At 43.6% G+C, this 55,210-nt stretch overlaps 3 protein-coding genes across 4 annotated transcripts; 2 read left to right on the forward strand and 1 right to left on the reverse strand.

Annotated features, from left to right (window-relative positions):
* The first annotated feature begins 1,154 nt into the window (after positions 1-1,154).
* On the forward strand, positions 1,155-22,003 carry SMU1 (SMU1 DNA replication regulator and spliceosomal factor). Its single transcript, XM_060236978.1, has 12 exons — positions 1,155-1,345; positions 3,093-3,303; positions 4,409-4,561; positions 5,910-6,020; positions 6,261-6,389; positions 9,355-9,474; positions 10,306-10,422; positions 14,235-14,362; positions 14,443-14,569; positions 15,403-15,570; positions 17,191-17,343; positions 20,941-22,003. Exons 1-12 carry the CDS (start codon positions 1,320-1,322, stop codon positions 21,037-21,039), a joined length of 1,542 nt encoding a protein of 513 aa, XP_060092961.1. The 5' UTR covers positions 1,155-1,319; the 3' UTR covers positions 21,040-22,003.
* A 2,885-nt stretch (positions 22,004-24,888) lies between these two features.
* On the reverse strand, positions 24,889-35,061 carry DNAJA1 (DnaJ heat shock protein family (Hsp40) member A1). Its single transcript, XM_060236979.1, has 9 exons — positions 34,844-35,061; positions 33,607-33,752; positions 32,086-32,263; positions 30,323-30,427; positions 29,946-30,173; positions 29,619-29,733; positions 27,504-27,619; positions 25,945-26,045; positions 24,889-25,509 (listed from the first exon to the last, which is right to left on the reverse strand). The coding sequence occupies exons 2-9, from the start codon at positions 33,736-33,738 to the stop codon at positions 25,291-25,293; spliced, it is 1,194 nt and encodes a 397-aa protein (XP_060092962.1). The 5' UTR covers positions 33,739-33,752; positions 34,844-35,061; the 3' UTR covers positions 24,889-25,290.
* Positions 35,062-35,201: 140 nt separating this feature from the next.
* APTX (aprataxin) lies at positions 35,202-54,538 on the forward strand. Of its 2 annotated transcripts, XM_060236980.1 has the most exons (8): positions 35,202-35,304; positions 41,224-41,357; positions 44,019-44,065; positions 48,014-48,349; positions 49,750-49,809; positions 49,910-50,136; positions 51,115-51,218; positions 53,139-54,538. In XM_060236980.1, the coding sequence occupies exons 2-8, from the start codon at positions 41,228-41,230 to the stop codon at positions 53,291-53,293; spliced, it is 1,059 nt and encodes a 352-aa protein (XP_060092963.1). In that variant the 5' UTR covers positions 35,202-35,304; positions 41,224-41,227; the 3' UTR covers positions 53,294-54,538. The 2 variants fall into 2 exon arrangements, with proteins under 2 accessions (XP_060092963.1, XP_060092964.1); XM_060236981.1 differs by lacking the exons at positions 35,202-35,304; positions 48,014-48,349 and adding an exon at positions 40,849-40,871.
* Positions 54,539-55,210: the final 672 nt, after the last annotated feature.

The following is a 55,210-nucleotide window of genomic DNA, read 5'->3' on the forward strand; positions in this document are numbered from 1 at the left end:
CTTGTTAAAAAGTCGGGGCACCATTTCTCAGCCACTGTGGGGCTTGCTGCTTCTCAGCAGCTTTCTGGGGTGGGGGGCAAAAAGGCTTTGAAAAGTGGTCAGCTTGAAGCAGCCAACCCTAAAACTTTGCAGTCAAGAAGAGACTGCACCTTGCATGCAAGCAGTTTTTTCCTTCCACCTCCCTCTCCCCCACCCCAACACTTTGCAGCCTGCAGCTTCATTTGCTCCCCCCCATCCCAGCTCATTCCACACGGCTTCCTCCACTTCCCACTACTCTGCCTCCCTCCTCTCCACCTGCTGCTCTTCCTTCTGCTGTGCACTGCCCTGCTCATCTCTCCCTGCTCTGGTGGCTCAGCCATGGCAAAAAAGAGAGAGAAACAGGCTGCCCCCTGGAAGTCAGGGGGCACTGCCCCACAGGCCTCCCTGTGGCTACAGACCTGGATTCAGGTGGGTAGCCATGTTGGTCTGAAGTAGCAGAACAACGTTTGAGTCCAGCAGAACCTTTAAGCCCAACAATGTTTTATTCAAGGTATACACTTTCGTGTGCAGGCACACTTCTTCAGATACATCGAAGCAGAAATTTATTTTATTTATTTGGTGGGTTTATATTCCGTCCTTTCCCATGTGGGCTGATAGACTCAATAGATTCCAGTAGGTAGCAATATTGGTCTTGAAGCAGCAGAACGAACCCTGAGTCCAGTGGCACCTTTAAGTTCTCTGTATTTAGGGGAAATTGGTCCAATTTTGGTTTATTCTTTTAATTCCCAGTGCCGAGGATGCATATGGCTCGTTGATATTTTTAACTTTTTAAGTTTAGTTCTGAGTACAAGCTTTCGTGTGCACACACACTTCTTCAGATCCCAATGAATGTATCTGAACAAGTGTGTTTGCACATGAAAGCTTATACCTTGAATAAAAATTTGTTGGTCTTAAAGGTGCCACACTGGATTGCAACCTTGTTCAAGAAAACCCCCCAGAAATCCTTAAGTAATTGATGGAGCTACAGAAAGTCCACTGCTGTTTCCAGAGAGAAAAAGACGGAATGGAGAGCGGAGTAGGCTGCCCTAGATGCACGGTGACATCATAAGGAGTTTGTCCTCATCGGCTGCGGTCGCGGCCTCTACGGAATCTACAGTTGCCTAGGAAACGGCCGCGACAACGCCCAGAGAAGCGGGCGAGCCTCGTCACGTGACCCTCGTTCAGCTACGTCTTCCGCCAGTAGGTCCCTTGCACCGGAAGCGGATGTGTGTTGGGGCGGAAGTGGTGTTGGTGTAACGTTTGGGAGTTAGAGAAGCGGTGGAGGCGGTTAACAGAGCATCATGTCGATCGAAATCGAGTCCTCGGAGTGAGTTTTTTGGGGTGGGCTTGTGAGGTGATGGGAAGAGAAAGTGGGCTGGGCTCGGGGGGACCAGGCCCGGCTTTCCCGCGCTTCTTGGCCGTGTTTCTTCCCCTTCTCAGTCTCCATGTTGAGCAGCTGGCCCAGCTTTTCGAGCCCTTCTTCATGAGGGACGACCTGAAATAGATTTTTTCCCTTCCTTTCTCCCCACTCCTTGATGGCCTTTTGAGTCTTCTGTAGTAAATATTGCACGCTTCTCTGGAGTCATTGTGCATGCCCGCGTGTGGTATTAATTAGTATAATCAGAGGTGGAATTCTAGCAGGAGCTTCTTTGCATATTAGGCCACCCGCCCCCCCCCCCCGATGCAGCCAATCCTCCAAGAGCTTACAAGGCTCTTTTTTGTAAGCTCTTGGAGGACTGGCTACAACAGGGGTGTGTGGCCTAATATGCAAAGGAGCTCCTGCTAGAATTCCACCCCTGAGTATAATACATTTTTAAACCTAAATGTGGCCAATGAAACGGGCTTAGATTGCAGCAATTCTGGCATAAGGTTGTGTTGATAACAGGGAACAGCTTCCACTCTTTGCTATTGCACTGAACTAAGTTCACTTATTTATAGTTTATCTTTCCTGGGGGAACAATAAGAACTGACGCTTGCATCTCTTCAGATGGCATCTTTCCTGTTTCAGAATTGATTAGTTGCTTAATAATGGGATGGGGAAAACTGGAATAACATTTTGAGGACCTGGATCAGTTCTCTGTATTTAGGGGAAATTGGTCCAATTTTGGTTTATTCTTTTAATTCCCAGTGCCGAGGATGCATATGGCTCATTGATATTTTTAACTCGATTCAGTTAACATAGATGCCAACTTATGCTCAAAGTTAAACAGTAGAAATGTTTGTGTATTATGTGCCATCAAGTTTCTTCTGATGACACTTCTGAATTAATGATCTCCCAGATGTCCTATCGTTAAAACCCTTGCTCGGGTCTTGCAGAATGAAGGCCATTTGCCATAGTGAGTGGATAAAAGGAAGTACTTCTTCATCCAAAGTGTGATTAACACATGGAATTCACTGCCACAGGAGGTGGTGGTGGCTATAAGCATAGCCACCTTCAAGAGGGGATTGGATAAGCATATGGAGCAGAAGTGCATCAGTGGCCATTAGCCACAGTGTACTGATGGAACTCTCTGTCTGAGACAGCGATGCTCTGTATTCTTGGTGCTTGGGGAGAGAAACAGTGGGAGGGCTTCTAATGTCCTGGCCCCACTGATGGACCTCCTGATGGCACCTGGGTTTTTTGACCACTGTGTGACACAGAGTGTTGGACTGGATGAGCCATTGGCCTGATCCAACATGTCTTCTCTTATGTTCTTAGGTTCTGTGGCCTCCTTTATTGAGTCAAGCCATCTCATGTTCCTCTTTTCCTAGCATTATTGTCTTTTTCAGTGAGTCTTGTGTACAATAGCCTCAGAAAAGTTTATCTTTATGTAAATATATTTATGGCAGCACTTTTCAAGATAGGAGGTACTGCACGTGTAGACTGAGGGCAGGTGACTCCAGAATCCTAATATTATACTGTTACTGCATCCTCTCTTTTCTCTGGAGAAGCCAAATCTGTTAGAAATGGAGAATGCCTTTGCTATACACTAGTAGATATTGGTAAGACAATTTTTTCTTGCTTGTCATGTGTGGGTGAAACACACAGATTCTGTATGCAAATTAATTATTCCCACTGTATGTTTTCCTGACAGTGTCATCCGACTGATCATGCAGTATTTGAAGGAGAACAGCTTGCATCGTGCCTTGGCCACCCTGCAGGAAGAAACCACTGTGTCACTGAACACTGTGGACAGCATTGAGAGCTTTGTGGCAGACATTAACAGTGGTCACTGGGATACAGTCTTGCAGGCGATACAGTCTCTGAAGCTACCAGACAAAACACTCATCGATCTGTATGAGCAGGTGTGCACTCTTCACGCAGTAACATTCTGTATCTGCTAGCATCTTCGTAGCGTTGTTGCATATTTATAATATCCTTTGTTCTGTGAAGATATTACAGGCCAATGCATTGTGGTCTCATAGGTGATCCATGTGTTTTGCAGAATGAGGGGGTGCATGGTACTGTATCAGATTGCAAGTAGTGCAAGACTCTAAATGTATTTGTTTTCCCGTACCCCAGGCAAGTATTTGGGCAGTCCCAAATGTTGTCTTACATAATTCGATTTTATAGCCTTTCTGGAAAGTCAAGAAGGTGTGGGAGCCTTCCTCTTGTCCTCCAGGAGGCTGTTGCAGCACATGGAGACCACAACCAAAAAAGTAATTGTTCAGTCAGGAGGTGATTACCCATAGGAGGGGACAGTGAAGAGAAGAGTTGGTTTTATACCCTGCATTTCCCTACCTTAAGGCGTCTCAAAGTGGCTTACAATTTCCTTCCCTTCCTCTCCCCACAACAGTCACCTTGTGAACTTGGTGAGGCTGAGAAAGTCCTGAGAGAATTGTGAGTTGCTCAAGGTTGCCCAGCAGGCTTCATGTGCAGGAGTGGGGAGTCAAACCTGGTTCTCCCAATTAGAGCCCGCTGCTCTTAACCACTGCACCGTAGCTGACTCTCACACAGTGCTGGCTGGTACTGTTCAGGAGGGTGGATTTACCATGCAGCCACATGGAGAGTTGTGAAAATTCACCTGCTTCTCTAGCAAGAGAACAAGCCTTCTAAGCGCTTTGTGGAGTCCTTCAAGGAAGCTGCGCTCCATTTGTAGAGGGAAGCTAAATCCCACGTAAGGTCCGCCTCATCTTGCCTCTTTGTCAGTATTCAGAATTTCACCTTGTTCTCTATAGCCACTTGACTATGTCATTAAGGGCTGGGACAAGTGTATATTATGGTTTATATTCCGTTGTGTATCTTTATAGTATTGATGACATCCAACTCCAAAGTTGCCTGGTTTTGAAAACTGGATCAGAACCTTTTTATGCAGCTTGATCTTCTGTTTATAGAGTTCTGCATCCTGTACCAGAAAAACTACATTGTTATTCTGGTGATTCTGTAACCACCTTTGCTCTTACATTTCAGGTTGTTTTGGAGCTGATAGAGCTTCGTGAACTGGGTGCTGCCAGGTCCCTCCTGAGACAGACTGACCCCATGATCATGTTAAAGCAGACCCAGCCAGAGCGATATATTCACCTTGAGAATCTTTTGGCTAGATCCTACTTTGATCCACGTGAGGTATGCTGATTGCTTGTCTTTAATATTTTAATTGCTGTTTTAATACAGATTTCTTGAAATGTTACAGTCTGAAATTCACTTAGTTTTGAGGGCGCTGGTTCTTAGGTAATCTACTGCATACTCCCCATATGAAGCCTTGGAGGTAAAATAATTTTCCCTTTTCAGTCCAGTTCTGAACAGGGTTACTTACACCCTTCTAAACCCATTGACTTCAATGGGCATAGAAGGATTTAACTCTGTTCAGGAATGTTCTGCTTGTATCATATTTCCATTTTTAAAAAGATGGACAAATGTACTTCCCTCTGGGAAATGATAAAACGTGTTAAGACATTGTTCACAATGTTTTTTATAGCAGTTTGGGATGGTTTGAGGGTGCTTCGTATGCTTTTCTGGGACCAAAGCTGGGGATTGAGAGTGTACCATAGAATAAAGGTTTCCAACTTTTTTGAACCTGTGGGCACCTTTGGAATTCTGAGCAGTGTAGTGGGTGCATTCCGAAAGTGGCTGCCACAGGAGGCTGAGACCACCACCCCTCATTCGCACAGTGAAGATCCTTGTGCTGTAGTAGCAGCTGCTGCCCAAGCAGCATTAAATTTGCACGGTCAATCAGGTCTTCAGTGGCCAATCAGAAGCCCTGCTGACAAAAGCCCCATCTGGTTCCACCCACTTGGTAACTACACTTGGCAGGTGCTAGGAAAGGTGACAGTGATGTTGTGGCACCCACAGGCATCATGTTGGTTACCATTGAATCATGCGTTCTTCCTCTCTTGCATGCTCAGTCAGCTCAATATTTTAAGAGTGCCAATGAAACCTAATTTTTAAAAGTTAAGTTTATGAATATAACCTTACAAATAGCGGCGCTCACGTGTGATGCAGAAATACCTTGGGTAGGAATTCATCCTTGGTCCTGTAACTTGAGTCCTCATTGCAGTCTTACATTAGAACTAGGGCCAGAATTGTGGCATTTTAATTTTCTTGTTCAAGTGTGTAATGCTTGTTTAGATCAGATACTAAATGCATCTGATGAAGAGAGCTGTGTTTCTTGAAAGCTTGTGCTACAGCAAAATCTTTTGGGCTCTTTACTATTTTGCAGCAACAGACTAACATGGCTACTCCTCTGGATCTTGTTTAGATTAGTCTGCTTGCATCTGACAAGATTCTTCAATTCCTACAGATATAAACTGGTGGGTTGAAGAAATCTGTTGTGTTGAATATGGATTAAGAGTCACATATATACATCCTTGTAGCAGCTAATGATCTTTATTAAATGCAGTATATATGGGGATATCTTGTGGAGGTGGTGGTATTGTAGTGGAAAGTTACCATGTCTCATGTTGTTCCCTACTAGGCATACCCAGATGGGAGCAGCAAGGAGAAACGGAGAGCGGCAATTGCCCAGGCATTGGCTGGTGAAGTCAGTGTGGTGCCTCCATCTCGTCTTATGGCACTGCTAGGACAGGTAATCTACCCCCCACCTTCGAACTGTGTGAAATTGAAGGTAAAGTACCTATTTCAGAAACTACTAAAATGGACATATGGCTATACAGGAACTCTGCTTTGGTAAAACCTGCTTCACATTGCATAAGAGATTTATAGCAGGATGCTTTTTAATAAGTTGTTTTAAGTTTGCTTGTGTGTTATGGAGACAGATCTTCGGAATATTATAGAGTGGAACCTTAAATCCTCTCTGATTTTTCAGGCACTGAAATGGCAGCAGCACCAGGGTCTGCTTCCTCCAGGTATGACCATTGACTTGTTCAGAGGCAAAGCGGCTGTGAAGGACGTCGAAGAGGAGAAGTTCCCCACGCAGCTCAGTAGGCATATTAAGGTGGGTGCCTTCCTAAGGGTCACTTTCAGTGTCCCAATCAGTGAGGCCAGTTCCTCTAAGATTCAGGTGTTCCGTTTGCCTAGTGTGATCAGGAATAAGCATACTGATACATTTAGTGATGCTGGTCTGATCCCAAGTAGTCAGTATTCTATTGAATATTACTGGGCCTCTGATCAGAACTTGTGTTAAGTAGAGAGAAAATGATACACAGGGTGGGGATGATGGCGAAGTCAGGGCAAAACAAAAACAGCTTAATGAATACAGCCTTAATAATACGTTTGCATTATAGCACTTTGCATTATAGATCTGCCAGGCTGCCTGTTCATTGCTCCAGTGCTTTGAACTCCTTTTATCACAGGTAAGTTTAGTTCTTATAAAGCGACTCAGACTGCACAGGGTTCGGAAATTTTACTCTTTTGGAAATGACAGGTGGAAATTCAAGGAAGGGGCATCCCCCTGTCATTACCATAGTCTTAGAAATGATCGCACTTGTGTGGGATATGTGCATAATACATGTTTATGCCCGAAGCTAAATATGAACATATGAAGCTGCCTTATACTGAATCAGACCCTCGGTCCATCAGAGTCAGTATTGTCTACTCAGACTGGCTGTGGCTCTCCAGGGTCTCAAGCTGAGATTTTTTACACCTACTTGCCTTGGCCCTTTTTAGTTGGAGATGCTGGGGATTGAACCTGGGACTTTCTGCTTCCCAAGCAGATGTTCTACCACTGAAGAAGAAGAAGATATTGAAGAAGATATTGGATTTATATCCCGCCCTCCACTAAGAAGAGTCTCAGAGCAGCTCACAATCTCCTTTACCTTCCTCCCCCACAACAGACACCCTGTGAGGTGGGTGGGGCTGGAGAGGGCTCTCCCAGCAGCTGCCCTTTCAAGGACAACCTCTGCCAGAGCTATGGCTGACTCAAGGTCATGCTAGCAGGTGCAAGTGGAGGAGTGGGGAATCAAACCAGGTTCTCCCAGATAAGAGTCCGCACACTTAACCACTACACCAAACTGGCTCTCCTCATGAACCCTCATGGCTCTGCCAGTGACCAAATCAGTGAGCGCTGCTGTGTTTGCTGTGCCTCTGGGCTGTCTGTTTATTCCTCTGTAATTGATAGCGGCTCGGGAGCCTCAGCCCCTTGTTCCAGGGAGGAGGGCAGTTTCTTCATCGTGACAGGCCCAAGATATGAAACTAACAGTTTTGGTTATAAAACACAGCAGAACTCGCCTACGATGATCATATCAAGATTGTGGAAGCTAGGTCAACAGACGCAGCTAAATGTGGTGGTAGACTGGGGCATACCACTGTTTTTTATTTTATTTTTTATTTATCCTTGGATTTCTATCCCACCCTCCCTGCAAAGCGGGGTCGGGGCAAGTCACAGCAAAAGGAGGAAGAACAATAAATATAATTAGGAACAGGGTAAAATTTAAAACAATTTAGAAGGCGAAGAGATTGGATTTATACCCCATCCTTCACTCGGAGTCTCAGAGTGGCTTACAATGTCCTTTCACTTCCTCACCTCACAATCCTGCGAGGTAGGTGGGGCTGAGAGAACTACTGTTGAGAGAACAGCTCTGTGACTGACTCAAGGTCACCTGGCTGGCTGCATGTGGAGGAGTGGGGAAATCAACTCTGGTTCTCCCAGATTGCAGTCTGCACTCCTAACCACTACACCAAACCGGCTTTAAATTTGTTGAAGGCTAGCCCATAAAACAGAACACCTTTTAAGGAGAGAACTCAGTTTGGAGAGCAGTTCTAACCACCTCTGCTCCTGCAGAACCAGAGTAAAACTCAAAGGGTACTTTTAACATAGAGAAGTAAAGAGTTTGGAGAGCTTGACAGCTGGCACACTTTTGTATGATAACTTTGATTTGTGAGTCCTTCCCTCCACACCAGATACACAAGGGCTGCTGAAGGTTCAGCTGCATTGGAAAGTGACAGCCTACTCAGAGAAATGATCGTAGTTAAGAGTGATGACATATTGCTGTTTGGGGTGGTGTGCAGGGCATACAGGAATCACATGGCTTTTTGGTTGACAGCAATTATGAACGTGGCTTTCCATAATTTGCAGAGTAAGCACCCTTGTACTAATACTTAACCGTATTCCGACACATTTTGAGATCTTTTTCATGTTCCCATAATTTCCAAAAAACCTTTCTGTTCTAGTCACGTTGATATAGACCGCTTTTGCCTTGTATACTCACAGCGAGAATGAGGTAGAGAGTAGATTTAGTCAACATTTTACAGCCTTTTGTGTAATTAAGATTTTGGAATCCAAACGTCTTTAAAATTTACATGCATTTGCACAAGCCAGAGTTGTTCCAGCAAATACATCACCTTGATGATTTTTGTGTTTCTGTCTGTTCTTGGACCAGACAGGAAATTTTGGGATTTTTTACATATTGAACACCTTGCAGTGGGAGTGGAATGTGATGTGTTTCAGATGGAAGACAGCCAGGTGTACGTGACTCCTCCCACTCACCAGAATATGAAAAGAAAGGTTAATTCTACAATTCAAAACCAGCAAAGTTTTTAAAGTGTTCTTTTGAGTGGGCTTCTATTACTAAATGTCACGTACCGTCACTTCATGCTGACAAATATCTGCCATTAAAATGTCAAACTGTAAGCCTCGTCCTATAGATTTCATGTTAGAATTTTTATCTGTTCTGTTTCCAGGCACAGTGGATGCTTGCACCATTCAAAAAGAGCAGTGCTTTTGTGCTTTTGCCAAGTTTCTGCCAGTAGTGTCATAAGAACATAAGAGAAGCCATGTTAGATCAGGCCAATGGCCCATCCAGTCCAACATTCTGTGTCACACAGCGGCCAAATATATATATATAGGGCTGACATTAAATCCATGAGGGTTTAGTTTTAGTAAAGGCAAAGGAGAGGGTTGTCAGTATGGAACCAAAAATATGCGAAGTTCTTATTCTTTGTTTTGTTTTTGTTTTGAACAGTTTGGCCAAAAGTCACATGTGGAGTGTGCCCGATTTTCTCCAGATGGTCAGTATCTGGTCACTGGCTCTGTGGACGGATTCATTGAAGTATGGAACTTTACCACTGGGAAAATCAGGAAGGTAAAGCGACACAGACCTTCTTAGCTAGCTGATGTGTTGTTCAAGACATAAGTGTTCTTGATCAGTTCTTGGATTGCATTTCATACAAGTGAATAAGTAATACCTAATTGCAGTTTGTGTAGTCTTTCCAAATGGAGTTTGAATGAAATTGGGAAGATAGGATGTAAAGTGTGCAGCCAGGTGTTGCATTTGAATTTTCAAGAAGCTTGTCAATTTGACATTCACTGAAGAGTGAGGTGAAAATCTTTGTGCAGCAAAGATGTATTTCCAGGTTTTTTGCCTGGAACAGATTGAAGGTTGGGGTAATAACCTGCAGCTAAAAGTAGCAGAAGTGTGTTTAATTCTCTCCTGCCTAGTACATTCCCCTCTGCCAGGCTGTGGAACAGGAAGGAAATGGCCGGGGTGGAGAGATCATGGGGAATAGTAGTGAATGAAAGCGTAGTTTGTGTATCCTACTTCCCGCCTGTCCTTTCTTTCCTATCTCCCACTTTCAAACTAAGTGGGAAATATGGGGTTGTTACTCTCATGTTTGCTGTGTCACATCTGTTTCTATCCTTGATGGATCTGTTATTGATTTGAATTCAGTAGGAGGAGGGAACTTAGCTTAGTAGTCAGGCATATGTTTTGCTTGTGCAAAGTCCTAGATTCAGCTCCTCAGGCCTCTCTAACGGGAGAGCAGGCGTGAGAGAGCCCCAGAGATTCCTACCAGAGCAGGTGGTGTGGACCAGTTAGGACAAGGCAGCTCTATATATGAATCGGGCTATTAGCAATCCTGGTTTCTCTTATTTTCCTTGCTTCATTGTCTGAAATGTAGCTCCCTGTTTTGTTTAGGATTTGAAATACCAGGCACAGGATAACTTTATGATGATGGACGATGCTGTGCTGTGCATGTGTTTCAGCCGGGACACTGAAATGTTAGCAACTGGAGCCCAAGATGGCAAGATCAAGGTATGCAGTACTGGGGAACTAGAAGCTGAAAAAATGAATCTGGCCTTTGCAAGTAGGTTCTTTTAAGCCGTGTTTGTGAAAGCCATGTTTCCCAAACACCTGAGGACTGAAGGACACATTTCTCAATGAAAAGCTGAGTCACATTTTTCTGCTCTGCTTGAAAACAGTAAAAATCGCTAGCCCTTCCCATAGTCCCTCCCTTCATGTGTTTCTGAAGTGTCTGTCCTGATCCCTTTAAGTACATTCCCACTTATGATGAAGGGTGATTCCAGCAATAGTTTGTTTTGGGATCCAGCCTTGCTGGGTGCTGAGCATCTGCAAAACCCACCTGTAAAGTGGAAATGGCAGTCCTGCCTACAGAGCCTTGTTCATGTCAGTGAGCAGCCCACATTGCATCAAGAAACTAGTCAGCATTTTGGCAAAGGTCCAGATGATCTGAGATAAGCACTGGTTATTTATCTATTTATTTGACTTGTATCCCGCCCTTCCCACCAAAGCAGGCTCAGGGCAGCTCACATTAGGAGGTCATAAGATCAATATTAATAGATAGAAGATAAAAATACAAGTACATCATAAATAAAAGCATATAAAACAATTACACAAAACAATGATAGGTGCTGTTTGATCTCACATTAAAACATATTGATGATGGCGGATGCTACCAACTCCATCGGTGTTAAAATTTTATTATTTAAGTTTTTCTGCTGGATGTCCTATAAGTGAAAAAAAAATCCCCAGTCACAATATGATGTTCAAAGTGAGCCAAATGAATTAATTTCTGCTTGCCTGTTGTTGTTGATTTTAATTTGAGAATGCCTGGTGGAAGAGCACCATTTTACTGGCCCTGCGGAACTGTGGAAGCTCTCGCAGGGCCCTAACCTCCTCTGGCAGCTCATTACACCAATTGGCAGCCACAACAGAAAAGACCCTGGCTCTGGTCATCTTGAGCCTGGCCTCTCTGATGCTGGGGATCAAGAGCAGATCTTGCAACCCCAACCGAAGTGCTCTCTGGGATACATGCGGGGAAAGGTGGTCCCTAAGGTCTGCAGGAAGAGCCCTGTGGTGCAGAGTGGTAAAGCTGCAGTACTGCAGTCCTAAACTCTGCTCACGGGCTGTTTAATCCCGGCGGAAGCTCGTTCCAGGTAGCCGGCTCCAGGTTGACTCAGCCTTCCATCCTTCCGAGGTTGGTAAAATGAGTGCCCAGCTTGCTGGGGGGAAAGTGTAGATGACTGGGGAAGGCAGTGGCAAACCACCCCGTTAAAAAGTCTGCCATGAAAGCGTGGTGATGCGACATCACCCCAGAGTCGAAAATGACTGGTGCTTGCACAGGGGACTACCTTTACCTTTAAGGTATGCAGGTCCCTGGCCATATAGGGCTTTAAAGGTAATAACCAGCACCTTGAAGCGAATCCAGTAAGCAATAGGTAATCAGTGCCGCACTTTCAACATAGGCTGAGTGTGTTCCCATGAAGGAAGCCCCACTAACAACCTGGTTGCAGCATTCTGCACTAGTTGAAGCCTCGGGGTTTGGGACAAGGGCAGCCCCATGTAGAGGGCATTACAGTAATCCAACCTCGTGACCGTAGTGTGGATCACTGTTGCCAAGTCGTCACGTTTGAGAAAGGGAAGCAACTGCTTTATCAGCTGAAGGTAATAGAAGGTGGATTTGGCAGTGGCCGCTACCTGGGCCTCGATTGTTAAGGAGGGATCTGGGACCACTCTCAAGCTTTTAACCTTAGGCGCAAGCATAAGTTGCACTCCATCGAAGGTCAGTAAAAGGACCTATGGTTCCGGACTTCAGCGACTAAGATACAGGACCTCCGTATGATTCAACTCAGCCTGAGCCATCCTGTCACTGCTTGTAGGGCCATGGACAGATCTTCCGGAGAGGAGTCGGATTGGTTGCCCATCATCAGATAGAGCTGGGTGTCATCTGCCTATTGATAACAGTCCAGCCCAAACCTCTGAGCAATTTGACCAAGGGGGTGCATATAGATGTTAAATAACATCAGAGAGAGAACTGCCCTCTGTGGCACACCACACATAAGTGGGTGCCGTCGGGACATTTTCTCCCCAGTCGCCACTCTCTGTCCCCAACCCTGGAGAAAGGAGGAAAGCCATTGTAAGGCCAACCCCTGAATCCCAGCATTGGTGAGGCGGCAGGTCAGCAACTGATGAGTGACCATGTCGAACACAGCCGACAGGTCCAGTAACATCAGTACCGCTGAGCTGCCTCTATCCAGATGCCTGTGGAGGTCATCTGTGAGGGCGACCGAGACCATCTCCATCCCATAACCTGGTTGAAAGCCGGATTGGAAAGGGTTATAAATGTCCTAATGTCCTAGGCATTAGAAAAATGTCCCTACATTGGTCTTCATTGTGATTTGAGAGTTGTAATTCTCTCTCTCTCTCTCTCTCTCTCTCTGTATAAGTATCTTCAAATCCCTTCTGACTTAATGATGATTAATGACTTTCCAAAGCATTCTGTTGTTAACAGCCTTGCTCAGATCTTGCAAACTGAGGACTGTGGTTTCCTTTATTGAGTCAATCCATCCCTTTTCCTGCTGCCTTCAACTTTTCCTAGTACTATGGTGTTTTCCAATGACTCTTGTCTTCTCATAATGTAACCAAAGTACGATAGTCACAAGGGGTAAAAACAGTAAGGAGAATCACTCTGTAGATGTAGAGTTTTGGAGGCCAGATGCTGTTGTCCAGTTTGTATACTCCGATCTTGCATGCTGGGCTTTTAAGAAGGCATAAATGATCTGCTACTGCAGCAGAAGTAACTGTTGTGTTTGTTATGTAGCTGAAATGAATAACATCGCAGGCCTAAAGCTGCTTGGAATGTGGCTTGTAACATTTCTGGTTGCAGTATATCTCATCCGACACTTGTTGTATCATCAAGGACTGAAGGCTACAGATTACCAACTATAATAAATATCATTAAAGCTCCTTCTATGTTTCCAGATTTGCTAAGTGCTCACCTGAATTCCTTCCGTTAGTTTGAAGCCCCTCTAAATTGCTCTGAATCCTACCAACAGCGTGGATTCTGTTTCCTGCTAGACTTGCTCTTGGCACTGCAGTTTCTGGCTGCAGGGCTGTAAAAACCAATAGCTTTGGTTATATATGCCACTGCAAGCATCTGACAGTGTGTGTGAGCTGCTGCTGAGTCCCTCTGATAGAAGCTCACAGGAACGCATTTTCCTTGGCTAGCGGTAGCCTGTAATTACTACACCTGTTCTGAAACCTCAGACAAATCTCAGGAATCAATCCAGTGTTGCATTAATGTTCTCTGCTTGCTGTTGGAGCACATGAGTGATGCCTGCCTAGTTGGGTTCCTTGAACGTAATCTACTGGCGATGCACAGTGTGCCCTTCCACAGACATTGACCTGCAGCTGAACATCTGGTATTGCGAATTTTTTTAAACCTTGAAAAACCTTAACAACACTCACAGTTATGGAATTCGCAGAGACCTTTGTAAGATTGTCCTAAAAGGCAGTTGGTCGAACTTCATTAAGGTTTTGTTTAAAGAACTCTGCACCTTAGCTTGCTCCAGGCCTTTTGATCTGAGGGAGGGTGTCTCTATATGCAGTATTCTTCAGGTGACACTACTTCCATTAAGATGCATGGCACAGGAACGTCATTATTGTCTGCAGGCCACAGTTGCTTGTATAGGCATGACTTGCAGATATGTTCTCTAGTGTGTGATTTACAGCTAGAGAAACCCAGTGATTACAGATATTCCCAAATGATGGCTGTCTGTATGCACTTTGGAAGTACAGTCTTCTTGATTCTCTGTCCCTTCCCCCAGGTGTGGAAGATTCAGAGTGGGCAGTGCCTGAGGCGATTTGAGCGCGCCCACAGCAAGGGTGTCACCTGCCTGAGTTTTTCAAAGGACAGCAGTCAGATTCTTAGCGCCTCTTTCGACCAGACAATCAGGTCAGTTGGGCTCTCTGGGTTTTGCTGGGCTTTATCAACTGGCCTGGCTTGTGCTTCATGCAGCTGTTCTGCTGTTACAGAATCCACGGCTTGAAATCTGGGAAGACTCTCAAGGAGTTCCGCGGCCATTCTTCTTTTGTCAACGAAGCGACTTTCACCCAGGATGGTCATTACATTATCAGCGCATCTTCAGACGGCACTGTCAAGGTAAGCTACGGCTGCTGAGTAGGAAACACTGTGTCTCTTGTCAGATTCATAAAATGTTCTCTTGGTGAACTCTTGTAAAAGAAATTTTTTTACCAGCATGGATTTGCAGAAGTGGAGAAAACGATGTGCTATGATTTAACCTGATGATATTCAAGCCATTTAAAGCTGTTCGATATTCTCTGTCACGATTCCTTCACAGCCTACTGCAGCTTTTGGGAATAGTATAATGTTACGTGTTTTCTAGAAAGGCTCTGCAGCTTCAGCCTGGTTCTTTTCCAGCCGCACAGCGCAGCTTTCTCATCTGAACAGCTGTTAGCAAGATGATTGTGTTTGTTTTTAATAAGGGCCTCTGACTTTGTACTGTTTAAATAAAAATTTGAGAAGCTCATCTCTGTTTTGTACTAGCCAGATACCATTACATCAACAAAAAGTCCATGTGGAGGAAAAGCCTATATTCTGCAGGATCCATGAAAGAGGTTGTTTTTTTGGGGTGGGGGGTGGGGAGATGCACAGTATACATCTACTACTATTAGGATTTAGTGGAGGGCGCACATGGTAGAAACCAATCTATATAGTCCAACCTTGGGTTCTGTGTCTTTAGGCTCAGCTCAAGCATAACAGCCCCTGGATAGACTAGGCAAGCCTGATCTTGTTAAATATCAGAAGTTAAGTAGAGCCTACCCTGGCAAGTACATAGAGGGGAGACCACCAAGAAATACTAGAGGCACAAATGGAGGAAGGCAAAGGCAAAACACCTCTGGAATGAACCTTTGATGGGACAGACCTGGCTTTCTGTATTGACACCCCTCCCCCAATTTGTTCTCTTTCCTCAGATTTGGAACATGAAGACGACGGAATGCTGTAACACCTTCAAATCGCTCGGCAGCACTGCTGGAACAGACATCACTGTGAATAGTGTTATTCTGCTCCCTAAAAACCCAGAGCACTTTGTTGTTTGCAACCGATCAAATACTGTGGTCATTATGAACATGCAGGGACAAGTACGTATTTGGAAGCCAGTTGCTTTGAATTGACTGGGGGATTCTCTGGTTTTAGCAGGTGGGGGACATTCTGTAATTGGCCCACCTTGCTCTTTCCCTGGCACCATAAGCTGGAAATGGTTACAATTAAGTATGGTGCTGGGTTGGCTTCAGGCTGCTATGGTCAGTGATCTGGGGTCCAAAATCACACTAGTCAGCCATGCTTTAGTTACGATCTGTACATCCTTGCTCAACAGTTCCTACTATAGCCAGCTCCCTGGAATGCTAGAGGTTTAGGTTTTTTTCCCTTGCTGTTGCTGAAAGCAGAGTTGCCTCTGCCCAGGAGGCAGATCAGGTGGAGGTTTTCCAAATCCAATGGGATACGGAGGGGCATGTGGTGTATTTCTTTCCTGCACACTAAATTCAAGCCCAGCCACAGACCTCAAGCAATTTTTCATTGGAGGTAGCCATATTAGTAGGCCGGGACGCTACCACTTCCTCCTAAGAAACTATGTTCCCCACCTCCTTCCTGAGCCACAGAACAGCAGGAAGTTTTCTTGTGCACCAGCAACTTAAGCAGTTACCCTACATCAATGCATTCACCAAGGTGCCCTGCCTGGGAATACATCCTGGGCTCCTGAGGATTGCAGTATCTCTTGCTAATCTTTCCCTGTTGCTGTTTTCCCCAGGGCCCTAATCAATGTTCCTTCTAAGCTCTGTAGTCTTGCGAACAAAAAATTATTTGTAAGCTACTAGCATTAAAGTTGTGAGCGACTGCATGTTAGTTTGCTCTTGGGCCATTTTTCCTGAGCTGAGACAAAAATGTGTGAGCTGGAGGCTAAAAAATTGTGAGCAAGTTCACACTAACTCAGCTTAGAGGGAACACTGCTCCTAATACATGTCGGTCAGATTGTTGGCTTTGTTCCAGGGAGATGCATTCAGGGGCTGCTTCAGTGAAAGAAAAACTGGCTCTGCTCATAATCTTACTCACTCTTGCACTCCTTTATCCCATTGATGTAATGGATGCCCTACTAATGGGCCTTCTGATGGCACCTGTTTTTTTTGGCCACTGTGTGACAGAGTATTGGACTGGATGGGCCACTGGCCTGATCCAACATGGCTTCTCATGCTCTTATGGAATGCCCCCAGTAAGAGTATTTAACTTTTTATATAGTGCCCTTCAAGAGTACAAAACACTTCATGTATCCTTTCTGTCCATAATCTGTACAGCAGCCGTAAGGTGGGCTTGCCATGTTGTAGAACTGGAGATGAGGGAGACGGGAGCTTGCTGAATACATGGCTCTGAGGGTGAAGTTTGGTCAGCAAGCTTCCAGATCGTGCGGCTTAGCCAGTGTTGCCTTACAGGCGTCAGTGTAGCTGCAAATGGTGTACTTTCCCCCCGCTTATTGGCTGCAGACTACTCTCCCGACTGGCTGTCTTCTAGCTCCCTCTGACTGTGCCTGCTGCTTGAAGAATAGCTGGTCCTCTGGGTGTTCGATCCTGTAGGGGTGGAGGTTCCTTTCTTATTCTTCCCCCACCTGAAGGTATTAATGTTGAGAGTTCCATAATTATGCAGTGGCAGCCAATGCTTTGCATTTTTAAAAATTATCTGGTTTTTTTTATTATTATTATTCACTGTAGATTGTGAGGAGCTTCAGCTCTGGTAAGAGAGAAGGGGGTGACTTTGTCTGCTGTGCCCTTTCCCCCCGGGGGGAGTGGATCTACTGCGTGGGTGAAGACTTCGTGCTGTATTGTTTCAGCACAGTGACCGGCAAGCTGGAGAGAACTCTAACTGTGAGTATTTTATTGACTTCATTTATACCCACCTTTCTCCGTAGCGCAGAGTGGTAAAGCAGCAGTACTGTGGTCTGAACTCTCTGCTCACAACCTGAGTTCGATTCCGGCGGTAGCTGGATTCAGGTAGCCGGACCAGGGTTGACTCAGCCTTCCATCCTTCCGAGGTCGGTAAAATAAGTACCCAGCTTGCTGGGGGGGAAAGTGTAGATGACTGGGGAAGGCAATGGCAAACCACCCCATAAAAAGTCTGCTGTGAAAACATTGTGAAAGCAACGTCACCCCAGAGTCGGAAACGATTGGTACTTGCACAGGGGACCTTTCCTTTCCTTTCTCCCCAGGGGGCACCCAAAGTGGCTTTTGTCTTCACAACAGCCCTGTGAGGTAGGCTAGGCTGAGAATGTGTGACTGGCCCAAGGTCACTCAGCTGGTTTCCGTGGCACATGTAGAACCTGGGTCTCCCAGATACTAGTCCGACACTTCATCCACCGTGCCATGCTGGTGTTGGGAGTAGCAGACAGTGATGTGAGATTATGTGTGACATCATGGCCATTCCCATGTTACTGTATGATGCAGGGAGGCAGGATCTTTGCAGAACGTTTTACATAAAGACGCACATGTTCTTTTAAAATGGGTATTTTAACATTTTACTTTGTCAAGCCAAGTCAAATTTTATTGTATTAGGCATTGGCCATAACAAGATTGCAAAACTTTCAATTTTACTTTGTTTATATTGTGCCTTGGGAGCCAAAGTGGCTTGCATTCTTCTCTCCTCTTTCATTTTACCCTCACAACAACCCAGTGAGGTAGGTTAGGCTGAGAGTATATGACTGGCTTGAGGTTACCCAGAAGGTTTCACAGCAGAGGAGGTTTGAACCTGAGTCTCCCAGATCCTGCTCTGATCACTACACTACACTGGCTCCTGCTGGATATATTCAGAAGCAGGCTGCAAGATCCTTGTGTTTTTTATATCTTAGGCAGAATTAAGAATTACACCTCTGACGCTTGATCACTGGTGAAAGCAGCAACCCTGTGCTTATGTACACCAAGGATTTTTTTGAGTAGGAATACACAGGAATGCTGTTCCAGCTGGCTTGGCATCAGGGGGTGTGGCCTAATATGCAAATGAGTTCCTGCTGGGCTTTTTCCTCCAAAAAGACCTGTGTGAAACAATGGTAACATCAGGGGGTGTGGCCTAACAGGCAAGTGAGTTCCCTCGGCTTTTTCTGCAAACCCTCCCCCTGGTCTACACAATGAGTTAATACAACAGGGGGGTGGATCCTATTGTAACATTGGAGTTGGAGATCCGAAAACTGGAAGATGCAGGAGGAGTGGGAGGTCCACAAGCTTGAGAGGGAGGAAAAGCTTTAGGAGAGAAGGGAGTAGATACAAGAAGAGCAGCAAAAGATGCAGGAGGAGCAGCAGCAAAGGAATACAGGAGGAGTGGCCGAGACACGACCTTGAGATGATGCGCCTGTGGGCCGAGCAAAGCAGGAAAATAAAAATTACCCCCAAAGATGATGTTCCCTTAATGCCTGGGGATTGTAGCTTTGAACGGCTGGCAAGTGTTGGCCCTGACACATAGCTCTGGCTTTAATCCTCTAAACATCTTGATGATTATATTTAGCCTTTGTATAGCTCTTCATTTACATTAGCCAAATAATATGCAAAACAGTCTATGTAAAGTACATTGACACTACTATCCCCCTGTTGAGAAAGTCAGAGCAGCATAGTGATTAGAGCAGGGATGATCAAACTGCAGCTCAGGAGCCACATGTGGCTCTTTCACACATATTGTGTGGCTCTGGAAGCCCCCACTGCCCTGTTGGCCAACTTGGAAAAGGCATTTCTCTCTTTAAATCATTTCTCCAGGCCAAGCCAGCCAGCAGCTTGGAGAATGCATTTAAATAAAGTTCCTTTTCCCCCCACCTCTTCCTCCTTCCCCCATCTATTTTCCTTCCTTCCTTCCTTCCTTCCTTCCTTCCTTCCTTCCTTCCTTCCTTCCTTCCTTCCTTCCTGCCTTCCTTCCTGCCTGCCTTCCTTCCTGCCTTCCTCTCTCCCTCCTCTTCCTTGTCTTACGGCTGTCAAACATCTGACATTTATTCTGACCATTGCTGGGTTAGAGTGTCCAACTAGGACCAGGGGGATTTGGATTTCTCAATGTTTACTATGTCATGAAGCTTGCTGGTCAGCCTGAGCCATTCAATTTCATTTAGTCCAGGCTTCCCCACGGGTTTTATGAGGGTAAAATGGAGAAGGGGAAAACCACATATGCCACCCTGAACTCCTTGGAGGGAGGGGTGTGTTGTAAATGTGGTCTGTAGAGATGATATTGTGGAAATGGCAATCCACTAAGCAAGCGGCAGAGGCAAAGTTTGAAGTGAGCATTTCCTGGCTGATTATTCACCATAGGTCCTTGTATCACTGGAATGTTACAAAGTAATACCCCTGTCCCTGATTCAAATGTATTGGCTGTCTGAAAAAAGATGGCATTTCGATGTAGAAGTGGGATTAAATTGTAGTTTGCATCTAGGGGCTTGGTTGGTTTGCGAGATTCTCCTAAAGGAGAAAATGACTAGCCAACGAAACTTTTTCCTCCCTTGTTTGCTGTGTGGATTGACAGCCTGATACACCCTGTCTCCCCCTGCCAGGAACACCAATACTCTTCCGTATCAGAAGACCCCTCTTTGTCCTCAGGGCCAGTGGCCAAGGACTTTGCCCTTTTCTGCTCACCCCCTTGTTCCTGTACACAAACAGCTTGGAATGTTGGGAAGCTAGCAAGTCAAAAAAGCAAAGGACAGCTGAGGATACTGTAAACTTGCCTTACTGCCTGTAGCTGCCTTCTCAACATTCCCCCCCTGGCTTTTCCTTCTTTCTGGCAGACTTCCTTAAGGTTTTTTCATACTGTTTCTCTCAAGTCCCTGCACAGTCTCCTGTGTTATCACCCCATTCCTCTGGGGCATCCCTGTTTTAGCTTCCCCAGCAGCTCTGTAGCCACAGGTAACCAGGCATGTTGCTTCATGGAATCAGGCATGTGAGCCCTCCGGATGCTCGTGGGACTTGCTTGCAGGGGAATGAAATCACTGCTTTGTCAGGATCCTAAAATAGTCTGTCAAGTTTACATGTGCTAAATAGTTTATGTAAAGGGGAGAATAGTAAGCATTTTGATTCTTTGATTGGTGTTCTAGGGCAGTGGTTCCCAACCTTTTTGGCACCAGGGACCGGTTCAATGGGAGACAATTTTAACATGGACTAGTGTGTGTGTGTGTGTGTGGGGGGGTGCTGTGGTTTTTGTCACCAAAGGCTGAACCCCCCCCCCATGGGGATCTTTAAATGAGGGGTAGGCAAAGGTTGCTGATGCGCTGCCCCTACTGCCCGCCCAGGACCTAGGTGGATGAAAGAGGTGGTTTGGAGCAAGGATGCACTGCCTCTTTCGTCCACGTGGGTCCCAGGCAGGCAAAAGGGGCGGTGCAGTGCCTCTGCCTTGCTCTGCAGCCCGGTTGCTAACCGGTAATGGTCCATGGCCTGGGGGTTGGGAACGCTTGTTCTAGGGGACAAAAACCTATGAATTTTCCCCCCCGACTTCTGTCCCTCTAGGTCCATGAAAAGGATGTCATCGGCATCGCACACCATCCCCACCAGAACTTGATTGCCACCTATAGTGAAGATGGGCTGCTGAAGCTCTGGAAACCATAGGACTGATTTTTCATTCCCTTCAGTGTCCTGGAAGGGTGTACATTATGGTGGTATAGTTTTGTTGTTTTTCTTATGAGGTCCAGAAATGTTGCTTTTAAACTTCGACAGAATTTCACATTCAGGAGTGTGAGAAACGTATGCATACTACTTTTACACTGATAAGGTTCGTTAGTGTTGTTCTGGCTAATTGTGTGCTCGCACAGCAAAGGCAATTTAATTTTTAAAAAAGAATAATTGCTCCTGTAAGATTTCCATTCTGCTGTATATAAAGTTGATGGGAAAGGAATAGTTGTGTTTTGAAATATCTTAAGTTTTTGTGAATTGAATGTGAAGCAGAAAAATCCTCTTGGCAGAAGCAAAATTATGGAAAGCAAAATTGGGGGGGCTTTTAACAGTGTGAAAATGAGGACTGTGTTAACAGTTCTGCTTCTCAATGCTTTGTGTGGGTACATTGATGTTTGCAATAAGCATGAACCAGCCAAAGTGAAGATCTTTAAAAAATCCCACTGATTTTTTTTTATTGGGAAAGTAATGTATGAACTTTTAATCTCCATTTTTGAAACCATTTCACTTTCGCCTGGGATGGACCACTTAGTAAATCTACCTGGCTTCCAAAAGACAAATTCAATGACAACACTACTTTTGTGGCTGTTCTCATGGTGGGCATTTAACTTCAGCCTTCTGTTTGCCCTAATTAGCGTAGAAAACATTGTCATAAACGTTTATAGACCTTTTAAGGCCCCTGGAGATGTGTGGTTTGAACTGGTTTTGTTCAGCCTCCATTACAATTTAAGTCAAAAAGCTCTTTCTGTTTTCAGAAAACTGTCCAGTCTTGCTCTAGCTATTAGTCTTGCTGTTCAGACTTATCCCATTGTTTCAATCACCAAGCATTTGTAGCTTTTATTGGGAGCCAATTGTTATGTGGTTTGTTATTCTTCCAGAATAAAAACCTTGTCTATTACAACAGCATCTGGCTTGGTTTCTGTCAAGGCAAACTTTTTTTTTACTTTGCTTTTTAAGAGGTCTGAAATCCAGCTTGTAAAGCACATTTTGTTTTTCAGTGCTGAGACCCTTGTTCTCTTTTGTCCGGCAGCTGCTGACAGTTGCTTATATATTACAGCTCGAGTTGCCTTTGAGAGGCTTCGGGCTGAAACAGTCATCAGTCTCTTTGTAAGTCAAGCAGCCATTAACAAATAATCACGTGAGTCAGAGACATGGGAAAAGCCAATGAGCACAATGCATTGATAGACTCCTGCTCTTCAGGAGTAGAAATCTATATGCGTAGGACTCAGATGCTGTATTTGTCTTCAGGCCACGGTACCAAGACAACTTGGTGGACTGAAACATCCATCATTACGGCTTATGAGTATTATATCCCCCACCAGTACCCTCCAGTCTCAGCTCCATTGGCCAGAAGTGTGGCAAATTCTCCTCCCTTGTCTGTGGCCAACTGGAGAAAACTTACAGAACTGGAAAAAATGTACTGGATGATTTTCCACTGTTTGTTGTGTGGTGCCACAAATTGAATACCATGGATTTTCAGATATGCTGTTGATGAACTTTACAGCATATTTTGACTCAAGACATTTCCTCTTAAGAACAAAGCAGGAGTCAAGTTGCACCTTTCAGACCAGCAGTTTTATTCAGAATGTAAGTTTTCATGTGGTAGAAGCACACTCATCAGACAATAGGATGGAATGGCAAGCAGTTCTGCTTCTCCTCGGCTCTTTGCTCCAGCGCCATCCCTGGAGTCTGACGGTACTGGAGCAGAGGAGAAGTAGGACAGTTTGCCATTCCATCCTATTGTTGGATAAGGAAGTCTCATTAAGTAAGGCCCTGCATAATAAATTCAACACAGCTTACTTTGTAATTGTTTTGTGAGCTGCTCTTCCTCTAAAAAATTCAGTAACAGTCCTCTTTATTTTTATCTTAGCTATTGTTTATCCCTTTCGCAAAATGTTCAGGGTGTTTTGATAGCTTTTAAAATGAAGCTGGGGGCTTTTAGGAATGGATGACAGCATCATTATTACAGTGATACTGTGTAATTTTTTTGCCCCATTTCACTGGATATTGAGAAAGCTAAATATGTACCAGTAGTTCTTGGTAGTAGCTGTACTGAGGTAATGTGAGTCCCTGGAGTTGGAATGACCTGGGGCAACCTAAGTTTATTACTGCACAGGGAATACTAGCCACATGCTTTTCAAGTTTCCTGTCAGAAGTTCCCCAGCTCAGGTTATCAATCATCCCTGGGTAAGAGCAGGGATATCATTTTGCCCACAGCTGACAGCATAAGTAGACAAGATACATATATACATATTGAGAAAAGCTTGTTTTAGACAAGATACATGAATAAAAACAAGCTTTTCAAGATTAATAGATTAATAACACTTTTTACACTGGTGTTCCTGTGGGTTTTAGGCTGTGCCTACATACATGCTGTGTAGTGAGTAGGCTATGAAAAATTAAGACATTTCCATCTGGTTAAAGGGCTGCTACAGCATCCATGTAAGAAAGCAGACATCATTTTCCATTTCTTTGAACAGTCACCCCCTTCTGCAAGTCCTACAACAGACATGATCCAGCAAATTAGCATAAATTAACCATTAATATGGTTTTAATTGAGTGACTGAGGTTGAAGCTACCCCCAATGTACCCTAAAACATGAGCTCACAGAATAAAAATTACCAACTGAAAGGTGGTTACAGTGAATTATAAAACCACCTTAATGCTTTAAGGGCTAGGCAGTTTAGCCTGTTTAACATTTAAGTCATTCACTTGAGTTATAAATACAGTAAGACTGTTTCAAATTATCTACACATTTCATAACACAGTGCCAGGAGGCAGACACTGTACTGGGATAAACCTGCCTCCATGGCATAATTTTCCATTGTATTAACACCTCAGGTAGTTGAGTAGGAAGCATGCATGTTTAAAACAAGGAGGGTCAGAAGGAGGAAGAGATTCAACTGCTGGAAAGCACAGTGTTTATTTTCCCTCAAGGGGGTTGAAATACAATATGCAAGCATTTTTTTTAAAAAAGGTCACATACTAATCTTCATCACATGGTCTATGATTACATGCTACATAATTTAATCAAAGGGCTTAAAGTGGCTAGGAAGAGTCACAGCTCATCAAGGCCTAGTGGAGTGGTAGCTCCATGAGGAAATGGGAGAGCAGCATTTGGCAGCCTCTATGCCTATGACAGCAAGGAGGGGAAGGAATGAAGTGTCACCTTGAAAAGAGGCACTGGAGTAAATATTAAGCCCTCTCCTTGCCAGCAGTATATGAAACTGTTATCCCTTCCTCCATCACTGAAGACCCACAAGGTTAAATTTTGAATTGGCCAGTACTGAAGCCCTTTTATAAAACGCCACAAAAACCTATAGCAGCTTAGTTCAGGAATGGGCTATAAGTGTCAGTGATGCTATTTCTTCAGTATTCATGAAGCTTAAGATTTTTTAAAATGTTAGTCGCCTAGAAGGCCTGAAAGCAAGTATATTTACCTCAAGTGGGTGCAACTGCAGGCTAAAGTGAGATTCATACTACTTTGGCTAAGCCACATTACTAGTGTCTTACACTAAAGCCTTCAACATCTTGGTTTTCACCCTACAGAGCATTAGCTATGCTACCGTCCTGTATAAATCTTTACAAGGAATGACAGATAGCAGTATCAGACTTTTAGGGTCCAATCTTGTTTTCCCTGTCACTACGTCATCAATTCTTCCTTCTACACAAGCCACACAGGGCTTCTGAAGACCAGTGATTTTCCTGTGAAGTACGGAGGCACAGAGATGTATTGTGACACCCCAAACAACTACACATCCAAAACGCATCAACATATGTAGGAGCTGATGAATACAAAACCTTTAATTTCACATCTTAACATGAATCATAAATACATGTGCATACTTAAGAGGCAATATAATTTAATTACTAAACAGAAATCACTGAATACTAAGCCAGTGCATTTGCACACAATACAATTACAATGCACAAAATTAAAAAAAAACCAACAACAGCCAGAGCGAGTTGGCTTCTGGATTTTCTTAGGAGGCCATATAGAAATATGAATGTCATCCTACTTGATTGAAGTAGTTTTTACTGTTTTAGTTTGTTAACTTGATTTAAAAACTGCATGTTTTAATATTACGGAGACAATGGCAAGTTTTAAGAGTTGAGCAACTGCAGTCCTTCACTCATCCACAACTGATGTACGAGACAGGCAGCACAAGGGGGACTCGTGGGGCCTTTTTAACTGGTCTGGCACTGGACGCCCCCTCTGTGATGGTGCTCGTCATCATCATAAGCTTCCCCATTGTAATGGTGCCTTCTTTCCTGAGATGGGTCAAAGTCCACCAACTCTACCTGGTCCATGTCTTCAGTTTCCTCCACATTTTCCCTTGGAGGCAGCAGCTTTTCCAATAGGCACAGCTTATCAGAAGAAAGAAAGCCACTCTCTGGGAAGATTACCTGTAATCAGGAAACAAAATTACTGTTTTCTCTTATGCACCATTCTTTCTCTATAAAATATGGTTTGGTTACTGTAAGACTAGAACTTTTACAGTGAAAGAAGCATGTTTAAGTTGCGTTATTTCCATGTCAATCTTCTTAACATGGAACTTAGAGGGGGGTTTTTACTGCATCGTATATGCAGTCTCACAGTCAGGCTCTGGATCTTGTGGAAGAAATCCCAGCTTTGCATGAATTGGCAATTTCTGTTGATTCTTCCTTCCCACTGTAGAATTCCCATCACATTACTCCTTAGGGTCCCCCACCAACCCCCAAGAGCACTTCATCAGTGAGGAAGGAAAGTTCTGTTACAAAATGCAGAAGTTTAGTCTGGATCTACCCTAAGATTTATTCTGCTCTTGAGCCATTTCAAACAGAAGCTGCGCTGCATCTTACCTTGAACTCAATGATCAGACGACCCTTTTCATATGGTCTGCGATAGATAGGCATGCCCTCATTCAGCACACATTTAATATCTCCATGCTTGACAATCTGACCTACAAACAGAATTATCGTCATTCTCACTTCCATCTGTTATTTTTACAGGACGGACCCAACCAATACTCCCTCTAAGCTGTGGAGTGTGAGCAAAAATTCTACTTTGTGAGCTAGGGGCATTAAAATATGAGCTGCATAAATTAAATAGCTCAGGAAAAACGTCCCCAGAGCAAAGACAAAAATGTGTGATCTGGAGGCTAAAAAAATGGTGAGCTAGCTCACACTAACTCAGCTTAGAGGGAACATTGGACCCAACACAATATGCTGTACAGTGAAGGAAGAGCTCCCTGCTAGAATGGTTTATAAGCTTAGACAGGGGCAGCCAAACTTGCTTAACATAAGAGCCACAACACATGAACGTCAAGATATGTGAGGGAAGGAGGGAGATGGAAAGAAAGCAACTTTAAATGTATTTTCTAAGCTGCTACCTGGCTTGGCTTGAAGAAGTGATTTAAAGAGAGAAATGCCTTCTTCAAGCTGGCCGAGGGGGTGGTGGGGGCTTTGAGAGCCACACAATGTGTGTGAAAAAGCCAGTTTGGCCATCCCTGAGCTAGGAGATGACACGGAGTGCAGATAAGCAATGCAGAGGAAGATTAAAAATGCATGATTTGTTCATGGTACATTAAGTATAGTAAAATGCTGTTTTACATGTCATTAAAAGGGAAGCTGGTCTGACAGGTCAAGTTTCAGCCCTTTGTAAACTCCAAAGGCTGATACTAGGGATCAGCAGGGCCTTGAGGACAAGTGTGACAGGACAGGGGTTCCCAACATTTTCATACTCTATAATGAATCCAAAGGTGCACCACCATATATGGAACGTGTCATCTGTTCACTGGAAGGCAGTTTCATGCGTCATCAGAAAAGCAAAACTACACTCGAAGATGTTCTCTCACAGTAGTTTGTGCAAAAAACCCCATGAGAACGGCTACAGAATCTACCTAATGCTGAACTCTTGCATAAGACCTTATGCAACTGGAGTAGCAGCTATTTCCTTTGACACACAGCTGTCCGGATCCATGTGGTAATATTCATTTCATCATGGCAAGCAATGGCTGCAAATTGTGGTACCATTTTCTGTCAGTAGAATGTGGGGGTTTCACCCTTTAGTGAGATTTCACTAGCAAATCTGTGGCATTACCCATAGAATGGGGGCATCACATTTGATCTCACTTGTTTCCTCTAGGCTGTCAGTTACCCCACTCCCAACAGACACCAGAGTGCCCAAGTTGTACCACTCCAGACTAGATTGCATTACTAATAATGCAGTCATTACTAGCAATGCAATCTCATGTGTTGCAAATCCATACTCCATAAATTTGGTTAGCTTTCTACTGATAACTGAGTATATCGTTGCCGATTTATGCAAGAGTTGCAGTTATCTTAATCACAAGTATTCATTACTTGCAGCTTTATAATCAGCGGTAAGCATTTCAACAAAAGACTGGGTTTAAACTTACCAGGGTGAGAAGTAATTATTATGGTTCGATTATCCAGCATCGCAATAGGTTTCTGAAAACCACAGAGTGCCTCAACCAACTGAATATCCATGCTCATGACCAAGTCTTCACCCCGTCTGTAGAAGCAGAAATAGTTTTTGTTGTTGAGCTCTACAGCTATCAGATGCTGTGGTAGTAAAGCAATTCTAGAATTGCAGGGTACAACCCAATAACTCTTACAAATAAAGAGGTTGCCTCATTATGGCTCAACCAGTTAAGAGTACTACATAAATGGAAGTATGCATCCTGATACTGGGAAAGACAGAAGGCAAAAGAAGAAAGGGAGGGAGGGACGGACAGTGTTACTGATGTAACAAACATGAATTTGAGCAGACTTCGGAGGATGGTGGAAGATAGGAGGGCCTGGCGTGACTTTGTCCATGGGGTTGCAGAGTCGGACTTGACTGTGCGACTGAACAACAACATGCATCCTGAACAGTGTAATTTTGTGGTCTGGACATTCAACAAGGACTAGTGAGGCTGAGGATCATATCTGCTCAGGAGCTATGGAAACTCACTGGATGACTTTGGGCCAGCCTCTCAGCCTAACCTACCACACAGGGTTTGTGCAGGGATAAAACGGAAGATGAAAGAACAAGATACGCTGTCCTATCTCCTTTGGTAAAAAGCAGTATGGAAACTGTCTCTATATGTTTTTGTCTTAGAAGCACTTATTATTGTAGGAAGGAGAGCTACACCTTTAGAATTCATAAAGTGGAACTAATACACTAAGCTGATTATGTTTCCTGTCAAACAAGGTAGGCAGACTGCAGTTGCATTTTGCACTGGCACTAGGCTGTTATTTGACCAAACCATGGATTATTCTCCTTTGAAGCCATAAAGGTTAAAAAGGTAAAGGTAGTCCCCTGTGCAAGCACCAGTCATTTCCAAATCTGGGGTGACATTGCATCACGATGTTTTCATGGCAGACGTTTTACAGGGTGGTTTGCCATTGCCTTCCCCAGTCATCTACACTTCCCCCCCCCAGTACCCCAATATACATCATACTGGTCTCAAAATGTTGCCACTTATGAAACTTACAGTGGTGAGTTTTTGTAAAACAATCGGGAAGAAACAAAACACTTTCAATTGCAAACATGTACCCACAATTTAAAAATAAAAAATAAAATTGTGGGTACATGTTTACAATTGAAAGTCATGTTGACCTCTGGTTACTGAACCCTACTGGGGGCCTGGAGGATATTCAGAGAGATGGCTGAATAGACCCTGCCCCTGTTGTCTCAACTGGGTATGTCAAGTACTAACCACAGTTGACCCTGCTTAGCTTCCAAGATCTGACAAGATTGGGCTTCTCTAGGCGATCCAGGTCAGGGCAACACACTATTTTGATATTATTTTGTTTCATCCATCTTTCCCTGCTCCAAGCAGCAGCGCAGGACACTCTCAAGCTCCACCTTCTCCTACTACTGCCACACAGACATGGCTCCTTCTGGCTGGATGCCAAGGGCTTTCATGTTGCTCCTGAGAACCTGCCTGTTTACTAAAGGATGCAGGGTTTCAAGGTGGATAATGGGTGCTGCTGTGTGCCTGTGCTGCACAGTTCAAAATTTAGGGAAGCCTTAGGAACTCATGCAAATACTAACATTTTAGGGGAGATAACCTACAACAGGCAACCACCACCACACCCTAGAGTAACAGCATTGATTTCAAAAGCTTTCCAAACATCTAGGCTTTTTTTTTGGAAATGGTGTTCATGGCAGTTCTTCTCTGAAGCAAGCCAGCAAAGAGCGACAAGAGTTTTAGTGCAGCCAGAGAACAACATACAAGAGCAAGAACAAAACAGTAGGGACGAGAGGATGGGTGTTCTTAGCTAGGGTGTATGTGTGACAGTTTCTTCAGAATACACCAGAATAACAGGCATTTTAGTTATGATCACATGCACTGGGACCATAAACAAAACACACACATACATAAATTGCCTTCAAAGTTTAAGGTAGGCTATGTATATGGAGGACTGCAACTGTAATTGTAGAAATAAAGATCAGCTTGTCTGGGATCTCAGTCCTGCTCTAAGTCTGGCAATATGCGCATGCAAGAGTTCAATGTAAGATTCACCTTGTAAACAAAGAATGGTCTTTTTGATCCAAGACAATAATGATGTCTCCAGGCTCCAACCCTGGTTCTTGGTCCCCTTCACCGTGAAAGGTTATCTTCTGACCATCTTTCATTCCTATTGCAAAAATACCACATAGACATGAGAAACAGTACAAGAACCCCGCATTCTGGCATGTGTTATTTGATACTAACACTTTCTCACAAACATGGTGTGGCATTACTACATTTTGCTTACATGTAAAACAGAATTCCGTCCTCTCCCAACTTCTTCCCACTACATAAAGTTGATCTCTATTTAAACTATTACAGTCACCACAAGGCACTTACCTTTATCAATATGAACTTCCAGGATTTTCTTCTCTCTAACAATCTTCCTTCCATTGCAGCTTTTACACCGGTCCTTGGGACTGATGCGTTCTCCATGGCCCTGGCATTCCATACACACGGACTGAATTTGTTGCACCATTCCAGGTCCTATCTGGTGAATTCTGATTTGCATGCCTGTCCCTCTGCAATTAAGGCAGCATTCCACAGCACCCTTCTTACCACCTCGGCCTACAAAGCAGTATTTGGGGGGGGGGGGGGGAGAGGAAATGTACCCAATATCATCAAGGAGCTATTGCCATGTCTTAAAAAATGCAGTTCTGTCAAACTAGAATGCTTTACCTGAATCTGACTAAGTGAACGTTTCTGAATCAACGTACCTTCACATTTGTCACAGATCACATTCTTCTGCAGAGCAAGCTTTCGTGTTGCTCCATTGTACAGGTCTTCTAATGTTACTGACAACTGATGAACAACATTTTTACCTGTAAAGAAAGGCATTGTTGAGGAGCCAGGACTTCCATATGCCACAACCCAGATAATTCTGCGCTGATTAGGGTGGAATTGATCAAGCTATGGCATGAAAACACATAAGCAAAGTTTTGCAGCCCAACATTCACTACTGCACAGAAATATGTATCTGAGGCTTAACCAAGCAACATTTGTCAATGGCAGTGCCTAAGAATCTGAAGTACAGCAACGGCTGCAGCTTTGTTACCTGGCACTTATGGGGAATGCAGAATGCCAGTCATTCAAATATGCCAGCAGACAACAAGCTGGATACCACAGCTTTTATTGTACATTAGATGTTATTAACGAACATTTTAGTAAAACCATAACAGCAATTAATGGAGCTTACATTTTACCATATGAATTCTAACGATGTTTTTCACACTTCTGCTTTGGTGAGGAGTCATTTTCAAACTGCATACCAGCTTACCAGTATGTTAAGTTGCCCCCATTCAATTACTAATGGGCTCTGTAGAAGGAGAGAGGGCTGCCACTCTCACAGCAAGAAGCAAGAAGGTGTGCTTTCTATTAACTGGGCCTTACAGGCTAAAGATTCTGCTGCCTCTCCTCAAAAGACACCCCCCCAAAGTTTCAAAAATTTTAGACCTGGAGGTCCAATTCTTTAGTCCCTAAAGGTGCCTCCAATGGAAGGAAAAAACAGCAAAAAAGCAGGGACTGATGTCAAACCAGAGAATCTGCAGTAGAAATCTGAATGTGAGGGGCATTTGTGAAGAACCAATTACACTATGGCAATGTCAGATCAACAAATCAAAGCAAGAGAGGAAGGTCTGCAAACCTAGCATCCTCCCCTGCTTGAATCTGTCAAACTGGCATTGCCACAGTGGCACTGGTTCTGCTTGGTACTCTGTACATGCAAAAATACTGTGGGGCACTCTGTACATGCACTGGTTCTGCTGGACTTGAAAAAAAAAATCCTCCCCTTCAGTTTCTACTGAAGAAAATCTCTGGTTTGACATCAGTCCTTGGGGTTTTTGTTTTTGCTGTTTTCCCTCTCACCACTGTAAACAATGGAGGACGCAGCACCTTCTTTGGGGACTCATAGAATTGGACTCCAGATTTTTTCAAGCATGGGGGAAGGGGTCTTGAGGAGAGGGACCAGAAGCTACACTGAAACTTTGGTGCCTCTTCCTCAAAAGGCACCTGGATACCCCTGGATACCCACAGATAGATTCTTCATTGCCAGTAATGGTCCCAATAGGCTATAATGGAGCAGGGAGAAATCAGGATTTTTTGAGAAACCCAATTTTTGGGGAGCCCAATTAATCCAAATCTGAAAAATCCTGAATTTTTTTTTGTATGTCCATACCTCTCGTCCCAACAACTGCCAAGCTCCACAAAGTTTATCACAGCAGCTATTGCATGATGCCGAACTGAGGTGAGAATGTGTGTTCAAGCTCATTCTCCAACAGAGAATTTGGGGTAGCTCCTTTTGTTAGGGAACTGTGATAGGTGAGAATATGAAATGTGAGGAGAGAACACCTTATGCTGACTAGCCCTGTGTATGTGTGTGCGTGCAAGTTGTCGAGAAATTCAGGGTTGTCTTCCTTTTAAGTAAATACAATATCAAGATTGCTATTACGATTACAATCATTCACAGAATGTTATCTCTCACCTCTCCTCTCTCTTTGCATTCTTCCACCTCCTCCAAAAAACATATCAAAGATATCCATAGGTGATCCAAAGCCACCTCCGCTACCACCCTCCTTTATAGCTTGTTCTCCACCTTTATCATACAAGTCTCTTTTCTTGGGGTCAGAAAGTACTTCATAAGCTTGAGAAATCTGCTTGAACTATAAGACAAAAATAAAATATATGTATTTCAGAATGTTAACATGCAAATCTGAAACAAAATAGCTGACGTAGTCATACTACAATGACTGAAAGATGGCTAATTTTAAAGAAACAGTTAACCCTCTCGCACATTCAAAAACAAGCTAAGTACAAATGACTTCAAGCATCAGATTAAAGGTAAAGTAGTAGCAAAATCATTACTGCATTCATTTAAAAGTGTTACTAATGGCTCCCTCTCTCTATACTGGCCAACCTACCTATTACAAAGTACAAGTCACATGCTAAAACTAGTACTAACAGCACACCCACATACCACAAAGAAGTTTCAAAGTGTGTCACATGCTGGGAAAGAGGATACACATTCAGGACTGGCAACAAGAATCCAGCTCAAAGAGCAATTAGCAGGAACTAGGCATCCTAATGCTTCCTACCTCTGCCACCACTTTAAATTAGAGCAAGGTGACAGCCAAGTCACTTCCCAGATGGGTTCATTCTAGCTGAGCTCACTCAGCAAAAAATAAGCTGGAAGAGGAAATCTACATTTGCAGTTCCTTTTCATCTTCCAGCGTAACCCTTATATAAACCAAGCTGCGAGGTGACATGGCTCTCAGTGCTGTGACAATTAAAAAAAACTATTTGGGTGCAGAGGAAAAAAGCCAAGAGCATCACCTCCGCCCTCTGAGTAATCTTAATGGTGCTTATTACCCACAAGATGGTGACAAAAGCAAAAGTAATGAACAAGGTGCTGGATTGGTCCACTGGCCATTGTAGATGCTAATGCTATTTTAAGGTCTATTAGATATGTTAAACTCCTACTGCAGTTTCTACATCTAGCACATTTGGATAGACAGGCTTTCCTTAAAGAAGCACTACCACCATCCTGCACTACAGGTAAGATTATACCCTTGCTCTTCTTGTTCATCTGGAATAGTTATTTGATCCTCCTGGGTTCTGTACTTCAGTCACCAAAACAGGGCCAAAACAAAAACTCCGCTTGTCTTACAGGCATAACAGAAGGATGGAAGAGGTTACCTTTCCCACCTCTTCACCACTCTGTGTCACAAAGAGGAAAATCAAAGAGTTTTGAGGAGTAGCTGATCTGCATTTCAAATTCCTAATCATTATAGCAAACAACAAATGTTGATTATGCTTTCATCTTCCCTCTCCTTCACGGACCTCAGAGCAGAGTCCACAGTTTTCTCCCGCCCTCTTGTATCTTCATGGCCACCTTGCAAGGTAAGGATGGGAGCAGTCCCCCACAAGACCAAAACATCCTCTGCAGGAGTAGTGAACCACACACAACATCTCTGTATAGATCAGTTGATATGTCTTGCACACTTGCCTTTTCACCCTCATTAGGATTCTTGTCAGGATGGTACTTCAGAGCCAGTTTCCTATAGGCTTTCTTCAGCTCCTCTTGGGAGGCATTAGGCTTTACCCCGAGCACATCGTAATATGTGGTCTCCTTCACCATCCTGCCACTGGTACCTTTTTTGTGAGAGGAAGAGAAAGATAAAGGTTGATGAATAAGGATAAGAAGAAAAAAACCTGTCTCAAAAAAAACATAGGCAACCCATCCAGGAGGCTAAACGAATCCCTACAGACCCTCCCCACTTCTCCAAAACACTTATCAGAGCACCTTCAGGCAGACAACCAATTTTTGCCCTACTGAGCCTAACAAAGCATTCCATTTACCTTTATTTACCTATGAGACACAAAAGCTGACCCCTGCCAAAGACTTTAAAAAATAAATTTGACAGTTTCAAGAGGGGATTGGATAACCATATGAAGCAGAGGTCCATCAGTGGCTATTAGCCACAAGGTACAGATGGAATGCTATGTCTGGGGCAAGGGATGCTCTGTATTCTTTGTGTTTTTTTGGGGGGGGGGCGGGTGCAACAGTGGGAGGGCTTCTAGCTTCCTGTCCCCACTGATGGACTTCCTGATGGCACGTGGCCTTTTTGGCTACTACGTGAGACAGAGTGTTGGACTGGATGGATCAGATCACTGTTCTGATCCAACATGGCTTCTCTTATGTTCCCATAACCCAGCATGCCAATCTGCTCCCCCACCCTCTCATACTTCCGTTCCCTCCTACAGAGACGCGGCCTATAGCCTTGACAATCAGATGACCCTTCCCCTTACGGGAACAAAAGCAGGGCAGCCCCACAAGCCCGTCCCCCCAGTACATTTCTTCCCAGACAAGTACATTTCTATACTCTCCCCACCCACCCCCACCCCATACACACACGACAAATTCTAAAATAATTTTTTTAAAAATGATAATAAATGGATATATCTTTAGGAGAAGCTTGGCGTGACAAAAGTCACCTCCAATGCCCAACCGAAAGACCGCCCCCTCCCCCAACTCCAGCCTCATCTCCCCTCCCCCCCCCCTCCGGAAAACGGTTGTTTTTTTTTTAAAAAGCCACATTTCTCCTCTTCCCCCCAACAGCCAAGGTCACCTGACCAAGCACGCGCCAGAGGTCTCCCCCCCCCCCGCGAGCGAGTGCCCGCTGGTTCCCGCGGAAAGCTCTGAGGTAAAAATCAGCTCCTTTCTTCCCGCTCCTTCCACTCACCGCGCGCTCAATGCCGAGGAGGGAAAAAAACCAAGCCCAGCCGTTTTTCGGTCTCCACTCCCCCCGCAGTAAACCAAGCTCAGTCCTTGTCGGCGGCTGCCTCTGGTCGAAGCAGACAATCCCGACTTTTCTGGAAAGTTCCGAGCCGGTCTTAGGGTAGGCAGCATCCGGGGAGTTTTCTTATTCAAGGAAGCCCCGCCCATTCTGAGGAAAGACCGCCTCCTCCCCCTCGGTCTCCGTCGTTGCTATTCGCCAGTTTCGGAGAGGACGATGACGCAACCCAAAGGCGGCTCCAAGTTGGCCCCTAGGCAAGCACGTCATCGCCCAGAAACTACCGATCCCATCATGCCCAGCGCAGGGCTCCAAACGCCTTTCTTCGGTGTGGCCGGAATGCAATGGGGGAAAGTAGCCCTCGTGCTCACAAAGAAGCCGCTCTGGTTGTCCACGAGGTTTCCTGTCTGGTAGGCGATAGCTGGGTAGCTACTTCCGAGGAGCTTCTCGAAGTAGATTTGTAGGTTGCAAGATGTCCTCTTTTTATAATGTCCGCCCTCTTTTGGGCTCTTAAAAAAGAACCTTATAGACGCGGGATTGTTTTAGCCGCATTATTTATTTATTTGAACGATTTGTATACCCTGGGGCATCTCGCAGCATATTAAAATCCCACTCAAACTCCCATCAAAATAATATAAAATAGCAGCCCATTCATTTAAAAAGGGTCACCTATTCAAGTGGTACCGTGAAGACTAATAAAATTTATTTCAGCGTCAAATTTATAAGTCGGAGGAGCTCATGAAGCACGCAACTGCTAGATCTGACTATGCAAGGGAATAAACGCGGGGGGGTGGGGGGCGGACATGGTTACCAAGTCTAGCTTGGGAAACCTCTGGAGATTTGAGGGCAGTGCCCAGGAAGGGAGAATAATGCCGTGGTATGGCATTTCCTGCATGGAGTTCTGTATCTGGAGATCACATGTAATTTCAGGAGAACTCCCAAAGGATGGCAGCCCTTTCCGGGGGGGGGGGGGAGATGCTTCAGAGAGTGGGCTCTGTAAAACAAGACCCGATTGGAGGAGTAATGTATTCATACAGGATGGAAATATGGTATAGGTAGAATGCAGTGGTGTTTTTTTTAATTGAAAAAAAAAATTCACAAGTGCTTTCTTAGTCTTTGAATGCATTGAATGACATATTTGATACTGTGTAAATCATAGCTAGATGCAACCCATATCTGGAAGGCAGTGATAGACATAACTAATGCTCTTTCCCTCCTCTCACACTGCCAGCGGCTCAGACCCAAGCAGTGCATTGATACGCTCTGTTCAAGCAGCTACTGGGTTAGGGCAAGAGAAGCTGGCCTGCAGAGTTCTCAGGAGGAATAATTGAAAAGCAAGTCAGCCCCTGCTTGCAGAGCTCTGCTCCTGAATCTGTTCCTCAGTCATGCTTGCTACATTGTTATGGAATATCCTAGTTATGTGCTCTCCACTTCTCAAAGCAACAAAGTTCCAGGGACCCACACTTACCTGGGATGGTTCTGAGTGGAACAGAGAGAGGCCTGTACCCCTTTTATAGTATTTGTATTTGCTATATAGACAATGGCAAACCACCCCGTAAAAAGTCTGCCAAGAAGACGTCCTGATGTTACGTCACCCCATGGGTTGGTAAAGACTCAGTGCTTGCACAGTGAATTATCTTTACCTTTACTTATATTTATAAATATACAGGTAGAGCACAAGGGGAGATCTAGCTGCATGCCTGGTCTGCTATCCCACACCATATCTAAGAGAGCTTCTGTACCCCAAGGCACTTCAGCCAACTCACAGTGGAGTGTGTTTGCCTTTTATCTCTGCTTGACATCTCAACTCAGTTTGCTTCACCCATACACCAACTGCCAGTTCCTTCTGGTGGGTGGCATCTGACTCCTCCCAAACAGAACCGTGTCCCAGCAGCTGAAGCCCAATTAAGGAGACATCAGCAATTACTGAGAAGTGGTACCATTCTTTTGTAGCAGCTTCCCCAGGGCATACCACTTGTAGGCTAACCCTGCACAATGAAACCATTCACAAATTCCAAAGAAACAACAGCTATACTATTTGAAAGATGGTGATCCACACAGCTAGTTTGCCAGGATGGAATGCTGCCTGTCTAGTGATCTGCCTGGGGTAGCAAACCATGGACAAAGGAGTCCTGATTTGCCATTTCCAGGCAAAGGGATACCAGCTCCATGAGGAGAGAAATGCTAAAATGACTTTGTGAAATGGCCTTTGTCAGGTAAAGCAAGAGACAAACATTCACCCACCATAATTTAGGGCTGCAGTTATTGGCAGAGTCAGACCATGCTTAATACCATTGGTTTTTCTGCGCTTCAATCTGCCTAGCTTTGCAGTGCATCAGGCTGTATGGCGTGCTTTGCCAAAGCACACAACTAAGACCTGGTCAAGACATGCAGCAGAATGAAGTTGAAACAAGGCTGTTAAAGCACTAAGGCAGTAGAATGTGAGAAATTGAATTTCTGAACAGTTAAAATCTTGCAAATAGAAAACTAGCATCACAGGCAAAAAGTTGGGTTAGAAACTTGTCTCCGTTTTGAGCTAGTTTTCTGTTTGTCTGGTTTTTTATTTACTTATTTTGGTTGTTGAAATCCATCCTTAGTCTGAAATAGGGCAGCCCATTGTACCACCTCTTTGAGCTGCATGATGAGACCAAGCCTAAATATGTTTTTGAGAAAGCATGGAAGGGGAAGAGTAGGCCATGAAGATGGAATGACCAAATAACTGTTTGCAGCCTGATCTTGTGCGGAGTTAAATGTGCTTAATTTCAGTGGACATGCCTAACTCTTTATAGGACCAGGCAATTAAGATATCAGCTAGTTTACCCTAAGAATTATATCCCATTATGATAAAATGGTCTCCTAGTTTAGTTACTCTAGGGCAGTGGCCCCCAACCTTTTTGACACCAGGGACCAGTTTCGTGGAAGACAATTTTTCCACAGACCAGTGGGGGAGGCGGTGCTGGGGGTTTCGCCACCCCAAGCTGCCCCCCTGCCCACACCACATCCCTGCCCTCCATGAGGATCTTTAAATAGGGGGAGACTGGGGCTGTTTCTGCCTTCTCCTTCCATTTAAAGACCCATGCTGATCAGCTGATTGGTGGAGGTCTATACATGAGGGGTACGCTAAAGTCACAGCAATTTTTATTTACACAGCTGTTCACTAAGATCCTATAGTTTTGCTATGTCTCTTTAGTCTGGGGCTGCCTTGCCTTGTTTTGCGGCCCGGTTGCTAGCAGGCCATGGACTGGTTCCGGTCCATGGCCTGGTGGTTGGGGACCCCTGCTCTAGGGTACTCCAGGTTTAATAAAGGTTCATTCCCGGATACCAGCCTACGTATACATATATACTTAGGAAACTTGTAAAGTAAGAACCAGTGATACATCAGCTCAGGTTGCACAGACTGACAAACTCACCAGTTTGTTGGCACATGAGATTGTAAACTTTACCACCAAAAAAAGCTCATTGAAACTCACAAACAAGTTTTCTAAAACCAGGGAATTGGGAATTCTGATGCCAGAAATAAAAGACATCTGCCACTACAAAGCAAAGCTGAATCAGTCCTGTGATATCAGTTATGTTTCTAAAACTGGAGTGTCATTGAATAAAGGAACATGCTTCTATTATTTTTAATAGTATGCATCACTTTTAAAAGATCAGTACAACTGGGATAATTTCTTAATTTTTAAAGAAAAATCTATTCTGCACACTTTTATATTTAATGCTTTTAATCAGAGCTTTTACATTTTAAAAGTATAAGATAGTGAAAGCAAGCACAGTTCTCATATCGGTATCAGAGGATAGTAGAACAATTAGATTTCAGTCACACCCTGAAATTCTTGTTGGTCTCTAAGGACTCAGCTCTCAGTGTACCATGCAACACAATCCAGTGAGTTTTTACTCTAAAGTCCTACTGAATCCAGTGCAGTTTGCTTCCATGACTGCAGAGTTCCTTTTGTGACAATTTCCTGGAAGACAATCCCAAGAGCAAATGCAAAATGCTGGAAAATAGATCTGCCTCTCATTAGGAAGCTGGAGATGAACTGCAAGTAACGCAGGTGGTCACGTGAGACCAGTAATGAAGTCGATTGGTCACAGGACAGCAAGGACCATAGCGATTGGCTCCGAAAGTCTAGACGAGGGGGTGGGAGGATGGCAACGAGGAGGTGAGCGGAAGAATGTGGATTGTAGATAAAAGGAATGGGAGCAAACAGCTGCCACGATTTATTGGTGGGAGCCGAATGGTGCATAAAGATGGTTGTGATATGAAAAAGTTATAGGGAGATAGTTGGTGGGAAGGGATAATGGGTTGAGAATGTTCTGTAGGATTAAAGACAACAGCAAAGAACTGAATTATGGGATGCTTCAGCTTTATGGTGAAACAATATTGCAGTGCCTCCTGCTTCATTGTATAATATTAATATCTAAGTAACTTGGTGAATATACATAGGATCGGGCTGTTAGGGGTATTTATGTAGCCTAAATAAGGAACTGGGATTTGAATACACTGGCAGACCAAAAGCAACACTGGATTGCCCCACATCCTGTGCCTTCAGAAAACTGCCTGGTACAAAGCAGCTTGTGTTTGTTGTTGATGCTAGATCCAAAATGCCATTTTTGTGCAATGCTCTGTTGTGTGTGCCAGTCACACTCTTCCTGTTGGAAATGTAACCTTTGGACTATTGTTAATCCCAGACCATTCAGGGCTTGCTTTTAACAACCCATTCCCTAGCTAAGGTCTGTAGATGTATAATGTGTGCTTATTTCTTATCCTGATGACATCTGTGGAACTAGGAACAAGGAACTGGCAAATAAGAACTTTCGAATCAATTTCAACTTAATTATTATCCCTGAATCTCAAGGGGTGGCTTTTGTTACTTAATAGAAATGGAAATAAACTCTCCCCATGCTCAGAGGCACTCCTGTTTTATAATTTAATGGCTGGGCTATGGCATTGAAAACAAATCCTCAGTCTGAGCCCTGTCTGGGAACTATCTAAATGAAGGACATTTTCACAAGTGGATTTTTATTTTTTGTAAAAAGTCTATATCTGAAAGGAAACGAAAGAGCTTTATTGACACTTTCAGAAATGGCTGTTTCTCTAGAACATGCAGAAGTGACAAACTGGAGATATGAGGTCATACTTAGATTATAGTAAAGAATACTATAATTGTAAATGAACCAAAGAAGTGGAATTTGGTTTCTTAATTCCATCCCTGCAGCCATGTTCATACACGCACAATCCTATTCCATGATTTAAGAGCCTGAGGGCTGAAACAAGTTTGACTTGGTACAAAACAGTGTTTTTTTTCTTCCAAATGGGCTGGGACCAACGGATTCTGAGGATCGCTTTCTCCTGTATGAACCTGCTCTCCAAGTAAGATCTGCCCGGTCCCTTCTCTCTCTGTGCTCCTGCCTTCACTATATTACCGGAGAAAGAGCCATTTCTTGGTGATGTCCCAGCTGTAAAATTTCCTCTGTAGCTAAATTTCCCCAGTGCCTGCACTGTCATCGTTGGGGTCCATTCACACCAGCTTTTAATATCTAAATCGGATACTTCTCCAATCTCTTCTTGAAGGTACCAAGGTTGTGGGTTGCTGAATGGTATACCACAAAGCTGGGGCTGTAGTAGAAAGTGGTGAGGAAGATGGGATCTTCATAGGATTTCATATGTTTGTCATTTGTTTTATTCAAAGTCTGGTTCCTTGCTAAATGCAGAAATGTGTATTTTCAGTTCATGGGCTAATCCTAACAGAGACTTTGACCCTTGAGGCTTGATAGGCTTTTGTGTGGTGGCTGCAGAATATTTTCAAATAGTAACTGAATGCTGTTTCTGATTTTGCAGGGTATCTCTGTTCTCTGTCCACTTGCAGGCGATAAAATTCTAAAGATTTTCTCCATTTTTGCACAGCTAGTGACGAGTGTGCTAGAGTAAAATGTACATGTCTTGTGTAATCTCCTAGACCAGGGGTCCCCAACCTCTGTGAGCACCTTTGGAATTCTGACACAGCACAGAGGGCACAGCCACGAAATGGCTGCTGTGGGAGATGGTGCCAGCCATAAAATGGATGCAGCAGCTTACCTATAGTCACACAGTGAAGATCCTTGTGCCATGCAGATAGTTGCTGCCAAAACATTTTTTAAAATCTGCACAGCCAATCAGAAGCCTTGTTGGAGGAAAGGCCCATATGGTCCCATCTGCTTTCTAAAAGCACTTAGACAGGTTCCAGAAAAAGTGTTAGCAGGTGCGCCATGTTGGGGACCACTGCCCTAGACTATTTTCCTCAGCCGAAGTGAAATAAAAACTCTGTTTCTCTTTTTTCCCTCTCCTTGAGAACAATGTATGCGTGCTGGCTAGTGAGCAAAGACAGAAGCTGCCCGCAAATAAGATTGCCGCATTTAGAAATGGTGGTGATAGGGCGAGGCCCTGAGACAGAAATAACAGACAAGAAGTGTTCACGAAGACAAGGTAAAGGGGAGAGCAGACAGCAATCCTAAATAAGCTAAATATTTACTCTTAAGTAAATCTCACTGATCTCAGTAGTTCTTACTTCTGAGTAAGTATACTTAGGATTGCATTGTATGTTTGTTTTTCTGTTTTTGGAGAGTGGGCAGTGGTGATGTGTAAGTGCCAAACACAGATGTTCACCAATTGGGATTGGGATTAGTAGACAAGTATTACTTTCCATTGGCTAATTATAAAGTCCAGTCCTACACAGAACTAGCCGTCACAGTGAGATAGACTGCAGTAAATAGGTTAATAAAAGGAAAACAATATTTTAAGCTTTAAAAAGAATTAAATCTTGTCTTCAGTGCTTGCAGTCTCCAGTGTTTAGCTAAATAAAACATGAAAGGCTTTTTGTACTATTAAGCTGTGATTAATTTTGTAACTTTGCCCTTTCACATTTTGGGAGTTGTCAACAAACACTGTACAACATGTGCATTTTCCAGTGAATATTTGTTTTCACAAAATGTGAAGAAACTGTGAGTCGCTCCATATATTCTTTACATTAAAGGTTTTGCTTAATCCCTAAAATAGTCACACTGTATAGTATTTAAGTTTATTAACAATGCTCTTTATTTATATAAAATGTTATTATATGTTAAAAGGACCCGTACAACGTTTAATTTAAATTACTGTCCAAAAGAAATGATTACTAAAGTGATCAGGACTGTTCTGTGACACCTTAAAGACTGAATGAACGGTCGATGGCAAGAGAGTTCATAAAATACAGTCCACTTTTTCATACACCAGCTTTTCCAGGCCATAGGGAGTGAGGCTGGGTAGCTTCATAGCAGAGCACTGGCTTAGTATCTGTAGAGTCCCCAAATTCAGACTTTGACATCTCTTCAGAACTACATCACTGGTAACAGGGCAGGGAACCAGGGCTGTTTTTGTAGCAGGAACTCTTTTGCATTTTAGGCTGCTCCCTCCTGATGTAGCCAATCCTCCAAAAGCTTACAGGGCTTTCAGTACAGGGCCTACTGTAAGCTCCAGAAGGATTGGCTACATCAGGGGTGTATGGCCTAACATGTAAAGGAGTTCCTTCTACAAAAACAGCCCTGCAAGGAACTATCAATGGATATGATTGTCAGGCCAGCTGCTGTTGAGAGGGGTCACTCAGTATAAGGTGGAACAGTTTTACTGCATCTTTAGATCCCTACACATTTTGCTATATTCTTTGTCAGGGGATCTAATACAAAATAAAAATATAGTTGGATATTCAATTAAAATGTACATACAGAATAATAATTATAAATATCCTTTAAAAAGTAAAATTAATTGTAAAATTAATTAATCTAAGCATTGAATAGGGTAACCTTACCTATTTACTAATGTAATACAAAAATTACATCGTTTATAACAAAAAAAATCTTTTAATACTGAAAAAGATAAAAGAACTCAAAAAGTTTAATTAAAGGTCCATATCAGAAAGGTAGAAAAATAGACAATGTGGCATAACTTACATAAAAACTTTTTTTGACTCCCACCTTGAACAAATGGATGAGGTAGACTGAGCTCACTTTCTTTTATAACCAGTTGTGATGCAATAAATCCAGACACCTTTTAACCCTTAAGGACTGCAGATCTCAAAAGTGCTTTGTTGCCTTGACCAGATAAAGTATAGAGGGTCAAGGATCCCATTTCACCCATAGGGGGGGTCCAGGGCTCTTTTTGTAGCAAGAGCTCCTTTGCATATTAGGCCACACACCCCAGATGTAGTCAGTCCTGGAGCTTACAGTATGCCCTGTAAGAAGAGCCCTGTAAGCTCTTGGAGGATTGGCTACATCACAGGTGTGTGGCCTAATATGCAAAGGAGCTCCCACTACAAAAAGAGCGCTGGGGCGGGGCAAAGATCTCAATCTGAGTTTTGAATAGGCAGTGCTAGACTGGCAGGACCAATGTTCTTTCTCAGTAGAAGGCAGTTTCATGTATTCAAGGCTGCAGTCCTATGCACAGTTAACTTGAGAATGAAACCCCATTGAACCCAGTGGGACTTTATGCCTATGATCAGACTGAACATCACTGAAACATCTGGGGCTACATTTTTGAATCTTTTTTTTAGTAGAAATCAACAGGAAATCTGATTTCAGTTTTTAAAAAGGATCCCAGCATAACAAGTAGGGACAAAAGAGGTGCTTTTTGGTAGTAGTATTGTTCTTTCTGTCTCCCTTAATGTCAAAGATACCAGGACAGAAACAGTCCCTAATGACAGTAAGGTTTGCTTTGAAAGTGAAGTTTGTTGCAACCCCAAAGCTAGGACAGATTTAAAGGCATCAGGCAGCACATTCCTTTGCTTTAGAAGGCAGTTGTCAGGAAGAAAATTTTCCTTGCCCTTGGCGAATGCTTTTGTGGAACACTAGCCAGTTGGCTGCTGAGAGACTGAGATTAATTTCTTGACTGCAGTTGTTTTCCAGCCTGGGCATTTGATTTCCTTGTTCTGAGAATAAAATGGGGGGGGGGGCACTTAACATTTATATCTTGATTTTATTCAAATAAATTTTGCCTTGTGTTTGGGATTTTTTTGCATTGGCTTATGATCCCTCCTCCCTGGTACCCTTTTTGCTATGTCACCGCAGAATGTCTGGTTCTGTACCTAATGCAGTTCTCTGTCACTTTTTCTTCCAGTACAGCTAAAAGCGGACTGCAATAAAGGTTTTGTCAAGGTTAAACAGGTATGTCCTCTTCACACTGCATTGTTGATAGTTCAAGTTCTTGGCATTTCATAAACCTTGAAAGGAAGGATAAAAATCTATGTGTTGTGTGGGAACTAGCCTTGTGGCACAAAGTAAATGGAGCCGGTTTGAACGTCTTCTGTGTTTCTGTAAGGTTTATTTGCTTTGCTTTTGCTTCTTTCAAAAGCAAGTTTCCAGCCTTCATGATTACAGCAGAAAATACTTAAATTGTTTTGGATGGTGGTATCATCTGTTGGAGCCTCACACACTGCATTTTAAACCAGTTCCAAACCACTGGCATGGCTCCCAACCCAAAATTCTGGGAACTGTATATCATCATTAAAATAATTAATTATAACCACAGTTGTTGTTTTTAGATCAATATCCCACCAAAACTAGAGGTAGGAAGATAGCGTGGTATAGCCTGATATTGAAAACTAAGCTGGATTAATACATGGATAATAATAATTATTACATGGCATTGTGTGTAGAATAGCCAGGAGATCCTAAGATTGTCTGGCAACCAGAAGTTCTAGCTGTTTTAGCATTATTTACCACTAGGTGGTGAGCTAAATTTGTTTTTAAGGCAAGAGACATTTAAAAGGTGGTTTGTTATTGCGTGCCTCTGTGTCAAAGCCAAATACTAGATGAGACTGACCCTGCTTGGCTTCTGAGATCTGCTGGGATCGGACTTGCCTGGGCTATTCAGGTCGGGATTATACTTGGATAAGAGACAACCAAAGAAGCCTCTGCAGAGGAAGGCAATGGCAAACTACCTCTGCTTCTCCCTTGCTGGAGTTTCCAGAAGTTGATTGTGACTTGAGGGTGCCTAGGTATGTAACAAAAGTACAATTCCCAACTGCAGTGCAGCTTCAGAAACCCAAAAGAGCTTTCTGTGGGGCTTCCTGAGTTGTCTCTCAGGGCTACTGAAGACACTTTATCTTCTTTTTTTCTTTTTTCTGTTTTTTTTTCTTTTTGCCGCAATCCATGCTGAAATATTACGTGTGGTGGGAGAATTTGGTGGAATGAAATCAGTTATGCAGAGCATTCAGAAATGTTCACGATACCAGGGATGAGATAACTGTATTTTGTCATACCAAGCATGGCTATTAGAGAAGTGGTTTTCTTTTGAACCACATAGTGAGGGTTATTTGATTCCTTTAAGCATACAAGGGTAACATTTTGAGGTAATGGGGTGTGGCAGCAGTGCAGCACTTAGTGAATTTGATCGCTCCTTGAAAAGGTAGGAACTTAGGTCATACTTGATTACTGGTAGCCATGTTTCAAAGGCTTTGTACCTGGGACAGAAAGTGTGAAACTGTTTTGCTTGTAGTCACTCTTAGCCCAAGTTCCACCAATTAGCAAACAACACCTCTTCTGAAAAATCTGCTGTTTCTTGAGCCTAGTCTCTTTTTTGACCTACAGTTTTTTCTCATATTTGGCAGCTATGCTGTGTCATTGCCTGGGCAGCTGAAGTAGCAAGATAACCATATGCCCCTTGGCCTGAAAGCAGGTTTCTCTTTTAGCTGTTTGGTTTCTCTTTTAGCTGTCAGCTGAGCATGAGGGGGTCCCTTTTTTGAATCATACTGAAGGGGGCTTTCTAAAAGTTAACAAGGGGGGGGTCTTTAAAGCAAATGCTGAAGAGAAAATTTTGACTTTCTTCTTTGACTAGAACTTGTTATCAGAGATAAGGCAGTATTTATAAATGCAGAGAGATATTTCTTTCACTGACATTTACCATTCTGTAACTTTTTTGACAAATCGTTTTCAAGTTTTGGCTGATGCTTCTGTTTATTGTTTTCATTATTTTACTAGGGCAGCTTTTAATTGTCCCAAGATTTCCTGTATTTAATCCCTTTGTACCCCACCTTTCTCCACAATGGAGGAATCCAAAGTGGCTTACCAACAGTTTTATCTTCTCCATTCTGTCTTCACAACAACCCTTTGAGGCAGTTTAGGCTGCAACTGTATGACTGGCTCATAGTCACCCAGCAAGCTTCCATGGCAAAACATGGATCTCTCTGGTGCTGTTTGCCTATTGCCTGTTTTACTTATTCACTGTACCTGATTCCTCGTCTGATAAAGTGTACTTAGAGCACACGAAAGCTTACATTCTGAATAAATCTTTGTTGGTCTTAAAGGTGCAACTTGACTCCTACTTTGTTCTACTGCTTCAGACCAACATGGCTGCCCACTTGGATTTATTTTTTATCCTGTTTTCTCAGATTGTTTGAGTTAAAATGTTGCTTTTATTTGCCTGATATTATCTTTGTAAGCTTTCCTGAGTGTTTTCTGAGTAAAATAGCACAATACAAATATTTTAAATAAATATTTTTCCTTATATTTTATTAACTTTATGATGCAAGCTGGTGCAGAGTTAGCATAGTTTGAGCCCACTGAAATTTTAGGATTACAGTTTGTTTAACTCTCTCCCAACCAAGTCCCTGCTGTAGTATGTTCCTCCCCTTCTTTTAAATTCTCTTCACTTGGGCTACCAACTTTGGTTTGGGAAATTCCTGGAGATTCAGGAATTATGCCAGGAGGGTGAAGTTTGGGGAAGGGAGTTCAGTGGGATGTGATGCCGTATAGTCTGAAACTGCCATTTCCTTTAGGGGAGTTAATTGCTATAGTTTAGAGATGAGTTGTAATTCTGGGAAAACTTCAGTCCCCACCTGAGGACTGGTGACCCTAGCCTTCGCCCAGAAGTAACTTGTACCAGTACAGAAAATACAATAAAAATAATATTTTCTTTGCTTCTTATTGGAGGCCTAGTCTAGACAAATTGTGTGTCACGGGGTAAAAATGTACGGAGAAAGTTCATTTTCGATAGCAAGTGTAGGAATGTTTATCTCAGGATTGGGTAGAGTCTCCCTGAAATTATAACAGTGGTGTGTTGTTTCCTTCTCCAGCATTGTTAAAGCTACATGGCTTGATCATTGTCTCAGTGGAAGACCACTGGTAGTCCAGTCTTTATCTGTTTTAAAAAGTGTGAAGGTTGCAGTATAATAAATACGCAGGTCATCACTTGATGCCGCTGCATATTTCATGTGATGAATGTGTGTATGTGATAGGGTTGTCATACCAGTGGTCAGTATTCCTGGGAGCTCTAGGAACAGGGCAAGGGACAGAAATGATGCCACATCTGGCTGAAATCCCAGGTGTGGTTTAAGGGTATTGGCCAATGTTGTGGCTGTCTCCCAAGCCTCCACAGTATCATTTTCACTCCAGACCTTACTCCCATCAGTCTGGCAAGCAAGGGCAGGAGGGTAACTCCTCCTGCCATAAGTTTGATGTTCGATTGTTTACAAGCTTTAAGATATAACACAAAGTTTAAAATATAAATGTCATTCTGGGAAAGGAGATGGCATTTAGTGGAGTTCAGTACTGAAGTAATTTTTGTTCTGTCCCTGCTGTAGCTCATGTTTGGTGTGTTCTTACAGTCATGTAAGAAGTCATGTTTACTACCAGGGCTTTTTTTTTGTAGCAGGAACTCCTTTGCATATTAGGCCACACATCCCTGATGTAGCCAATCCTCCTGCAGCTTACAGTAGGCCCTGTACTAAGAGCCCTGTAAGTTCTTGGAGGATTGGCTACATCAGGGGTGTATGGCCTAATACCCAAAGGAGTTCCTGCCACAAAAAAAGCCCTGTTTACTACATTTTCTGAGTTTCCCTCCAGCTGGAGTGTAACGTATGCATATGGCAACCCTGATGTGTGAGCTGTCTCATAGACTATCACCACTATATTCTTTCTGAGCTTGCATAGTAATATTGAGAATGTAATTCATGTTCACCATTCCTGGTAGAGTTGGCTGTGAAATGGTACAGTCTGTGGGTATTTGAATACAGAGGAAATACATCTTTCTTCTTTTGTTCCTGGGATGTTTGATTTCTGCTTGTGTAGGGTCCTGTTACGGTGACAAACATCAGTCTATATTTTCTTTTCAAGATAGGAGTCAATCCAACCAGCATCGATCTGGTGGATATTGGCAGGGACCAAGAAATTAAACTGAAGCCAGGACAAATTCTCCACATTGTCAATAAACTGTATCCCTATACTGTACAATTCAAAGAAGAAACGGAAGTGTGCATCGGTGGGGAAGCCACAAGACTAAAACATGGGAAAAAGACTCAGGCAGAATCTGAAAACTGTACTGTGGAGGAAAGTAGGCCGGAAAAACATTTAAAAATGCAGCAAGATGACCCACGAGGCTGCAAGTTGGATTACGGGCTGAAGGACGGTAAAAGTCCCGCAGCGTTGTCCGGAACATCTCCTGGCAAAAAGGTGAGCAGTAGACTGTGCCATGTTAGTGATGAGCCAGCTTAGTGTAGTGGTTAAAAGTGGAAGACTCTATTGTGGAAAACTGGGTTTGATTCCCCACTCCTCCACATAAGACTCATTATGGTAGAGAAAAGTGGGGTATAAAAACCAATTCTTCTTTTAGCACTTGTTGGGCAAATGAAGTAGAAGTGTTGTTCTTGGGGCAGAGCCCAAGCTGTTGAGTGAGCTGCCAGGAAGTCAGTAGCTTAAACGTTCTCCATAGATTGATTTAATAATCATCTCCTTGCTTCTGGGAATTGTGGTTTGGTAAGGAGCGCTGGAGACCTGTATAAATGAATTCACAGCATCCTTGTCTGACATGGTTCTGGAGCTTCTTTTTAGGGGGAACCATGGCAATTAATGTGCTATAACATTGATTTACTAGTAGTTTCAGTGTATCCTTGTATGTTCTTATTTGCTCTTGTAGGAGGGCAAAGGTATATACAGCTATGTGGCTGTCGGCTTTGTGGTTTGGGAAGGAAATTTAGAGTTCCTCCAGATATTGTAATTTGTGAAGTAGAGCACTAATGGCTTTCAAATCATGTATTCTGGTGCGAGTAGGGGCAGAGTCCCCATTCTGATGGCTGCTGGTCCATGTTCTCCAGCTGTATCAGGACAGCAGGAAGGACCCATATTGTGCCTAAACAAGGCCTCTGACACAAGCCCTTCAATGGGTAATGCAGCAAGGTACTTTCTGTTTAGTGAATGATATTCCCACTGATTTTTGCTCCCATGAGCATCCTATGGTTTCTCAAGGGCAAACCCTTGTAGGAGTTAGGAACACCTTCCAGAAGTACACAGACCTCTGTGTGTTTGTTTGTCCTATCATATCTTAAACAAACCTTGTGATGTGATTTGGATGTGTTACAGCACAATCCTATATGCAGAGTTACTCCATACACATGAATATGTGAAGTTGCCTTATATTGAATTGCACAATCCTATATGCAGAGTTACTCCATACACATGAATATGTGAAGTTGCCTTATATTGAATTGAACCATTGGTCTATCAAGATCAATATTGTCTGCTCAGACAGGCAGCAGCTCTCGAGGATCTCAGGCAGAAGTCTTTCACATCCCCTATTGCCTGGCGCTTTTAACAGGAGATGCCAGGGATTGAACTCAGGACCTTCTGCATGCCAAGCAGATGCTCTACAGTTAAGCCACAGGCCCTCCCCTGACTGTTGAAGCCCACTGATTTAAACATGCTTAGACTGGAGTAACAGCGGGTAAGATTGCACTGAAATCTAAAAGAAGTATGTCCTCCTAAACTCAGAGAAACTTATTTCTGAGTGTGGAGAGGATTAGATTTGCTAGCCTCTTAACTTTCCTTCTGAAATGTCCCTCATTATTATGCTTTAGGAATTTGTGGGACACTGGAGTCAAGGACTGAAGTCTTCTATGCAAGACCCAAATATGCAGGTAAGAACTTCAGGGTAACTTATAGGGCTCCATAGCAGTAAAAACCAGTTTCTGTAAGTTTCTCAGGTACTCATGCACTGTTTCTTGTTTTCCATGCTAGGTTTACAAGGACGAAAGGGTTGTTGTTATAAAAGATAAGTATCCCAAGGCTCGCTATCACTGGTTAGTGTTGCCATGGCAATCCATCTCCAGCTTGAAAGCCGTGACTGAGGAGCACCTTGAGCTGCTGGAATACATGCATGTCATTGGGGAAAGAATGGTCCAGCAGTGCCCTGAGGAAGACACCCTGCACTTCAGATTGGGCTACCATGCCATTCCCAGCATGAGGTACTAGGTGCTTGGCCTTAGAACTGGCTTCAGTTTTCTGTTGTAATTAAGATTGTATTCATTCTGGGTCTTCTAATGGTAGAGCACTGAAAATAGTAGAACGCTGAAAAATGAATGTACTTTTAATTCTGTAACCGATCCTGGTCCAGCAGTGTTTTTTTTGTAGCAGGAACTCCTTTGCGTATTAGGCCACACACCCCTGATGTAGCCAGTCCTCCTGGAGCTTACAGTAGGCCCAGTACTAAGAACCCAGTAAGTTCTTAGAGGATTGGCTACATCAGGGGTGCGTGGCCTAATATGCAAAGGAGTTCCTGCTACAAAAAAAGCCCTGACTAAATATATTTTTAAATTTACTTGGTTTATACCTTGCTTTTCTCCCCAGTGGAGACCTGAAGCAGCTTCTGTCATTCGCCTCTTCTCCATTTTTATCCTCACAACAACCCTGTAAGGTGGATTAGGCTGAATGGGTGTGACACGCCAAAGGTTACCCTGCAAGCTTCCACTGCAAAGTGGGGGTTCAAATCCAGCTCACCCAGATTCTAGTCCTCCTCTGTAATCATGACACCACACCGACTCGCACGCATTTCCATACTTCTAAAACATTGGTTCTTTTAAGAGCTACAGATGGAAGTGTGCAATTTCACAAGCAAAACCTGTCATTGATTATAAGAAAGGAGGGCTCCAGGCATAGTCTGAAAGCCCACAGTGAACCAGCCTTGTCAGTCTGGGCCTGTTCTGTTGAAGAAAGTCAATTATCTAGGCTACCTTCAGTATTTTGGATTGAACTTTGCTGCTGTCCTCTGGCAGTAGGACCCTTCCTCTGATCAAGATGCTCAGAGAGCATTTTTTCAGCAAGGGAAGGCTACTACTGCTGGAGAAGCATTCCTCTGAGTGGAACAGCTCTGCAGGATCCAGCCTTTCCTCATCAAAGTAGCACCAGAGCTTCTTGTTCTTCTGTTTTGTCTTGTTTTTCCATAGCCACCTACACCTTCATGTCATCAGCCAGGAATTTGATTCCCCGTGGCTCAAAAACAAGAAGCACTGGAATTCTTTTACGACAGAATACTTTATAGATTCCAAAGGTAATGATTTGTGCCGTCTATTGTAAACTGTGAGGGAAGGCAGCATGGTATAGCCAGATCTCTTCAGCTCTTAGAAGCGAAGCAGGGTTGGTGCTTGGGAGGGAAGCTGCCTAGGAAGACTGTTGAAGAAGAAGGCAAGAGCCAGCAGCCACCTTTGCTTATCACCTGCCTTGAAAAGCCCCTTGCTGAGGTCACCGTAAGTTAGCTGCGGCTTGATGGCACTTCTGTGTTTTAATTTACTGTAACTTCTCAGCGTCATGTGACTCTGAAAGATATGTGACTGGCTCGCCCACAGTTTTTTTTTAATGCTAAAAGCAGTTGCCCAGGGCTTTTTTTGTAGCAGGAACTCCTTTGCATATTAGGCCACAGCCCCCTGATATAGCCAATCCTCCAGGAGCTTACAGGGCTCTTATTCCAGGGCCTACTGTAAGCTCTTGGAGGGTTGGCTACATCAGGGGTGTGTGGCCTAATAGGGAAAGGAGTTCCTGTTACAAAAAAAGCTCTGGTTGCCCTGATCTGGATAGCTCAGGCTAGCCTGATCTCATCAGATCTTGGAAGCTAAGGAGGAGCCAGTTTGGTGTAGTGGTTAAGTGCAGATTCTTATCTGGGAGAACCAGGTTTGATTCCCCACTCCTCCACATGCACCTGCTGGAATGGCCTTGGGTCAGCCATAGCTCTTGCAAGAGTTGTCCTTGAAAAGGCAGCTTTTGTGAGAGCCCTCTCAGCCCCCACCCACGTCACAGGGTGTCTGTTGTGGGGGGAAAAGATAAAATGAGATTGTAAGCCGCTCTGAGACTCTGATTCAGAGAGAAGGGCAGGGTATAAATCTTCAATCTTCTTCTAAGCAGGGTCAGCTCTGGCTGGAATTTGAATGGGAGACCATCAAGGAAGTTCAGGCTGGCTGTAACAAACCACCACTGAACGTATCTTGCCTGGAAAACCCTGCAGAGTTGCCATAAGTCTGCTGTAACTTCATTGCAATAATAAAGCAGTTACAGCCAATACTCCCTCTAATCTGTGGAGTCTTGTGAGCAAAAAATCTACTTCGTGAGCTACTGGTGTTAAAAGTTGTGAGCTACTACATAAATTAGTTTGCTCTGGATCCGTTTTTCTTGAGCGAAGACAAAAATGAGTGAGCCAGAGGCTGAAAAATTGTTAGCTAGCTCACACTAACTCAGCTTAGAGGGAACACTGGTTACAGCCACACTTCCAGTTTGATCTGGAAAATGGTACAGGGGAGTAGGGCTTTTAGTCATTGTTGTCCTCCAGTATCATTTTATCAGTTTAAATCACCCACCTAGCCTGTAGCTGCTCTTTGCCTTATATAACGTATGATAACTTATGTGGTACAATTACCCCAGGAATTTTTCTCTCAGCCCTGTTCTGATGCTGGCAGTGAGCAGAACAAAGAGAAAAGTTCCTGGCTGCATCCTAAGAACACTTTCCTGGGAGTAAGCCCCACTGAATAAAATGGGACTTCCTTTCAAGTAGACCAGTTTAGGGTTGCTCTCTGTGAGAGAGTGAAGTGGGAAAAAGTTCAGTACCTGCATGCTGTTGCATTTTCTGGGCATGCCTCCTTAGAATCTGTAGCTATACTCCCAGAATGGTGACTCATGCCAAAATGTAAGGGGTGACTCGTTGTAGGGAAAGCTGGGCGGCTGTTTTGACTCTTTAATAGTAAAACTGGTTGTATATTATATTGGAGGTGTATATTATATTGGAGCAAATGGAGGTGGCTAAACTTGCATCATGTCAGAGGAGTTCACTGTTATTTCCACATACATGAAACCAGACGTCTTCCTCTGCACAGCTGTGTGAACTGTTGGCACATGTTTTGTAACCTTTCACCATAAGACTGTGGTTGAACCTTTTGCCACAAAGACATGATGCCTAGGTTTGTTTGTTTTTCATTCCCTTCAGAGGTGATTGAGATGGTCAAGAAGAAAGGCAGAATAACTGTGAACAGCCAGGCCTCCGAATCCCTGAAGGCGCCTCTGAGATGCCACATCTGCAAACAGCAGCAATCCACTATCCCCCAGTTAAAGGATCACCTTCGAAAACATTGGCCAAAATGATTAGAAGAGTCTGTTTTCTAATATGTTCATTAAAACATTACCAGTTGTCTCAGGAATTGAATTCCATTGTTAACAAGTTAGTTTTAAAGAACGTACCAAAGTTGTCTTCTTTTTTAAAAAAGCTAACAACGCACCAAAATGTGAGTATTTAAAATTACTTCCCTGCTTCAGTGAGACAGATTCCTGATAAGATAGATATTATGAAGAGGAGGAACACTCTAGGTTCAGTGTAGTTATCTGATTCTTTACCACAAGAGATGACTGAATCTAGATTGGTTGCATTTGGTGTCTTTGAATAGGAGGGAGAAGTATCCCTTAATTTTTTTTCTCCCCAAGGGAATTTAACAGCATATAGGTGTGGGGATGAGAATTAAGTTGTTGTTAGTTTGGCTTCTCCCCCCTGGATTATGGGCCGAATTACTCAAATCCAGAGTTGTCAGATAGCAATAATGATTGACAGCCTTTGAACTTACAGTTCCTGGAAGCTGAAAAACAGTAACTTTTGCAAGGACATCTGCTGGCTCAGCTAATATTTGAACCCCAGTTCTGTGAAGTCCCAGGTAATAAATTCCTCATCATGAATGCTCTATGCTCTGAGGCAGTTCCTATCACCTCTCTTGAGCAGGAGTAAGCATAGTGCTGCTTTAGGTCCATCATCAAGCTAACAAGCAAAAGATGTGATCCACTGTCACCCCTGGGTAGTGTCCAGCCAGCCCACGTACAACAGAAGAAGACATTAGCCTTAGGGCAGAATTAGGTGATATGTCAAACTCAGGGACGCTTCTGGTTGAGACCACTGCTCGATTCTGATTGAGGCAACTGCAGCGCTGTTAAAAGGAATTCCCTGGTGGGAACTTACTCTTACGAAATGGCAGGGCAGTATCATCTAGTTTGGCCCTTGTTGGAATCAAGAAGCAAGCAAGCAGAAGTGAGCGACATCTGGCTATTGCATATCCCAGGAAGCATGAGCTGGGTTCCTGCTCCCCAGGACAATGATGTGTAAGTAGTCCATGCTTGTTGGGGCTTCCACAAGCATCAAAATAAGTTACTAGATAGTTGGGGCTGGACCCTGTTTAAGTTGTGTGGTTTTCATGCAAACAGTAGAGGCTTCTGCAAGGGGAAATGGGGAGTGGAATTTGCGCCCTATCACAGTATCCTGACAAGCTTTTCCAGGCAATGTTTCTTCTGTATTCTCCTGAGGTACAACCAGTTTCTCAAATTAAAGTCTGCTGCAATTAAGCCTGATGGTGCTGTCGTCCAATTTCTATGGTTCTGTGACACCAACCTTGGAGTTGGCATTTTTGTCTCTTCCACTAAGTCAGTTTCAGCCTTTAAATTGGGAGATACTCATTTTGGCTGTTAGTCCTGATGCAGTCCACAAAGCTAAGTGGAGCCATTCTCAGAAGACTGGTGGTTACTTTGACGGTTCTCTGGTATCAGAGGTTATACATGGAAGGCACTTTGCATAACCATAGTTAGGATTTAACAATCACCAGGGCGTTTTTTTTGTAGAAAAAGTCCAGCAGGAACTTGTTTGCATATTAGGTCACACCCCCTGACACCAAGCCAGCTGGAACTGTGTTCTTGCTCAAAAAAAGTGCTGAGAATCACATATGTTTAGAATTTTTGAGAATACCATCCTGTGCTTGTGTATCGATTTTGTTCCAGAATCTCCTAAACCAGACAGTTCTTCAGATGCACCCAAATTCAGACACAACTCAAGCCAGACAGTTGCTATAAAACAGTTTATAGTGCAATTGCAATAAAAAAGGCCAACGCCATGCTGGGAATTATTAGGAAGGGAATTGAAAACAAATCAGCCAGTATCATAATGCCCCTGTATAAATTGATGTTGCAGTCTCATTTGGAATACTGTGTGCAATTCTAGTCACCGCACCTCAAAAAGGATATTATAGC

Source organism: Heteronotia binoei, chromosome 4 (genome assembly GCF_032191835.1).
Source record: "Heteronotia binoei isolate CCM8104 ecotype False Entrance Well chromosome 4, APGP_CSIRO_Hbin_v1, whole genome shotgun sequence".
Taxonomy (NCBI): Eukaryota; Metazoa; Chordata; class Lepidosauria; order Squamata; family Gekkonidae; genus Heteronotia; species Heteronotia binoei.

Bases quoted from the DNA above. Each gene is read 5' to 3' on its own strand.
- SMU1 (XM_060236978.1), top strand. From the start codon at position 1,320: ATGTCGATCGAAATCGAGTCCTCGGA. The intron at 1,346-3,092 runs GTGAGTTTTTTG...TTTTCCTGACAG, and splicing joins ATCGAAATCGAGTCCTCGGA to TGTCATCCGACTGATCATGC. The intron at 6,390-9,354 runs GTGGGTGCCTTC...TGTTTTGAACAG, and splicing joins AGCTCAGTAGGCATATTAAG to TTTGGCCAAAAGTCACATGT.
- APTX (XM_060236980.1), top strand. From the start codon at position 41,228: ATGTATGCGTGCTGGCTAGTGAGCAAAGACAGAAGCTGCCCGCAAATA. The intron at 48,350-49,749 runs GTGAGCAGTAGA...ATTATGCTTTAG, and splicing joins GAACATCTCCTGGCAAAAAG to GAATTTGTGGGACACTGGAG. The intron at 50,137-51,114 runs GTACTAGGTGCT...GTTTTTCCATAG, and splicing joins CATGCCATTCCCAGCATGAG to CCACCTACACCTTCATGTCA.
- DNAJA1 (XM_060236979.1), bottom strand. From the start codon at position 33,738: ATGGTGAAGGAGACCACATATTACGATGTGCTCGGGGTAAAGCCTAAT. The intron at 30,428-32,085 runs GTGAGAGATAAC...CTTTCTTTACAG, and splicing joins AATGCAAAGAGAGAGGAGAG to GTAAAAATGTTGTTCATCAG. The intron at 26,046-27,503 runs GTAAGTTTAAAC...TTCTGTTTGTAG, and splicing joins AATAATTACTTCTCACCCTG to GTCAGATTGTCAAGCATGGA.